This window comes from Arachis stenosperma, chromosome 6 (genome assembly GCF_014773155.1).
Source record: "Arachis stenosperma cultivar V10309 chromosome 6, arast.V10309.gnm1.PFL2, whole genome shotgun sequence".
NCBI classification, from domain to species: domain Eukaryota; kingdom Viridiplantae; phylum Streptophyta; class Magnoliopsida; order Fabales; family Fabaceae; genus Arachis; species Arachis stenosperma.
Window position 1 is genome coordinate 95,995,684 of NC_080382.1, and position 72,089 is coordinate 96,067,772.

Sequence of the window (72,089 nt, forward strand, 5' to 3'; positions counted from 1 at the left end):
TCAGTCTCTGAATCAGATTTTTGCTCAGGTCCCTCAATTTCAGCCAGAAAATACCTGAAATCACAGAAAAACACACAAACTCATAGTGAAGTCCAGAAAAGTGAATTTTAACTAAAAACTAATGAAAATATACTAAAAACTAACTAGATCATACTAAAAACATATTAAAAACAATGCCAAAAAGCATACAAATTATCCGCTCATCAGGAGGTGTGTGAGCCTTCAATCCTTGCCTTTGTTCTTAAGATGGTTGCTCTATTACTTGCTTCCCTTTCCTTGAATTTTGTGGCTGGTCATCCTTCTTTTTAAGCTTCTCTGGTTCCTTCTTGTTTAGCACAGCTTCTTCCTTGTTGCTGGCCTCATCTTTCTCAGCTGGCCTCTTGTCATTCTCCATAGGCTTCTTGTTGGCTTCTTTGTTATTCACCAAGGTCCTTCCACTCCTTAATTAAATAGCTTTGCATTCTTCTTTGGGATTCGAAATGGTATCACTTGGGAGTGAACTTGTTGGCCTTTCAATCACTGCTTGCTTGGATAAATGACCAATTTGCCTCTCTAAATTTTTTATTGAGGCTTTATGGTTCTTGCTGGTTAGCTCTTGATGCTTCATCATCATTTCCATCATTATCTCCAAGTTGGAGATTCTTTGGGAGTCATGAGGTGGTTGTGGTTGATTATGGGATGTTGAGGATTGGTGAAAAGTGTTTTGGTTAGTTGATGGATTATTGGGTGGATAGAAGGTTGAATTGGGGTGGTTGTTTTGTGGTTTTTTGTACTGGTTTTGGTTAATTTATTGATGGCTTTGGTGGTTTGTGTTTCTTGAGTTATTTTGGTTTGAATTTCTTTGCCATGGCTGCTGGTTTTGATTCTGGTTGTCTCCCCACCTCAAGTTTGAATGGTTCCTCTAGGAAGAGTTGTAAGTATCTCCATGAAAGTTATTTGATCCAGAACCTTGGTTGTGCACATACGAAACTTGTTCCTGCTGCTGATTCTCTTGGTTTTCTTCATTTTGTCCCCATGTGGGTGATGGTTGACTTGTATTCACTGTTGTAACTTGGAGGCCATCAATCCTCTTGGCCATCATCTCCATTTGCTGTTGGATTTGTTGGTGCATCACCTTGTTTTGGGCTAAAATGGTGTCCACTCCTTCAAGCTCCAATACACCTTTTCTTTGGGCAGGTTGACGTTGCCTCTGATGACCATAGAAGTATTGATTGTTTGTTACAGTGTCAATGAGATTTTGAGCCTCCTCAGCTATTTTCATGAGTTATAGTGACCCTCCTACTGAGTAGTCAAGTGCCTCTTGAGCTCTCAATGTCAGTCCTTCATAGAAGTTTTGAAGTTTATCCTATTCATTGAACATATCTGGTGGGCACTTCTTGAGTAAAGCTTTGTATCTTTCCCATGCATCATACAATGACTCTCCATCCATCTGAGTGAATGTTTGGACCTCTGTTTTGAGTCTGATAATCCTTTGGGGAGGATAGAACTTGGATAAGAACTTGTTCACTAGATCTTCCCAATTGTTGATGCTTTCTCTTGGAAATGTCTCTAACCATTGAGTAGCTTTGTCTCTGAGGGAAAATGGAAATAGCAACAGCTTGTAAATGTCAGGATGCACACCATTGGTCTTCATTGTGTCACAAATCCTTAGAAAAGTCGATAAGTGTTGGTTTGGATCTTCAAGTGGGCCTCCTCCATAGGAACAATTGTTTTGTACCAAAGTGATGAGCTGGGGCTTCAATTCAAAGTTATTTGCATTGACATTGGGAGTAAGGATGCTACTCCCACAATGCCTTGGGTTGGGGAAAGTATAAGAGGCTAAAAATCTTCTCTGAGGTTGGCAATTATTGTTGGCTACTTCATCAGGTGGATTAGGATGATTCCCTTCCATTTCTTGGTTTTCTTCTACAAAAGTTTCTTCACTAATGACCCCCTTTCCTCTGGCTTCCCTTCTTAATCTCCAGAGAATTCTTTCATCACTCTCATAGAAGGTAGGGGTCTCTCTCCTTGTCTCTGTCATACAAAACAACAAGAAACACACACAGAACTAGAAAACAATAGTAATTCACTCTACTGCTAGAGTGAGGTTAAGGTTAGAAAAAATTCAAACAGTTAGTGTGCTTGTTAAAAACAAAGAAAATGAACAAAAACAAAGAAAAAGTGCTTAATCTAGACTATCACCTTACTTAATCATTGTCAATCTATATCAATCCCCGACAACGGCGCCAAAAACTTGATGGGCGGAAATTTGATTCCAACACAAAACTCACCGGCAAGGATACCGGGTCACATCAAGTAGTAATTACTCACATGAGTGAGGTCGATCCCACACGGATTAATGGATTGAGCAATTTTAGTTAAGCAAACAGTTGACGATTTGAGTGAATTGTGATCAACAGAAGTTAAATCGCATGAAAATAAAAGGGAGATGGGAAATTGATAGTAAAGTAAAGTGTAGAAGAAATAAAAGAGCTGAAACTTGAATTGCAAGAAAAGTAAATTACAGAAACTTAAAGTGCAAGAAATGTAAATGGCTGAAGCTCAATGTGCAAGAAATGTAAATTACTAAAACTTAAATTGCAAGAAATGTAAATTGCTTGAATAGTAAAGGGATTTGGGAGCTGGGATTCAGAATTTGACAAGAAAATGTAAGGTGTAATCAATCAGAAAAGTAGAGGATGAAATGTGTTGCAGAAAATATAAACAGAGGGAAAATTGCTTGAAGAAATAAAATAGAAAGAAAAATTAGCTCAATGTGAAATCTGAAAGAGAATTTAAATATCGAAGATGAGCAATGAGATTAGAAAACAATTCTAGATCTCAATTTCTCCCATGATCAAACAGAAAATAAATTGCAGAAGAAATGTAAATGAAATAGCAAATAAAACTCAAATTCAATTCCTCAATTCTCAAAATTTTGCAGAAGAAGAACAAAGATGAATTTCAGATCAAGAATTGAAACAGAATTCCTTCAATCTCAATCCAAAATTCCAAACAAAAAGTAAAGGTTGCAGAAGAAAGTAAAATGAAAAATAGAGAGCAAGACTCAGATCCAATCTCAGTTACAGAGCTCTCAATGAAACTCAAAATGAAAAAAAAATAAGCTAAAAGTCCGAAGAAGCCCCCTACAAATCAAACTAACTCCTATTTATACACTTTCTATTTTTGATCTTCAAGCCTTGAAATGGGCTTTTGGCCTTGATGGAATTGGGTTGAGGATGGTTCCAATTGGTTGCCCATTTGTGTTGAGAAGAGATCTGTGCAAAATTTGAATACTGGTGCCTCAAGTTTGCGTCAACGTTTGAGGGCCAACGTTGACTCAAACATCGCTTCAAATAGACCAGCAAAAACCAGAAATGCTGCTGTCATTGGCGTTTGACTCAACGTTGGAGGGCCAATGTCATCCAACCCGCGCATATGCGTACCGTGCGCTTAGGCGCCCATTTGCTATTCTTGTATCCGCGCGTACGCGGCATTGACGCCTGTGCGTCAATTCAAATTTATCAACTCCAACTTCTGAGCTTGGCATCGCTGACGTTGGGGGTAACGTTTGATGCAACGTTGGACCTCCAATGTTCGGTTGTGGTGCGTACGTGTACCGTGCGCTTCCACGCAAATGAGTCAAAAACACTCATTTACGCATACGCGTGCTGCACGCTTCCTCGCGGATGACCAAATTTGCTGTTTTTACGCGTACGCGTCATGTACGTATACGTGCAACTCAAAAATCCTTCAGCCCCAGAATTGATCATTTCCTCACTACATTGGTGTTAACGTTGGACCCCCAGCGCCACCTCCAACGTGAGCATCAGCCATGTTTACAACGTTTCAAGCAACGTTGGTGGTCCAACTTGGCCACCAACGTTGCTTCCTCTTTATCCTTTCCATGCTCTTTCTTCAACCGTCCTCCATGCCTTTCCTTCACCTATCATCAACCAATACATGCATCAAATCCTTGCTAAAGTCATGAGACTTCTACTCATTCTTAACACACAAGTAATTATAGCATAATTCTCATGAAATTGCATCAAATTAATCATAATTGGACGAATCTAGGTATGCATGAATTTCTATCCAAATGGCTTACTTATAACTCAAGAAAGCGCATAAAACCTATTAAAAACAAAGAAAAATGGCTAGTAAAATTAGCCTAAGATGCCCTGGCATCATGAGCACCTACTCATTCTTCCAACACACCTTGTTGATTTTCTGGAGCCCCGCATCGAGAGGAGACAGTGGGGATTCTTGAGGAGGCAGCCGCAGGTGGCCAATCTATCCTGGGTAGTTGAATTCTACTCTAATTTTTACTTGCCTACCATGCAGTCTGTCTATGTTCGTCAAAAGCAAGTCCCCATCTGCGAGGGAGCCATTCAGTGAGCATTGGATGTTCCACTTGGCCCAGATGGGTTGGATGCCTATCAAGAAGCCTCTCTCAAGCACCAGTTTGACTGGGATAGCATCCTTGGAGTAATAGCAGCACTTGGATCTATGGACAGCATTGGACTCGACCTAAGAGCATCTCTGCTCTACCTTGGAGGCTCTCGTGTGGGCACATATTATGTCCCACTATGTATTCCCGAAAACTCACGAGTCCACCTTCACTGCAGACATGGCTGTTCTTATCTGGTGCATTCTCACCGAGCAGCCTCTCAATCTACCAAGGCATATCCGGCAGGCCATGGGGCACGTACAGATTGTGGGTAACCTAACCTTTTCCGCATTGGTTTTGGATCTTGTCTCTTCAGTAGGAGTCTCCTATAGGGCTGGGGACACCAAAGCCATGCTCCCATAGGCTGATTAGTATGTCCCGAATGAGAAGTATATCAAACCCCCAGTACCCTCTGCTAGCCAACATCCAGGCCCATCTGTAGACACTCCTCCTACTTTTGCCCCGCCATCACCCACCCCTCCTACACCATCTACTACTCAAATGTCCCTTCAGATCCTTTAGAGGTTAGACTGGCAAGACCAGCAGATGCAGCGACTGGAGCGCCGCAACAAGCGTCGATACACTTATCTGAAGGAGCTCATTGTTGATACTCACCCACCTCCAGAAGAGAAGGATACCCTGGACTCTACTTCTCCTACCAACACCGGGAGCCATGACGAGCCCGACAGTGGAGGTGATGCTACTAGCCCCACCTTGCTCCTTATTGATGGCACGGAGGACCGTGCCAAACCTTAAGTGTGGAGAGGTCAGTACCTGACTTTCGGAGGTAATCTCTCTCTCTCTTAACACCAATATATCATTTTTCTTTTGTTAGATTGGATAGATTGCATGATAATAATTGCTTGCATGTATGTTCTGCTTGGTTGAAATAATGAGTTTCTCCTCAAGACCCTATCTAGAGCATTTTACTAATTCAAATTGAAAATTTGTGTTAAATCTTATTTGGAGATTGTAATTTGGAACATGGTTGATAGCTAAGAATACATAACCTGTGAGATTTTGAGCTTAATTATATGGTTACATTATTTAACCATAATTTTATTCTTGTGTGTTTTCTTCTCTATAATTGTAATCTATGGTTTGTTCCATTCTATATGTCCATTGTTTAGTGTATATTCATGCATACATATGATTGAGGCCATCAATTGTTATTAGCTCACTTATCCCAAATAGCCTACCATTTCATCTACCTTTGTTTACCACTTTGAGCCTTTTTAATCCCCATCTGTTCTTTATTTTACCACATCACTAGCCTTAAGAAGAAAAAAAATTTATTACCACAATTGAATCTTTGGTTATCTTAAGATAGAGATTGTGTGTTGGTGCACGAAATTGCAATAACACTTTTGCAATCCCGCACAACTAACCAGCAAGTGCACTGGGTCGTCCAAGTAATACCTTGCATGAGCAAGGGTCGATCCCACGGAGATTGTCGGCTTGAATCAAGCTATGGTTATCTTGTAAATCTTAGTCAGGAGATCAGAAATTATCAGGATTGATTGTAAAAAGCAAAAGGACATGAAATGGTTACGTGTACTGCAGTAATGGAGAATGGGTTGAGGTTTGGAGATGCTCCATCTTCTGAATCTCTGCTTTCCTACTGTCTTCTTCATCAAACACGCAAGTCTCCTTCCATGGCAAGCTCGTGTAGGGTCTCACTGTTGTCAGCAGCTACCTCCCATCCGCGTAGTGAAAGCTAATGCACACACTCTGTCACAGTGCTGCCAATCACCGGTTTGGTTCCCTCCTCTACCGGAATAGAATCACTCTTTTGCGTCTGTCACTAACGCCCAGTAAATTACAGGTTTGAAGCACATCACAGTCATTCAATCATTGAATCCTACTCAGAATACCACAGACAAGGTTTAGACCTTCCGGATTCTCTTGAATGCTGCCATCAGGTCCTGCCTATACCACGAAGATTCCGATTAAAGAACCCAAGAGATAACTACTCAATCTAAGATAGAACAGAGGTGGTTGTCAGGCACGTGTTCATAGTTGAGAATGATGATGATTGTCACGGATCATCACATTCATCCGGATTAAGAACAAGTGTTATCTTAGAATGGAAGCAAGCATGATTGAATAAGAAACAATAGTAATTGCATTAATCCATCAAGACACAGCAGAGCTCCTCACCCCCAACCATGGGGTTTAGAGACTCATGCTGTGGAAGAAAACGTGTAAAATGTCATAAGGTTGCATAAGGTACTGATTACAAAGTCAAAAGGTCCTATTTGTAGTAAACTAGTGTCCTAAGGTTTACAGAAATGAGTAAATGACAGAAAAATCCACTTCCGGGCCCACTTGGTGTGTGCTTGGGCTGAGCAATGAAGGAATTTCGTGTAGAGACCTTTTCTGGAGTTAAACGCCAGCTTTCATGCCAGTTTGGGCGTTTAACTCCAAATTTTATGCCAGTTCCGGCGTTTAACGCTGGAATTTCTGTAGGTGACTTTGAGCGCCGGTTTGAGCCATCAAATCTTGGGCAAAGTATAGACTATTATATATTGCTGGAAAGCCCAGGATGTCTACGTTCCAATGCCGTTGAGAGCGCGCCAATTGGGCTTCTGTAGCTCCAGAAAATTCGCTTCGAGTGCAGGGAGGTCAGAATCCAACAGCATCTGCAGTCCATTTTGGTCTCTGGATCAGATTTTTGCTCAGGACCCTCAATTTCAGCCAGAAAATACCTGAAATCACAGAAAAACACACAAACTCATAGTAAAGTCCAGAAAAGTGAATTTTAATTAAAAACTAATAAAAATATACTAAAAACTAACTAAAAGATACCAAAAACCTACTAAAAACAATGCCAAAAAGCATACAAATTATCCGCTCATCACAACACCAAACTTAAATTGTTGCTTGTCCCCAAGCAACTGAAAATCAAAATAGGATAAAAAGAAGAGAATATACTATAGACTCCAAAATATCAAAGAAACATAGCTCCAATTAGATGAGCGGGACTAGTAGCTTTTTGCCTCCGAACAGTTTTGGCATCTCACTCTATCCTTTGAAGTTCAGAATGATTGGCCTCTATAAGAACTCAGAACTCAGATAATGTTATTGATTCTCTTAGTTAAGTATATTGATTCTTGAACATAGCCAGTGTATGAGTCTTGGCTGTGGCCCAAAGCACTCTGTCTTCCAGTATTACCACCGGATACATACATGCCACAGACACATAATTGGGTGAACCTTTTTAGATTGTGACTCAGCTTTGCTAAAGTCCCCAATTAGAGGTGTCCAGGGTTCTTAAGCACACTCTTTTGCCTTGGATCACAACTTTATTTCTTTTCTTTTTCTTTTCTTTCTTTTCTCTTTTTTTTTTTGAAAATTCTCTTTTTTTTTTCACTGCTTTTTTTCTTGCTTCAAGAATCAATTTGATGATTTTTCAGATCCTCAATAACAGTTCTCTTTCTCATCATTCTTTCAAGAGCCAACAATTTTAACATTCTTAAAACAACAAATTCAAAAGACATATGCACTGTTCAAGCATCATTCAGAAAACAAAAAGTATTGTCACCACATCAAGCTAATTCAACTAGTTTCAGAGATAAATTTCGAAATCCTGTACTTCTTGTTCTTTTGTGATTAAAGCATTTTTCTTTTAAGAGAGGTGATGGATTCATAGGACATTCATAGCTTTAAGGCATAAACTCAAATTTTATTAATTATTAACTAAGAACAAGACTCAAATATAGATAAAAATAAAGATAGGAATGGAAAACAAAACAAGAAAAACGAAAAAAAGAAAAATTTAGGCTCCTAATGATAGAGGTGTTCACAGAGTTAGGACTCAACAACCTTGATTTTGAGAAGTGGATGCTCCCTCAGCTTGAGAGGAGAGCTTTTGGCGTTTCATCTCTTGGATTTCACGCCCCTGCTTCTCTTGTTCCTTCAGCAATTTGCAGAGCATGAAGTTCTGATTCTGCTGTTCTTCCTTCAGTTGCTCCATAGTCTCTTGCAACTTGTTAATAGATGCTTCTAGGCTGGACCAGTAGTCAATTCTTGGGAATTCAGGGAGGAATTCATGCGCCCTCCTCTTGATGGAGTTGTCTTGCACTTGTCCTTCCATTGACTTCTTGGTGATTGGGTGTTTAATGGGTATGAACTCATCTACTCCCATCTTCACCCCAGCCTCTTTACAGAGCAAGGAAATCAAGCTTGGGTAAGCCAGTTTGGCCTCAGTGGAATTCTTATTTGCAATGGTGTAGATCTCACAAGCAATCACATGATGAACCTCCACTTCTTTTCCAAGCATAATGCAGTGAATCATCACTGCTCTCTTGATGGTGACCTCAGAACGGTTGCTAGTGGGCAATATGGAACGCCCAATAAAGTCTAGCCAACCTCTTGCAATTGGCTTGAGGTCTCCCCTCTTGAGTTGGTTTGGGACACCCTTTGAATTGGTTATCCACTTAGTCCCAGGGAGGCAGATGTCCTCTAGAACTTGATCCAACCCTTTATCTACTCTCACCATCCTCCTATTGAAGGAATCAGGATCATCTTGTAGTTGAGGTAGTTTGAAGATTTCTCTTATTTTGTCCAGATGGAAGTACATAACTTTCCCTCTGACCATGGTTCTGTGGGTATGGTAAGCGGTTCCAGTCATTCTTTGCTTATCTGTTAGCCACAGATTTGAGTAGAATTCCTGAACCATGTTCCTTCCAACCTTTGTCTCAGGATTGGTCAGAACTTCCCAACCTCTGTTTCGAATTTGCTCTTGGATCTCCGGATATTCATCTTCTTTCAGATCAAATTTAACTTCTGGGATCACTGACCTCAGACCCATTATTTTGTGATAATGGTCTTCATGTTCTTTGGTTAAGAACTTCTCTTCATTCCAAAGATTCTTTGGATTAGTCTCTTTCTTTCCTCTTGAGTTGGTTTGTTTTCCCTTGGGAGCCATGATCTTGATAGATCTTAGCTTAGTGATCACGGAAAAGCACACCAAACTTAGAGGTTTTGCTTGTCCTCAAGCAAAAAGAAAAGAAAGAAAGAGAGAGAGAGAGAGAGAAAGAGAGGAAATTCGAATGGTGTGAGGAAGGAGGGGTGAGGAACGTTCATTTATAGAGTGGGGGGAGGAGAATTTCGAAAACAAAAGAGAGATTTGAAAGGAAATTTGAAAAGATTTTAAAAAAAATTTGAGAAAAGGGTGAGTTTTTGAAGAAGATTTGAGATTATTTTGAAATAGATTTGAAGAATGGTTTTGATTTGTGAAGATTTGAAAGTGATTGATGAAAGGTTGAAGTGCATTTATGTAGAGGATTATGGGTAAAAAGAGGAAAGTTTGAAAAAATTTGAGTTGAAAACAAAAATGTGGTCCCCCCACCTTTCTGGCGTTAAACGCCCAGAATGGCACCCATTCTGGCGTTTAACGCCCACTTGGCACCCCTTTTGGGCGTTTAACGCCCAGCCAGGTACCCTGGCTGGCGTTAAACGCCAGAAAACCTTCCTCACTGGGCGTTTTTCTGAACGCCCAGTGATGCTGCACACCTGGCGTTAAACGCCCAGAATGGTGCCCATTCTGGCGTTTAACGCCCAGAATGGTACCATTACTGGCGTTAAACGCCCAGAATGGTGCCCATTCTGGCGTTTAACGCCCAAAATGCCCCTTACTGGCGTTTTTTCGCCAGTAAGCTCATTTTCTCTGCTTTTTGAGCTGAATCCTTCTGTAACTCTGTGAATTCCTTCATTTTTGATACTTGCCTCTGTAAGAACAAATCATACAACCTACTAATGACTGGGTTGCCTCCCAGTAAGCGCTTCTTTACTGTCTTTAGCTGGACTTTCACTGAGAATCACTCAAGCCTCAGTTTTGAGCATTCCTGCTCAAAATTTCCTTCAAGATAATGCTTGATCCTCTGTCCATTAACAATAAACTTCTTGTCAGAATCAATATCCTGAAGCTCAACATATCCATATGGGGAGACTCCTGTAATCACATACGGACCCCTCCATCGGGATTTGAGTTTTCCTGGAAACAGCTTGAGCCTGGAGTTGAAGAGCAGAACTTTTTGTCCTGGCTCAAAGACTCTGGTTGACAATCTCTTGTCATGCCATTTCTTTGCCTTTTCCTTATAAATTTTTGCATTCTCAAAGGCATTGAGTCTGAACTCTTCTAGCTCATTTAGCTGGAGCAGTCTTTTCTCACCAGCTAACTGTGCATCCATGTTTAGGAATCTGGTTGCCCAGTAGGCTTTGTGTTCCAGTTCCACAGGCAAATGACAGGCCTTCCTATACACCAATTGGTATGGAGAGGTTCCTATAGGAGTCTTGAATGCTGTTCTGTATGCCCACAGAGCATCATCCAAGCTTTTTGCCCAATCCTTTCTTCGGGCTATCACAGTCCGTTCTAGGATTCTTTTTAGCTCTCTGTTAGAGACTTCAGCTTGCCCATTTGTCTGTGGATGATACGGAGTTGCCACTTTATGGCTGATTCCATATCTAACCATAGCAGAGTATAGCTGTTTATTGCAGAAATGAGTGCCCCCATCACTGAGTAGCACTCTGGGAACGCCAAATCTGCTGAAAATGTTCTTCTGGAGGAATTTCAGTACGGTCTTAGTATCATTAGTGGGTGTAGCAATTGCTTCTACCCACTTAGATACATAGTCCACTGCCACCAGAATATAAGTGTTTGAGTATGATGGTGGAAAAGGCCCCATGAAGTCAATTCCCCATACATCAAACAATTCTATCTCTAATATTCCTTGTTGAGGCATGGCATATCCGTGAGGCAGGTTACCAGCTCTTTGGCAACTGTCACAGTTACGCACAAACTCTCGGGAATCTTTATAGAGAGTAGGCCAGTAGAAGCCGCATTGGAGGACTTTAGTGGCTGTTCGCTCACTTTCAAAATGTCCTCCATACTGTGATCCATGGCAGTGCCATAGGATCCTCTGTGCTTCTTCTCTGGGTACACACCTGCGGATCACTCCGTCAGCACATCTCTTAAAGAGATATGGTTCATCCCAGAGGTAGTACTTGGCATCTGAAATTAATTTCTTTCTCTGCATGTAACTGTACTCTTTGGGTATGAACCTCACAGCTTTATAGTTTGCAATGTCTGCAAACCATGGAGCTTCCTGAATGGCAAATAATTGCTCATCTGGGAAAGTCTCAGAAATCTCAGTAGAAGGGAGGGACGCCCCAACTACTGGCTCTATTCTGGACAGATGATCAGCTACCTGATTCTCTGTCCCTTTTCTGTCTCTTATTTCTATATCAAACTCTTGCAGAAGCAACACCCATCTGATAAGCCTGGGTTTTGAATCCTGCTTTGTGAGTAAGTATTTAAGAGCAGCATGGTCAGTGTACACAATCACCTTTGATCCCACTAAGTAGGATCTAAACTTGTCAATGGCATATACCACTGCAAGTAACTCTTTTTCTGTGGTTGTGTAATTCTTCTGTGCATCATTTAGAACACGGCTAGCATAGTAAATGACATGCAGAAGTTTGTTATGCCTCTGTCCCAACACTGCACCAATGGCATGATCACTGGCATCACACATTAATTCAAATGGTAATGCCCAATCTGGTGCAGAGATGACTGGTGCTGTGACCAGCTTAGCTTTCAGGGTCTCAAATGCCTGCAGACACTGTGTGTCAAACACAAATGGTGTGTCAGCAGCTAACAGGTTACTCAGAGGTTTGGCAATTTTCGAAAAATCCTTAATAAACATTCTGTAGAATCCTGCATGTCCCAGAAAGCTTCTGATTGCCTTTACATTGGCAGGTGGTGGTAATTTTTCAATTACCTCTACCTTTGCCTTATCCACCTCTATTCCCTTGCTTGAAATTTTGTGCCCAAGGACAATTCCTTCAGTCACCATAAAGTGACATTTCTCCCAGTTTAAAACCAGGTTGGTCTCTTGGCATCTTTTCAGGACAAGTGATAGGTGGTTAAGACAGGAGCTAAATGAGTCTCCATATACTGAGAAGTCATCCATGAAGACTTCCAGAAATTTCTCTACCATATCTGAGAAGATAGAGAGCATGCACCTTTGGAAGGTTGCAGGTGCATTGCATAGACCAAAAGGCATTCTCCTATAGGCAAACACGCCTGAAGGGCAGGTGAATGCTGTTTTCTCTTGGTCCTGAGGGTCTACTGCAATTTGGTTGTAGCCTGAATAGCCATCCAAAAAGCAGTAATAATCATGGCCAGCTAGTCTTTCTAGCATTTGGTCTATGAATGGTAAAGGAAAATGATCCTTTCTGGTGGCTGTATTGAGCCTTCTGTAGTCAATACACATGCGCCACCCTGTGACTGTCCTTGTGGGAACCAGTTCATTTTTTTCATTATGAACCACTGTCATGCCTCCCTTTTTGGGAACAACTTGGACAGGGCTCACCCAGGGGCTATCAGAAATAGGATAAATGATCCCAGCCTCTAGTAATTTAGTGACCTCTTTCTGCACCACCTCCTTCATGGCTGGATTTAGCCTCCTCTGTGGTTGAACCACTGGTTTGGCATTATCCTCCAACAGGATCTTGTGCATGCATCTAGCTGGGTTAATGCCCTTAAGATCACTTATGGACCACCCAAGAGCTGTCTTGTGTGTCCTTAGCACTTGAATTAGTGCTTCCTCTTCCTGTGGATTTAAAGCAGAGCTTATAATCACTGGAAAAGTGTCACCCTCTCCCAGAAATGCGTATTTCAAGGATGATGGTAATGGTTTGAGTTCAGGCTTGGGAGGCTTATCCTCCTCCTGAGGAATTTTCGAAAATTCCTTTACTTCCTCTAGTTCTTCTTGATCAGGTTGAGCATCTTTGAAGATGTCCTCAAGCTCTGATTCTAGGCTCTCAGCCATATTGATCTCTTCTACCAGAGAATCAATAATGTCAACGTCCATGCAGTCTTCTGGTGTGTCTGGATGCTGCATAGCTTTCACAGCATTCAACTTGAACTCATCCTCATTGACTCTCAGGGTTACTTCCCCTTTATGTACATCAATGAGAGTTCGTCCAGTTGCTAGGAAAGGTCTTCCTAGAATGAGAGTTGCACTTTTGTGCTCCTCCATTTCCAGCACCACAAAGTCAGTTGGAAAGGCAAATGGCCCAACCTTGACAATCATGTCCTCTATTATGCCTGATGGGTGTTTAATGGAACCATCAGCAAGTTGGAGGCATATCCTGGTTGGTTTGACTTCTCCAGTCAACCCAATCTTTCTGATAGTGGATGCAGGTATTAGATTGATGCTTGCTCCAAGATCACATAAAGCTATCTTGGTGCAAGTGCCTTCTAATGTGCATGGTATCAGAAAGCTTCCAGGATCTTGAAGCTTTTCTGGTAAGCTTTTCAAAATGACTGCACTGCATTCTTCAGTGAGGAACACTTTTTCAGTTTCTCTCCAATTCTTCTTATGGCTTAAGATCTCTTTCATGAACTTAGCATAAGAGGGTATTTGCTCAAGTGCCTCTGCAAACGGAATCTTTATTTCAAGAGTCCTTAGATAGTCTGCAAAGCGGGCAAATTGCTTATCCTGTTCCGCTTTGCGGAGTTTCTGAGGATAAGGCATCTTGGCTTGAAATTCTTCAACCTTAGATGCTGCAGGTTTATTCCTTACAGAAATGGTTAAAGAGGCCTTGTTAGGGGGATAATCATCAGAACTCTCAGGTGCCTGATTCTCCTTGGGCGTTTGAACGCCAGGAGTGGATGAAGTTTGGGCGTTAAACGCCAACTTCTCCCCCTTTTCTGGCGTTTGAACGCCAGAACTGGGCAGGGAATGGGCGTTTAACGCCAGCTTTCCTCCCTGTTCTGGCGTTTGAACGCCAGTATTGGGCAAGGAATGGGCGTTTAACGCCAACTTTCCTTCCCTTTCTGGCGTTTGAACGCCAATAATATTCCTCTCTGGGCTCTTACTGTCCTCAGAGGGATTTTGAACAGTGGCTTGGTCATCCTCTGTCAACTGTTCCTTAATTGACTTCTTGCTCTTTTGAGCAGTGGCATTCAGTGTTTTCCCACTCCTCAGTTGAACTGCTTGACATTCTTCTGTTATTTGTTTAGATATTCGCTGTTTTGCTTGATTCAACTGCAGTTCTATGCTCTTGTTAGCAACCTTAGTATCATGGAGCATTTCTTTAAATTCTGCTAACTGTTCTGTCATCAGGAGCAATTGTTGATTAAGCTCATTCATCTGTTCTTGAGGATCAGGATCATTGACTACTGCCATGACCTCCTCCTTTGGAACGAACTCATTGCTAGAATACAAGTATTGGTTTCTAGCAACAGTGTCTATGAGCTCTTGAGCTTCTTCAATTGTCTTTCTCATGTGTATAGATCCACCAGCTGAGTGGTCTAAAGACATCTGAGCTTTTTCTGTAAGCCCATAGTAGAAAATGTCTAACTGTACCCACTCTGAAAACATTTCAGAGGGACATTTTCTTAGCATACCTCTATACCTCTCCCAGGCATTATAAAGGGATTCATTATCCTCTTGTTTAAAGCCTTGGATGTCCAGCCTTAGCTGTGTCATCCTTTTTGGAGGGTAAAAATGATTCAGGAATTTTTCTGATAACTGTTTCCATGTCTTTATGCTTGCTGTAGGTTGGTTATTCAACCACCTTTTTGCTTGATCTTTTACAGCAAATGGAAACAGTAACAGTCTGTAGACATCCTGATCTACCTCTTTATCATGTATTGTGTCAGTAATTTGTAAGAACTGTGCCAGAAACTCAGTAGGTTCTTCCTCTGGAAGACCGGAATACTGGCAATTTCGCTGCACTATGATAATGAGTTGAGGGTTTAGCTCAAAGCTGCTTGCTTTGATGGGAGGTACACAGATGCTACTCCCATATGCAGCTGTACTGGGGTTAGCATAAGACCCCAGAGTCCTCTTGGACTGATTAATTCCACTTAAGTCCATAATGGACAAAAGGGAAATGAGAATAATTGCAAAGAGATAAATTTTTGTTTATTTTTATTTTTTTTTTTGAAATAACCGGAAAAAAGAAAATTTAAAATAAAATAAAATAAGATAAAAGAAAAATAGAATAAAGTTCGAAAATTTAAAAATAAAATAGGATCAAAGCAAATTGAGAACTGAATCAATTAGTCAAAAAAAAAAGATTTTGAAAACAGCAATTAAAAAGATATGATTGAAAAATTTTTATGAAAAAGATTTGATTCTTAAAAAGAGGAAAGAGAAAAACACAAAAAGACACCAAACTTAAAATTTTAGAAAATCAAACACTAATTTTTTTCGAAAATTTTAAAGGAAAAACACAAAGAGGACACCAAACTTAGAACTTTTATGAATCAAAAAGGGACTAAGAACAAGAAAAATTCGAAAATCAAAAGAAAAACAACAGCATGCAATTGACACCAAACTTAAAATATGAACTAGACTCAATTAAAAGACTCTAAACCAACAAAAATAAAACAGTCCTAATCTAAGCAACAAGATAAGCCGTCAGTTGTCCAAACTCGAACAATCCCCGGCAACGGCGCCAAAAACTTGGTGCACGAAATTGCAATAACACTTTTGCAATCCCGCACAACTAACCAGCAAGTGCACTGGGTCGTCCAAGTAATACCTTGCGTGAGCAAGGGTCGATCCCACGGAGATTGTCGGCTTGAATCAAGCTATAGTTATCTTGTAAATCTTAGTCAGGAGATCAGAAATTATCAGGATTGATTGTAAAAAGCAAAAGGACATGAAATGGTTACGTGTACTGCAGTAATGGAGAATGGGTTGAGGTTTGGAGATGCTCCATCTTCTGAATCTCTGCTTTCCTACTGTCTTCTTCATCAAACACGCAAGTCTCCTTCCATGGCAAGCTCGTGTAGGGTCTCACTGTTGTCAGCAGCTACCTCCCATCCGCGCAGTGAAAGCTAATGCACACACTCTGTCACAGTGCTGCCAATCACCGGTTTGGTTCCCTCCTCTACCGGAATAGAATCACTCTTTTGCGTCTGTCACTAACGCCCAGTAAATTACAGGTTTGAAGCACATCACAGTCATTCAATCATTGAATCCTACTCAGAATACCACAGACAAGGTTTAGACCTTCCGGATTCTCTTGAATGCTGCCATCAGGTCCTGCCTATACCACGAAGATTCCGATTAAAGAACCCAAGAGATAACTACTCAATCTAAGATAGAACAGAGGTGGTTGTCAGGCACGTGTTCATAGTTGAGAATGATGATGATTGTCACGGATCATCACATTCATCCGGATTAAGAACAAGTGTTATCTTAGAATGGAAGCAAGCATGATTGAATAAGAAACAATAGTAATTGCATTAATCCATCAAGACACAGCAGAGCTCCTCACCCCCAACCATGGGGTTTAGAGACTCATGCTGTGGAAGAAAACGTGTAAAATGTCATAAGGTTGCATAAGGTACTGATTACAAAGTCAAAAGGTCCTATTTGTAGTAAACTAGTGTCCTAAGGTTTACAGAAATGAGTAAATGACAGAAAAATCCACTTCCGGGCCCACTTGGTGTGTGCTTGGGCTGAGCAATGAAGGAATTTCGTGTAGAGACCTTTTCTGGAGTTAAACGCCAGCTTTCATGCCAGTTTGGGCGTTTAACTCCAAATTTTATGCCAGTTCCGGCGTTTAACGCTGGAATTTCTGTAGGTGACTTTGAGCGCCGGTTTGGGCCATCAAATCTTGGGCAAAGTATGGACTATTATATATTGCTGGAAAGCCCAGGATGTCTACTTTCCAATGCCGTTGAGAGCGCGCCAATTGGGCTTCTGTAGCTCCAGAAAATTTGCTTCGAGTGCAGGGAGGTCAGAATCCAACAGCATCTGCAGTCCATTTTGGTCTCTGGATCAGATTTTTGCTCAGGACCCTCAATTTCAGCCAGAAAATACCTGAAATCACAGAAAAACACACAAACTCATAGTAAAGTCCAGAAAAGTGAATTTTAATTAAAAACTAATAAAAATATACTAAAAACTAACTAAAAGATACCAAAAACCTACTAAAAACAATGCCAAAAAGCATACAAATTATCCGCTCATCATGTGTCAATTAAGAAATTGGGTGCTACTCATGTAAAATGATGAAAACTGTAGGCATTGATTTACTATGCAAAAAAAAAAATAGGGGACAAAATCACCCCAATGTTTAGTCCAATAAAAAAAATTAATGCATATGTGGTGAACTTAAATATTGATGCATGGGTATGAGAAAAATGCAAAAGTGAGATTACGGGTAGCTAGGCATGAACTTAGAATTATATAGAGTGTATGTATGTGTTAGGTGAAAACTTAGGTTAGTCAAAGATTCAATTCATAACTCACTTGGCCATACATATAACTTCACCCTTACCTTGGCCCCATTACAACCTTGAAAAGACCTCATGATGTTTGCATTTGTACACTAGATATTTGTTGATTGGTTAGATGAAGAGCAAAGTTTTAGAAAGCATGATTAGAGGAGACTAGAGTGGATTAACCCTAAACACCTGAGTGATTAGAGTGCATATACTTTTCTAGTGAGGGTTCAATACTTGATTCTATGTTCCCGACTTTCATGAGCTATTTTATCTTGGAGAGCTTGTTTACTTTTAACCAAGTAGGTAGAAACATCCTAGCATGTGGTTGCATTCATTTACATAGGTTGCATTGCATGAGTCTTACTTTCCCCCATAAAAACATTGGTTGCATTCATTCTTTTGATCTCCTTGAGCTTAGCATGAAGACATGCTAATGTTTTTGTATGGGGAGATTGATAAACCACTATTTTATGGTCTATCATGTGCTAAATTAAGTGGTCTTTATCAATTCTTTGCATACTTATTCATACAATTTGCATGGTTTTACAAATCCTTCCCAATTTTGTTCTATGGTTGAAAACTCGCTTCCTGAGCCCTTAAATTGTGTATTTTAAATCCCCCTTTATACCATTTGATGTTGTGATCCGTGTGTTAAGTGTTTTTAGGCTTTATAGGGCAGGAATGGCTTAGAGGATGGAAAGAAAGCTTGCAAAAATAGAAGAAACACAAGAAACTAAGGAGCTGACCAGCGAGAATCGACGCGCACGCGTACCTGACGCGTACGCGCAACTGGGCGCATTCCATAGCGACGCATACACGTGACACGCGCAGAAGACCATCGATGTAGACGCGTACCGGATGCGTACGCATGACATGCGCCGCGTGCAGAATTTGTAGAAGACATTGGTGGCGATTTTGGGCTGAGTTTGGACCCAATTTTCGGCTCGAAAACACAGACTAGAGCCAGGGGACAGCAAAAACTCAACACACATTCACACATTCTCAGTTTTTAGTTTTAGTTTGTGTTTTATGATTCTTAGAGAGAAATTACTACTTCCTCTAGGGTTCTTCACATTCAGAGATTTCTAGTTTTATGCTCTTGAGTTGGATATTAAGAAGAGTTACTACCTCCGTTGAAGTTTTTATCATTCTAGTTTGTTTTCTATTTCCTTACTCTTTTAATTTCCATTTATCTTGTTCAGAGTTAGATATGGATATCTTTAATTTTGGAATTTATTAATGCAAGAGTATTTTTCTATTTAAGTTCTTTATTTGCTTGATTATCTCAAATCCAATCCAATTATCATGTCTTCTTTCTACTCCCTTTACATGTATGCGTCAATGGCATCCATGTCAATGGAGTATGCTCCCAACTTGGCTTTGGAGTTGATTAATTGGAGACCCTTGAGTTGGAAGGACTCAAGAGTTAAATAGTAATTGGATGTTGTTGGCTGGCTCTCTAGTCACTAATGCTAATCCTTCCCAAGGGAGACGATTAGGACTTGTGAATCGGAGCCAGCTCAACTACTTGACATTTCTTTATTCGTTAAGGGTTAACTAAGTAGAAACAACAACCTATTACTATTAATCTTGGGAAAACCAACAAGAATATAACTTCCGATTAATCTTCTCCTAACCAAGGCTTTTTATTTCAATTACATAAAACCTCTTGTTAATTTTCATTGCTTTAATTTATAATCATTTACTTTCCTTTCCTCAACTCTAAAAATTCTCAAAAAACCCCCTGATTAATAAATAACACTCTCTTAGCAACTCGTTGGGAGACGACCTGGTAATTCTACTCCCAGTATTTTATTCTTAATTTTGTGACAACCCTTTTTAAATTGATACGCGGAATTCTTATTGGTTAAGAACTGTACTTGCAACGTTAATTTTCATTATATATTCTTAATCGGTAAATTTCCGCACGTCAATTTTTGGCACCGTTGCTGGGGAGTTGCAACAGTGTGCTAAGTTATTGATTAGTGTAAATATTTTTATATTTACATATTTGCATATCTTATTTTTATTACCATGAGCTGTATGTTACTTTCATTGAATGATGCGTTCATTAACTAATCCGAGCTTAACCGCGTTTGATCCGAAAATTGAAAGAACTATTTCCCGTATAAGGCAAGCTCAGCGTCAGTTAGCCTCTGAGGGTGGTGAAGTGGTTACTACCAATTCACCAGTCTTATCTGAGGGCGAATCTGAAGCGCCATTTGAGGAAGAAACAAGCTCCTCTGCTACTGATTTTGTTTTTTTACGTGCAGGTAATATGGCGGAGCCTAGAAGGATTACTCTCCAGGAAGCAGGAGCTCCGGACTTTACACTGCCACCATTTCAAGCGCGTCATCCAAATCTAGCTGCAGATTTTGAACTGAAAAATGTGCTAATTAGTCTACTGCCTAAGTTTCATGGCTTACGTGCTCAAAAGCCTCTCAAGCACCTCAGAGATTTTCAGACAGCCTGTTCAACTGTTAGGCGTCATAGTGCAGATGAGACTACTATTTTGCTATCCACCTTCCTGTTTTCTCTTGAGGGAAAGGCGAGAGAGTGGTACTACACTCAACCTGAAGCAATCGTTACTAATTGGGATATGCTCAGGAGAGAATTCTTAGACAAATATTTTCCAGCTGAAGTTACTGATAGACTGAGGAAGGAAATTTCCTGTATTATTCAAGGCAAATCAAAGACTCTTTATGAGTATTGGGAACGCTTCAGGAATCTCCTAGACTCATGTCCCCACCACATGATTGACCAGTTGGTGTTGATTAGCTATTTCATCCAAGGCATGAAGTCTCAAGACAAGACTACATTAGATGGTGCGAGTAATGGCTCTCTGAAGAAGTACAAGACGGCGGCAGAAGCGTGGCAACTGATCACTGATCTAGCTGAGTCTACTCGGAATGTGGTGCACGAAATTGTGATACACACTTTTCACAACTCCAGTGCCACTAACCAGCAAGTGCATTGGGTCGTCCAAGTAATACCTTACGTGAGTAAGGGTCGATCCAACGGAGATTGTTAGCTTGAAGCAAGCTATGGTTATCTTGTAACTCTTAGTCAGGATATCAATAAGGGTTCTTAGTTTTAATTGCAAAAAAAAAGAGCATGAAATAAATACTTATTGTGTAGTAATGGAGAATGGGTTGGAGTTTTGGAGGTGCTCTGTCTTCTGAATTTCTGCTTTCCTACTGTCTTCTTTTTCATGCACGCAGGTCTCCTTCCATGGCAAGCTGTATGTTGGTGGATCACCATTGTCAATGGCTACCAGCCATCCTCTCAGTGAAAAGGGTCCCTGAACATGGCTAATCATCTGTTGGTTCTTACTAATGTTGGAATAGGATTCATTGATCCTTTTGCACACTGTCACTGCGCACAGCATTCATGAGTTTGAAGCTCGTCATAGTCATCCATTCTCGGATCCTACTCGGAATACCACAGACAAGGTTTAGACTTTCCGGATCTCAGGAATACTGCAAATTGATTCTAGCTTATACCACGAAGACTCTGATCTCACAGATTTGAATGCTCTGTTGTCAAGAGAGGCAGTCAAACTCGTGAACCAAGAACCCAATAGATATACATTCAATCTAAGGTAGAACGGAAGTGGTTGTCAGGCACGCGTTCATAGGTTGAGAATGGTGATGAGTGTCACGGATCATCATATAAACCATGTTGAAGTGCGAATGAATATCTTAGAATAGAAACAAGTGTGATTGAATAGAAAACAGAAGTAATTGCATTAATTCATCGAGACACAGCAGAGCTCCTCACCCCCAACCATGGGGTTTAGAGACTCATGTCGTCAAAGATATAAATTCTAATGCAAAATGTCATGAGGTACTGAATGAATCTCTAAAAGTAGTTTTTATACTCAACTAGTAACCTAGGTTTACAGAAAATGAGTAAGCTAAGATAGATAGAGCAGAAATCTACTTCCAGGACCCACTTGGTGTGTGTTTGAGCTGAGCAATGAAGCTTTCATGTGTAGAGGCTATTCCTGGCGTTTAACTCCAGCTTTTGTGCCGGTTTGGGCATTTGACTCCAGCTTGTATCCTATTTCTGGCGTTTAACGCCAGAATAGGGTGGAAAGCTGGCGTTAAACGCCAGTTTGCATCATCAGAACTCGGGAAAAGTATGAACTATTATATATTTCTGTAAAGCCTAGGATGTCTACATTCCAACGCAATTAAGAGTGCGCCAATTGGGCTTCTTTAGCTCTAGAAAATCCATTTCGGGTGCAGGGAGGTCAGAATCCAACAGCATTCGCAGTCCTTTTCAGCCTCTGAATCAGATTTTTGTTCCGGTCCCCCAATTTTAGCCAGAAAATACCTGAAATCACAGAAAAATACACAAACTCATAGTAAAGTCCAGAAATGTAATTTTTGCATAAAAACTAATAAAAATATACTAAAAAGTAGCTAGGATATCCTACTAAAAACTATATGAAAATACCCCCGTAAAAGCGTATAAAATATCCGCTCGACACAACACCAAAATTAAACTGTTGCTTGTCCTCAAGCAACTAGATAAATAAAATTGGATAAACAGAAGATCAAAAGGTAATACATATCAGAGTATTAAGTGAAGCTCATATTCTAATTAGATGAGCGGGGCTAGTAGCTTTTTGCTCCTGAACAGTTCTGGCATCTCAATTTATCCTTTGAAGCTCGGAATGATTGGCATCCATAGGAACTTAGAATTTTAGATAATGTCATTGATTCTCTTAGTTCAGTATGTTGATTCTTGAACACAGCTACTTTATGAGTCTTGGGCGTGGCCCTAAGCACTTTGTCTTCCAGTATTACCACCGGATACATAAATGCCACAGACACATAACTGGGTGAACCTTTTCAGATTGTGACTCAGCTTTGCTAAAGTCCCTGATAAACCACTATTTTATGGTTTATCTTGTGCTTAATTGCGTGGTTTTTATCAGCTTTTCACCCACTTATTCATATGAATTTCATGATTTTACAAATCCTTCCTAGTTTAGTTCTATGGTTGAAAACTTGCTTTCTAGAGATCTTTTAATTACGTATTTTAATTCTCCTTTATACCATTCGATGCCGTGTGATGATTAGATTTTTGATGGTATAGAATTTCACAAATGAATTCTCGTTGCAAGTATAGTTTCTAAACCTATCAATAATCCTTTCATACAAAAAGTTGTTTGTCACTAGTACAAACCCCTAAAATTTATAAACCGAAGTATTGAACCTCGGGTCGTTCTCCCTAGGAATTACAATAAAGTGTCTTGTCATTGGTTGTGAGTTATTTTTGGGGTTTTAATAAGAAACATGAAAGATAAATGGTAAAAAGTAAACTAATGGCTAAAAAGGTCTTGGCAAGGGTTTCACAAATGAATTCTCGTTGCAAGTATAGTTTCTAAACCTATCAATAATCCTTTCATACAAAAAGTTGTTTGTCACTAGTACAAACCCCTAAAATTTATAAACCGAAGTATTGAACCTCGGGTCGTTCTCCCTAGGAATTACAATAAAGTGTCTTGTCATTGGTTGTGAGTTATTTTTGGGGTTTTAATAAGAAACATGAAAGATAAATGGCAAAAAGTAAACTAATGGCTAAAAAGGTCTTGGCAAGGGTTTCACAAATGAATTCTCGTTGCAAGTATAGTTTCTAAACCTATCAATAATCCTTTCATACAAAAAGTTGTTTGTCACTAGTACAAACCCCTAAAATTTATAAACCGAAGTATTGAACCTCGGGTCGTTCTCCCTAGGAATTACAATAAAGTGTCTTGTCATTGGTTGTGAGTTATTTTTGGGGTTTTAATAAGAAACATGAAAGATAAATGGCAAAAAGTAAACTAATGGCTAAAAAGGTCTTGGCAAGGGTTGGTGGTCAAAGATCTCTATCCTAATCACTAACCACAATATGAGAATTGGCAAGGATTAATCTCACTAAATCATCCTCTAACTAATGGTAAAGGAAAGTTGAATGAGATACATCAATCCAAGTCCATAGGTCCTAACTCTCCACTAATTCAATTAGTGAGAACTAGAGTCAATGGCTCCCAATCATCAATCACTTGGACATTAGTAACTCAAGAGGTCCTAAGTTACCGTTCCAAGCCAAGAGTATAAAATTCTACTCTAAAGTCCAACCAAGCATTTCATCAAATACTTAGAAGGCATAAAAGGAAAGCATAGTAAATCAACAACAAGAACAAAATCTAACAACAATTATTGCCAAGAATTAACAACAACAAATCAAAAGGAACACAATTATTATGATTTACCTTGAATTGAATTGAAAGAGAAAGGAAGGAACAAAAGTAGATCTACAACAAAATACAAGAACAACATAAAGGAAATTACAACAAAAGAATAGAGGAAGATGAATGTAACAACAAGGAATTGAGAGGTAGAAGTAGAAGAAAGAATGAATGAAAACCTAGATCTAAGAACTAAACCTAATCCTAATTCTAGAGAGAAGTGAGAGCTTCTCTCTCTAGAAACTAACTCTAAAACTAAACTATGCTAAACTAAACTAATGGTAACTAGATGCCTCATCCCTCTTCAATCCTTGGCTTAAATAGCATCAGAAATGAGTTGGATTTGGCCCACAAGACTTGAGAATTCGCTGGCCCACGGATTGCATTAAGTGGATCATATGGCAGCAACGACGCGTGCGCGTACAGTGCGCGTGCGCGTCACCAAACGTGTAGCAACTATGGCAAATCTTATATCATTTCGAAGCCCCGGATGTTAGCTTTCCAACCCAATGGAAACCGCATCATTTGAACCTCTGTAGCTCAAGTTATGGTCGATTAAGTGCAAAGAGGTCGGCTTGACAGCTTTTGCGTTTCCTTTATTTCTTCATGAGTTCTCCATTTCTACATGCTTTTCCTTCATTTCCTTGGTCCAATCCTTGCCTCCTAAATCAGAAATTACTTAGCAAACATATCAAGGCATCTAATGGAATCAAAGAGAATTAGATTTAGCTATTTTAAGACCTAAAAATCATGTTTTCACTCTTAAGCACAATTAAAGGGGAATATACAAAACCATACTATTTCATTGGATAAATGTGGGTAAAATGTGATAAAATCCCCAAAAATCAATACAAGATAAACCCTACAAATGGGGTTTATCAACCTCCCCACACTTAAACCAAGAATGTCCTCATGCTTAAACAAAGAAAGAACAAAGGATATCAACATTTATTCAATGTAAACTAACTAAATGCAATCTATCTATATGCAACTATCTAAATGAATGCAATTGCTTGGTCAAAATAAATTAATTCCCAAGAATGCATATATAAGCACAAGGGCAAAAGGTATTAACAACCATGCCAAACCACAATTGAATTGAGCTATTAAATATTTTTATAAACTTGCATGAAAAGTGACATTATGGGTGGAAACATGTAGTTGAGCAATCGAACCCTCACCGGTAGTGTTTGCACTCTATTCGCTCAAGTGTTTAGGGTTGATTCTCTCAATTCTCTCCTAATCATGCTTTCCAATATTTGTTTTCCATCTAAAAATCAACATTTATTCCATGTATGCATACAAGTATCATGAGGTCTTTTCTTTAGGTTGTAATGGGGCTAGGGTCAAGGTAGGATGCATATTTGGTTAAGTGAGCTTGAAATTTGAATCTTTGATAAGCTTAGACTTCCCACCTAACCTATGACATCCTATACAATTAAGTTCTAACCTAACTACCCATTTTTCACTTTTTCACATACTCATGTATTTTCTTTTGATTATCACACATATGCATTGATTTTATTTGAACTTTACTTTGGGGCATTTTGTCCCCTTTTTATTTCTTTCTTTTTTTCTTCTTTTTCTTTCTTTTTCTATTTTTTTCTTTTCCATATTATTTTTCTCTTTTTTTCTTTTCTTTTCTTTTTCTCATTTTTCTTTTTTCTTTCTATATACAAGAACCTCAATGCATAAGGTTTTACATTTGATCAATACATGAGTATGTACCCAATTCCCAATATTTTCAATAACAATACAAAACTACCCTTTTATTCACCCAATGTCCCAAGGTTCCCACACTTGAATGATACTCACACACTAGCCTAAGCTAATCGAAGATCCAAATAAGGGACAATTATTGTTTTTCACTTTAAGGCTTGTAATGTGCTAAAATAAGAACAAGTGGGTTAAGCGTAGGTTCAAATTGGCTAACAATGGAAGATGAAAGGTAAGGCTATTTGGGTAAGTGAGTTAAATGAAATGATGGCCTCAATCATATAAATACATGAATACATAAAATAATGGAAATAGAGAATTAAACAAATCAAAGATCACAATCATAGAAAGAGAATAATGCACACAAGAAGGAAAATAAGTGGTTATAAGATGTAACCACACCATTAGGCTCAAATCTCACAAGCTTGTATTCTTAGCTCATAAATCATGCTCCACAAGATATATAATTCAAGCAAGTTTTATGAAAAGTTTTCACTCAAATCAATTGGTGCCCTATTGATGATTGGATTATTGACGGTTTAGAATTTCACTAATGAAATCTCGTTGTAAAGTATAGTTTCTAAACCAAACAATAATCTTTTCATGCAAAAAATTGTTTGTCACTAAAACAAACCCCTAAAATTAATAAATCGAAGTATTCAAACCTCGGGTCGTTCTCCCTAGGAATTACAATAAAGTGTCTTGTTATTGGTTAGAAATGTGTTTTGGGGTTTTGAATAAGAAGCATGAAAGTAAATGGCAATGAAAATAAACTAACAACTATAAAAGGCTCTTGGCAAGGTATGAAAATTAGAAGTCCTATCCTAGTTATCCTTCTCAATTGTGATGAGAATTGTTCATTGCTACCACTTAGTTAACCCTTACTAAATAATGGAAAGTCAAGTGGATGAATTGACTTGAGCCACAAGTCCTAGCCAACTCCCAAGGAAAGACTAGCTTTAGTGCACTCCAAACCAATTAGCAATCTCTCCAATTACCAATCAACAAAGGAATTAGATAACTCAAGTGTCACTAATTACTCTCCCTAGGCCAAGAGGAACAAAATCTATACTATATCTAGAAGAGGCATTTCAACAAACACATAAAAAGCAATAGAAGTAAACAACATAAATTGCAAGAATTAAAGAGAGATCTAACTACAAAGGCAAGAGATCAACAATAGAAAAGTAAAGAAGAACAATTATTATGAATTACCTCTTATTGAATTGAAAGAAAATGGAAGGAACAATAGTAGATCTACAATAAAGTATAAGAACAACATAAAGGAAATTACAATAAAGGAGTAGAAGAATGATGAATGTAACAACAAAGAATTGAGAAGTAGAAGTAGAAGAGAACATGAATTAAAACCTAGATCTAAGAACTAAACATAATCCTAATCCTAATTCTAGAGAGAAGTGAGAGCTTCTCTCTCTAGAAACTACTTCTAAAACTAAACTATGACTAATGGTAACTCACATGTCCATCCCTCTTCAATCCTTAGCTTAAATAGGATCAGAAATGAGTTGGATTGGGCCCACAAGGCTGGTAAATTCGCTAGCCACGAGTTTGCATGAAGTGAATCACGTGCACCAACGGCGCGTACACGTACAGTGCGCGTACGCATCCTTATACGTATAGCAACTATGGAAAATCTTATATCATTTCGAAGCCCCAGATGTTAGCTTTCCAACCCAACTGGAACCGCATCATTTGGACCTCTGTAGCTCAAGTTATGGTCGTTTAAGTGCGAAGAGGTCGGCTTGACAGCTTTCTGGTTCTTTCATTTCTTCATGAGTTCTCCAACTTTTCATGCTTTCTTTCTTCATTTCCTTGATCCAATCTTTGCCTCCTAAACCTTAAATCACTTAACAAAGAATCAAGGCATATAATGGAATCAAGGTGAATTAAATTTATTTATTTTAAGACCTAAAAAGCATGTTTTCATTCTTAAGCACAATTAAAGGAGAGGTTATAAAACCATGCTATTTCAATGGATAAATGGGGGTAAAAGGTTATAAAATCTCCTAAATCAAGCACAAGATAAACCCTACAAATGGGGTTTATCAATCTCCCCACACTTAAACCAAGCATGTCCTCATGCTTAAACCAAGAATGAAGTAAGGGTATGGCGTTTATTCAAATGGAAACTAACTAAATGCAATCTACCTATATGCAACTATCTAAATGAATGCAATTGCTTGGTCAAAATAAATCAATTCCCAAGAAGCATATATGCACAAGGGCTAAAGGTATTAACAACCATGCCAAACCACAATTGAATTGAGCTATTAAATATTTTTACAAACTTGCATGAAAATTGACACTTATGGGTGGAAACATGTAATTGAGCAATCGAACCCTCACCGGTAGTGTTTGCACTCTATTCGCTCAAGTGTTTAGGGTTGATTCACTCAATTCTCCCCTAATCATACTTTCTAAGATTTTTTTTTCATCTCACAATCAACATATATTTCATGCATGCACACATCTATCATGAGGTCTTTTCTTTAGGTTGTAATGGGGTTAGGGTCAAGGTAGGATGCATATTTGGTCAAGTGAGTTTAAAGTTTGAATCTTTGATAAGCTTAGACTTCCCATCTAACCTATGACATCCTATACAATTAAGTTCTAACCTAACTACCCATTTCTCACTTTTTCACATGCTCATGTATCCCTTTTCGTTTCACAACACGTATGCATTGGTTTTATTGGACCTTGCTTTGGGGCATTTTGTCCCCTTTTTATTACTTTTCTTTTTTTCTTCTTTTTCTTTCTTTTTCTATATATTTTTTTCCATATTGTTTTTTTTCTTTTTTTCTTTTTTTTCTCATATTTTTCTTTTTTTATACAAGATCATCAATGCATAAGGTTTTACATTTGATCAATACATGAGTATGTACCCAATTCCCAATATTTACACTAATAATACAAAACTACCCTTTTATTCACCCAATGTCCCAAGGTTTCTACACTTGAATGATACTCACACACACTAGCCTAAGCTAATCAAAGATCCAAATTACGGACATTTATTGTTTTTCGCTTTAAGGCTTGTAATGTGCTAAATTAAGAACAAAGTGGGTTAATCGTAGGCTCAAAATTGGCTAACAAAGGAAGATAGAAGGTAGGGCCATTTGGGTAAGTGAGCTAAATGAAATGATGGCTTCAATAATTGATGAGCGGATAATTTGTACCCTTTTTGGCATTGTTTTTAGTATGTTTTTAGTATGATCTAGTTAGTTTTTAGTATATTTTTATTAGTTTTTAGTTAAAATTCACTTTCCTGGACTTTACTATGAGTTTGTGTGTTTTTCTGTGATTTCAGGTATTTTCTGGCTGAAATTGAGGGACCTGAGCAAAAATTTGATCCAGAGACTGAAAAGGACTGCAGATACTGTTGGATTCTGACCTCCCTTCACTCGAAGTGGATTTTCTGGAGCTACAGATGCCCAATTGGCGCACTCTCAACGGCGTTGGAAAGTCGACATCCTGGGCTTTCCAGCAATATATGATAGTCTATACTTTGCCCAAGATTTGATGGCCCAAACCGGCGTTCAAAGTCACCCTCAGAAATTCCAGCGTTAAACGCCGGAACTGGCACCTAAATGGGAGTTAAACACCCAAACTGGCATAAAAGCTGGCGTTTAACTCCAAGAAGAGTCTCTACACGAAATTGCTTCATTGCTCAGCCCAAGCACACACCAAGTGGGCCCGAAAGTGGATTTTTATGTCATTTACTCATCTCTGTACACCCTAAGCTACTAGTTTTCTATAAGTAGGACCTTTTGCTATTGTATTAGGGAGCTTTTGATCATGTTTTTATGATTGAACTCACTTTGGGAGGCTGGCCATTCGGCCATGCCTAGACCTTGTTCTTATGTATTTTCAACGGTGGAGTTTCTACACACCATAGATTAAGGTGTGGAGCTCTGCTGTACCTCGAGTATTAATGCAATTACTATTGTTCTTCTATTCAATTCCGCTTGTTCTTTGTCCAAGATATCACTTGTTCTTCAACTTGATGAATGTGATGATCCGTGACACTCATTATCATTCTCACTTATGAACAAAGTGACTGACAACCACTTCTGTTCTACAAGCAAACAAGGCTCTAGTGTTTATCTCTTGGATTCTTTAACTGGAATCTTCGTGGTATAGGCGAGAACTGATGGCGGCATTCAAGAGAATCCGGAAGGTCTAACCTTGTCTGTGGTATTCTGAGTAGGATTCAATGATTGAATGACTGTGACGTGCTTCAAACTCCTAGCAGGCGGGGCGTTAGTGACAGACGCAAAAGAATCACTGGATTCTATTCCGGCCTGACCGAGAACCGACAGCTGATTAGCCATATGCTGTGACAGAGCATAGGAACATTTTCACTGAGAGGATGGGAGGTAGCCACTGACAACGGTGAAACCCTACATGAGCTTGCCATGGAAAGGAGTAAGAAGGATTGGATGAAGATAGTAGGAAAGCAGAGAGACGGAAGGGAAGGCATCTTCATACGCTTATCTGAAGTTCCTACCAATGAATTACATAAGTACCTCTATCTTTATCTTTATGCTTTATTCGTATATCACTATACCCATTTGAGTCTGCCTGACTAAGATTTACAAGGTGACCATAGCTTGCTTCATACCAACAATCTCCGTGGGATCGACCCTTACTCGCGTAAGGTATTACTTGGACGACCCAGTGCACTTGCTGGTTAGTTGTGCGAAGTTGTAGTGATCACAATTTCGTGCACCAAGTTTTTGGCGCCGTTGCCGGGGATTGTTTTGTGTATGGACAACTGACAGTTCATCTTGTTGCTTAGATTAGGTATTTTTCTTCAGAGTTCTTAAGAATGAATTCTAGTGTTTCAAGGTGATGTTCTTATCATCACCAAAGCTGATTGATCTTCATCAATTTAGCTCTTGAATGCAATGTCCTGCTGAAGTTTGGCTAGCCATGTCTAATTCCTTTAGACTAAAGCTTTAGACTAATATTGCATGATTCCTAGAATTCTCATTAAGAATTTTGATACCTTTGTTTTTCTTTTCCATATAATTTTCGAAAAAATCCCAAAAAATTTATAAAATCATAAAAACCAAAAATATTTTATGTTTCTTGTTTGAGTCTAGAGTCTCATCTTAAGTTTGGTGTCAATTGCATGCATTCATTCATGTGTCTTAAGGATCTTCAAGTAATTCTTGATTATTTCTTACTCTGATCTTTGAATTCTCTTGACTTGAGTGTTTTGTTGTTTTCCATATGCATTCTCATTTTGTCAGTGTCAGTAGTATACAAACTGCTAAGTTTGGTGTCTTGCATGCATTGTTATTTGAATTTAGTTGCATTTTGATTATTCCTCATTATTAAAAATCCAAAAATATTTTTAATTTATGTCTTTTCAAGTCAATAATACAGAGAATTGAAGATTCAGAACATACAGCAGAGGAATTACACAGAAAAAGCTGGGCGTTCAAAACGCCCAGTGAAGAAGGACAGACTGGCGTTTAAACGCCAGCCAGGGTACCTGGTTGGGCGTTTAACGCCCAAAAGGGTATAGTTTTGGGCGTTAAACGCCAGAATGTGCACCATTATGGGCGTTTAACGCCAGGATGGCACAAGAGGGAAGATTTTGTTTTCAAATCAATTTTTTTTCAAGTTTTCAAAGTTTTTCAAAATCAAATCTTTTTCAAATCATATCTTTTCAATCAAATGTTTTCAAAATCAATTTCTTTCCTTTTTCAAAGATACTTGCTAACAATTAATGATTTGATTGAACATTTCAAGTATGTTGCCTTTTCTGTTGAGAAAGGTTTAATGTTTGAATCATATCTTTTCTTGTTAGGCAAGTCATTAATTTTTAAAATCAAATCTTTTTAAAATTGTTTTCAAATCATATCTTTTCAATCACATATTTTTTAAAACCAATCATATCTTCTTAACCTCATCTTTTTCAAAATAGTTTTCAATCAAATCTTTTTGACTTCTAATTTCAAAAATCTTTTTCGAAAATCACTTGATTCCTTTTCCACTTTGAGTTTTCGAAAATCATCAATCAATTTTTCAAAATGATTTAAAAAAAAAAAAAACTCTTTTACTTAATTTTCGAAAATTACTTCCTTTCTTCTAACATCCTTCTATTTATGGACTAACACTATTCCTTAATGAAAAATTCAAACTCCTTCTTCTTTGATAAGTTCGAATTTTCTACTTCTGTCTTCTACTTTTCTTTTCCTCTGACACCTTAAGGAATCTCTATACTGTGACATAGAGGATTCCATATTTTCTTGTTCTCTTCTCTTTCATATGAGCAGGAACAAAGACAAAAGCATTCTTGTTGAAGCTGACCCTGAACCTGAAAGGACCTTGAAGCAGAAGCTAAGAGAAGCTAAGGCACAACTCTCTATAGAGGACCTAACAGAAATCTTCAAAGAAGAAGAACCCATGGCAGCCGAAAACAACAACAATACAAACAATGCAAGGAAGGTGCTGGGTGACTTTACTGCACCTACTCCCAACTTCTATGGGAGAAGCATCTCTATCCCTGCCATTGGAGCAAACAACTTTGAGCTTAAGCCTCAATTAGTTTCTCTAATGCAACAGAATTGCAAGTTCCATGGACTTCCATTGGAAGATCCTCATCAGTTCTTAGCTGAATTCTTGCAAATCTGTGACACTGTCAAGACTAATGGGGTAGACCTTGAGGTCTACAGACTTATGCTATTCCCTTTTGCTGTAAGAGACAGAGCTAGGACATGGTTAGACTCACAACCTAAAGAAAGCCTGGACTCATGGGAAAAGCTAGTCAATGCCTTCTTGGCAAAGTTCTTTCCACCTCAAAAATTGAGTAAGCTTAGAGTGGAAGTCCAAACCTTCAGACAGAAGGATGGAGAATCCCTCTATGAAGCTTGGGAAAGATACAAACAATTGATCAGAAAATGTCCATCTGACATGCTTTCTGAATGGAGCATCATAGGTATTTTCTATGATGGTCTCTCTGAACTATCCAAGATGTCTTTGGATAGCTCTGCTGGAGGATCTCTTCATCTGAAGAAGACGCCTACAGAAGCTCAAGAGCTAATTGAAATGGTTGCAAACAACCAATTCATGTACACTTCTGAAAGGAATCCTGTGAACAATGGGACTAATCAGAAGAAAGGAGTTCTTGAGATTGATGCTCTGAATACCATTCTGGCTCAGAACAAAATATTGACTCAACAAGTCAATTTGATTTCTCAAAGTCTGTACTACGGATGCTTCATCTGAAGAAGAAGCATATGATCCTGAGAACCCTTCAATAGAAGAGGTGAATTACCTAGGAGAACCCTATGGGAACACCTATAATTCTTCAAGGAGAAATCACCCAAATTTCTCATGGAAGAATCAAGAGAGACCTCAACAAGGTTTCAACAACAATAATGGTGGAAGAAATAGGTTTAGCAATGGCAAGCCTTTTCCATCATCTTCTCAGCAACAGACAGAGAATTCTAAGCAGAACCCCTCTGACTTAGCAACCATGGTCTCTGATCTAATCAAAACCACTCAAAGTTTCATGACTGAAACACGGTCCTCCATTAGGAATTTGGAGGCACAAGTGGGACAGCTGAGCAAGAAAATTACTGAACTCCCTCCTAGTACTCTCCCAAGCAACACAGAAGAAAATCCAAAAGGAGAGTGCAAGGCCATCAACATGGCCGAATTTGGAGAAGAAGGAGAGGCAGTGAACGCCACTGAGGAAGACCTCAATGGGCGTGCACTGACCTTGGTGGACGAAATTGTATCTCTTTATAGAATATGATAATAGAATATGGTCCAAGATCAACTTCGTTCAACTGACCAGCAAGTGTACTGGGTCGTCCAAGTAATACCTTACGTGAGTAAGGGTCGAATCCACAGAGATTATTGGTTTGAAGCAATCAATGTTTATTTTATTTGTCTTAGTCAGGATTTCAATAAAATTGTTTGGGCTACTTGAACAACAGAGTTATTTGTTTATAAAGGATTATGGAATATATTGGAATAATAAAGAGTACTAGCGTTACTTGTTGTGCAGTAATGGAGAATATGTTGGAGTTTTGGAGATGCTTTGTCCTTTGAATTTCTACTCTTCCTTGAAGTCCTCTCTCACACGCCTGGTTCCTTCCATGGCAAGCTCTTTGTAGGGTGTCACCGTTGTCAGTGGCTACTTCCCATCCTCGCAGTGAAAGCTAATGCACGCACTCTGTCACAGTACGGCCAATCACCGGTTGGTTCCCGCTCCTACTGGAATAGAATCCCTCTTTTGCGTCTGTCACTAACGCCCAGCAGGTTAAAGTTTGAAGCACGTCACAGTCATTCAATCCCGGAATCCTACTCGGAATACCACAGACAAGGTTTAGACTTTCCGGATTCTCATGAATGCTGCCATCAATCCAGCTTATACCACGAAGATTCTGTTGGGGAATCTAAGAGATATTCATTCAATCTGATGTAGAACGGAGGTGGTTGTCAGGCACACGTTCATGGGTTGAGGAAGGTGATGAGTGTCACGGATCATCACCTTCTCCACAGTTAGGCGCGAATAAACATCTTAGATAGGAACAAGCGTGTTTGAATGGAAAACAAAGGAATTGTATTAAATCATTGAGACGCTGCAGAGCTCCTCACCCCCAACAATGGAGTTTAGAGACTCATGCCGTCAAAAGTATGTAATTCAGATCTGAAAATGTCATGAGGTACAAGATGAGTCTGTAAAAGTTGTTTAAATAGTAAACTAGTAACCTAGGTTTACAGAAAAATGAATAAACTAAGATAATTGGTGCAGAAATCCACTTCTGGGGCCCACTTGGTGTGTGCTGGGGCTGAGACTAAAGCTTTTCACGTGTAAAGGCCTTTCTTGGCGTCAAACTCCAGGTTTTGACGTGTTTTGGGCGTTCAACTCCGGATCATGACGTTTTTCTGGCGTTTAACTCCAGACAGCAGCATGTACTTGGCGTTCAACGCCAAGTTACGTCGTCTATCCTTGCGCAAAGTATGGACTATTATATATTGCTGGAAAGCCCTGGATGTCTACTTTCCAACGCCGTTGAGAGCGCGCCAATTGGACTCTTGTAGCTCCAGAAAATCCATTTCGAGTGCAGGGAGGTCAGGATCCAACAGCATCAGCAGTCCTTTTTCAGCCTAAGTCAGATTTTTGCTCAGCTCCCTCAATTTCAGCCAGAAAATACCTGAAATCACAGAAAAACACACAAACTCATAGTAAAGTCCAGAAATATGATTTTTGCCTAAAAACTAATAATAATTAACTAAAAACTAATTAAAACATGCTAAAATCTACATGAAATTACCCCCAAAAAGCGTACAAAATATCCGCTCATCACAACACCAAACTTAAACTATTGCTTGTCCTCAAGCAACTAGATGAATAAAATAGGTTCTAACAGAAATTAAGAAGTAGTATATATTTCAGAGTTTTAGATGAAGTTCAAATTTATTAGATGAGCGGGGCTTGTAGCTTTTTGTCTCTGAACAGTTTTGGCATCCCCCTGTATCTTTAAATTTTCAGAATAATTGGCATCCTTAGGAACTCAGAATTCAGATAGTATATTGACTCTCCTAGTGTAGTATGTTGATTCTTGAACACAGTTATTTTATGAGTCTTGGCTGTGGCCCTAAGCACTTTGTTTTCCAGTATTACCACCGGATACATAAATGCCACAGACACATAACTGGGTGAACCTTTTCAGATTGTGACTCAGCTTTGCTAGAGTCCCCAGTCAGTGGTGTCCAGAGCTCTTAAGCACACTCTTTTGCTTTGGATCACGACTTTAACCACTCAGTCTCAAGCTTTTCACTTGGACCTTCATGACACAAGCACATGGTTAGGGACAGCTTGATTTAGCCGCTTAGGCCTGGATTTTATTTCCTTGGGCCCTCCTATCCATAGATGCTCAAAGCCTTGGATCCTTTTTACCCTTGCCTTTTGGTTTTAAGGGCTGCTTGGCTTTTATTCCTTTTGATTGTAATTATATATATATATATATATTTTTTTGACTGCTTTTTCTTGCTTCAAGAATCAATTTCATGATTTTTCAGATCATCAATAATATTTTTCGTGTTCCTCATCCTTTCAGGAGCCAATATTCATCAAATTCAAAATACAATTTATGCACTGTTCAAGCATTCATTCAGAGAACAAAAAGTATTGCCACCACATATAATTAATTATAAATTTTATTATTAAGAACTCGAAAAATATAGATTACTTCTTTATTCTAAAATAAAATCTACTACTTTATTCATGCCTGATGATGATGAGAAAAATAAACTATAGCTTAATTGGAAATAAAATCAAAATAGACATACTAATTACTACTAAATATCTCCTAAGGTGAATTTCAAATAAAAAATGCTATCACTAAATTAAAGCAGGAAAATTGGAACTCAGCAACCTTTTGTTTTGAGGAAGGACGTGTTCTTCTAATCTCTGGGGTGTTGTTCAAGGATTAATTTTTGGCGCTTCAGCTCCCTTAGATCACGCCCTTGCTCCTCCTGTTCTTTGAGCAGTTTGCAAAGCATGCTACTTTGATTATTCTGTTCTTCCTTTATTTGATCCATAGCTTCTTGCAATCTGGAAATAGAGGCTTCAAGATGTTCCCAATATTCGAATTGAGGCAGTTCTGGGAGAGCTTCTTGTGCTCTCTTCCTGGTTGAATCATCTTGTTGCTGTCTGACCATTGATATTCCAGTAATTGGCTTTTCAACTGGGATGTACTCTGTTATTCCCATCTTCACTCCGGCATCTTTGCAGAGCATAGAAATTAAGCTTGGATAGGCCAATCTGGCGTCTTTAGAGTTCCTGTTTGCTACTTTGTATAGCTCACATGAGATCAGTTGATGGACTTCTACCTCTTTTCCCAACATGATGCAGTGAATCATGACAGCTCTTTTGATGGTTACTTCAGAACGGTTGCTGGTGGGCAATATGGAACGCCCTACGAAATCCAGCCAGCCTCTGGCTACTGGTTTTAGATCCTCCCTTTTTAGTTGAACTGGGTCGCCAGTTGTGCTGGTAGTCCACTTGGCTCCAGGAACGCATATATCTTCCAAGATCCTGTTCAATCCTTTATTGACCCTCATCATTCTCCTATTAAAGGAGTCTGGGTCGTCTTTTAGTTGAGGAATCTTGAATATCTCCCTGATCCTGTCAGGATTGGTATGAATGATCTTTCCTCTGACCACGGTTTTATGATCAAAGATAGCAGCTCCAACGATTCTTTGCCTTTCTGTCTGCCATAGATTAGCATAGAACTCTTGAACCATGTTTCTTCCCACTTTTGTTTCAGGATTGGCCAGAATTTCCCAATGCCTGTTTCTGATTTGCTCTTGGATCTCCGGATATTCATCTTCTTTCAAATCAAATCTGACTTCCGGGATCACTGATCTGTGACTCATTATTTATAATAATGATCTGAATGTTCTTTAGATAAGAACTTCCCTTGATTCCAAAGTGGCTTTGGAGCGCTTTCTTTCTTGCCCTTTTGGGTGGGTTGTTTTCCTCTTGGGGCCATGAATTTGATGATCACGGATATCCACACCAAACTTAGAGCTTTGCTTGTCCTCAAGCAAAAAGAGAAGAAAGAAGAGGGATAGGAGGAGAGCAGTTTGGATGATGAGGAGGGCGCCGAACACAAGATATAGGGAGGGGGGGTGGGTTATTTTTCGAAAAATAAGAAAGAGATAAGATAAAAGATATGATTTTAAAAGATATGATTAGAAAAAGATATAATTTTTAAAAGAGAAAGATATGAATAAGAATTTAAAAGACAAATCTGAAAAATTTAATTTTGAAAAAGATTTTTTTTTTTTAAAAAAAAAAATAATTGAGTTTTGAAAACAAATTTTTAAAAGAGTTTGATTGGATTGAAAATTAATTTGTCCTTTATGGATTAAGATACCTTTGATATTTTGAAAAAGGGATATTAGAAATTAGGATTTTTAGAACTCTAATTTGGGATGAGAGATGATAATTTGAAATATGTTGATGCAAGAAATCATGAATTGAAACATAAAAATTTGGAAAAAATATAAAGAAAAACGAAATTGTACCTCCTCCCACCATCCTGGCGTTAAACGCCCACATGGTGCATGGTTTGGGCGTTTAACGCCCATGTGATGCTTCTCCTGGGCGTTCAACGCCCATGTGATGCTTCTTTCTGGCGTTGAACGCCAGGAAGTCCTTCTTTACTGGGCGTTTTTCTAAACGCCCAGAATGCTAGCAGATTGGCGTTAAACGCCCAGAAGGTGCATCTTTCTGGCGTTTAACGCCCAGAAGATGCTCTTTCTGGCGTTTAACGCCCAGAAGGCTACCCTTACTGGCGTTAAACGGTGGGTGCTTCTTTTGGGCGTTTAACGCCCAAAGTGTTTCTTACTGGCTTTTTCATGCCAGTGAACTTCCAAATTTCTCTGTAACTCTTGGGACTTCAGTTAATTTGTTATTTCACCTTTGAAGATACTTAGACCTAAACCTGTAAAGAAAGAAAATTTATTTAATTAGTAATTAAACTTTGTATATGGCTGGGTTGCCTCCCAGCAAGTGCTTCTTTAATGTCATTAGCTGGACTATCACTGATTCTTCAATTAAGTCTCAGTCTTGAGCATTCTTGCTCAAAATTGCCTTCAAGATAATGTTTAACTCTTTGTCCATTGACAATGAACTTTTTGTTAGAGTCATTATCTTGAAGCTCTATGTAGCCATATGGTGATACACTTGTAATTACATATGGACCTCTCCACCGGGATTTTAATTTCCCGGGGAATAATTTGAGCCTAGAGTTAAATAGCAGAACTTTCTGCCCTGGTTTAAAGACTCTGGATGACAATTTCTTATCATGCCATTTTTTTGCTTTTTCCTTGTAAATTTTTGCATTTTCAAAAGCATTGAGTCTAAACTCTTCTAGCTCATTTAACTGGAGCAATCGTTTTTCTCCAGCTAATTTGGCATCAAGGTTCAGGAATCTGGTTGCCCAGTAGGCCTTGTGTTCCAGTTCCACTGGCAAGTGACACGCCTTTCCATACACAAGCTGGTATGGAGAGGTCCCTATAGGGGTCTTAAATGCTGTTCTGTATGCCCACAGAGCATCATCCAAGCTTCTTGCCCAATCCTTTCTGCGGTTAATTACAGTCCGTTCCAGGATTCTTTTAAGTTCTCTATTTGAGACTTCTGCCTGCCCATTAGTCTGTGGGTGATATGGAGTAGCCACCCTGTGGTTGACTCCATAACGGACTAGAGCAGAGTAGAGCTGCTTATTACAGAAATGAGTACCCCCATCACTGATTAACACTCTGGGGATACCAAATCTGCTGAAGATATGTTTCTGGAGGAATTTTAACACTGTTTTAGTGTCATTAGTGGGTGTTGCAATAGCCTCCACCCATTTGGATACATAATCCACTGCCACCAGAATATAGGTGTTTGAGTATGATGGTGGGAAAGGTCCCATGAAGTCAATACCCCATACATCAAACAACTCAATTTCCAAGATTCCTTGTTGAGGCATAGCATAACTGTGGGGCAGGTTGCCTGATCTCTGGCAACTATCACAGTTAAGCACAAATGCTCGGGAATCTTTATAGAGAGTAGGCCAGTAGAAGCCACTCTGGAGGACTCTTGTGGCTGTTCGTTCACTTCCAAAATGTCCTCCATACTGTGATCCATGGCAATGCCAAAGGATCTTCTGTGCTTCTTCTTTAGGCACACATCTACGGATTACTCCGTCTGCACATCTCTTAAAGAGATATGGTTCATCCCAGAGATAGTATTTTGCATCTGTGATTAATTTCTTTGATTGCACCTTACTGTACTCCTTGGGTATGAATCTCACTGCCTTGTAGTTTGCAATGTCTGCAAACCATGGCACTTCCTGGACGGCTAGTAATTGCTCATCCGGAAAGGTTTCAGAAATTTCAGTGAGAGGGAGGGACGCCCCTTCCAATGGTTCTATTCGGGACAGGTGATCTGCTACTTGATTTTCTGTCCCTTTTCTGTCTCTTATTTCTATATCAAACTCTTGCAGAAGCAGCACCCATCTGATGAGTCTGGGTTTTGAATCTTGCTTTGTGAGTAGATATTTAAGAGCAGCATGATCAGTGTACACAATCACTTTTGATCCTACTAAGTAGGATCTGAATTTGTCAATGGCGTAAACCACTGCAAGTAGCTCTTTTTCTGTGGTTGTGTAATTCTTCTGTGCATCATTTAGCACACGGCTGGCATAGTAAATGACATGCAGAAGCTTGTCATGCCTTTGCCCCAACACTGCACCAATGGCATGGTCACTGGCATCACACATTAGTTCAAATGGTAATGTCCAGTCTGGTGCAGAGATGATTGGTGCTGTGACCAATTTAGCTTTCAGAGTTTCAAATGCCTGCAGACACTCCTCATCAAAGATAAATGGCATGTCTGCAGCTAGCAGGTTGCTCAGAGGTTTGGCGATTTTTGAAAAATCCTTTATAAACCTCCTATAAAACCCTGCATGTCCCAGAAAACTTCTGATTGCCTTAACATTAGCAGGTGGTGGTAATTTTTCAATTACTTCTACCTTAGCTTGGTCCACCTCTATCCCCTTGTTCGAAATTTGTGCCCAAGGACAATTCCTTCAGTCACCATAAAGTGACATTTTTCCCAGTTTAAAACCAGGTTAGTCTCTTGGCATCTTTTCAGAACAAGTGCTAAATGGTTAAGGCAGGAGCTGAATGAGTCTCCAAATACTGAAAAGTCATCCATGAAGACTTCCAGGAATTTTTCCACCATATCAGAGAAAATTGAGAGCATGCACCTCTGAAAGGTTGCAGGTGCATTGCATAAGCCAAATGGCATCCTTCTGTATGCAAATACTCCAGAAGTGCATGTGAATGCCGTTTTCTCTTGATCCTGGGGATCTACTGCAATTTGATTATAACCTGAATATCCATCCAGAAAGCAGTAGTATTCATGACCTGCTAGTCTTTCTAGCATCTGGTCTATGAATGGTAAAGGAAAATGATCCTTTCTGGTGGCTGTATTGAGCCTTCTATAATCAATACACATACGCCACCCTGTAACTGTCCTTGTAGGAACCAGTTCATTTTTTTCATTGTGAACTACAGTCATGCCTCCTTTCTTAGGGACAACTTGGACAGGGCTCACCCAGGGGCTGTCAGAAATAGGATAAATAATCCCAGCCTCTAGTAATTTAGTGACCTCTTTCTGCACCACTTCTTTCATAGCTGGATTCAGCCGCCTTTGTGGTTGAACCACTGGCTTGGCGTCATCTTCCAACAAGATTTTGTGCATGCACCTGGCTGGGCTAATGCCCTTAAGATCACTAATGGACCACCCAAGAGCTGTCTTGTGCGTCCTTAGCACTTGAATTAGTGCTTCCTCTTCCTGTGGCTCCAAGGTAGAGCTTATAATTACAGGAAAGGTTTCACCTTCTCCCAGAAATGCATATTTCAGGGATGGTGGTAATGGTTTGAGCTCGGGTTTTGGAGGTTTCTCCTCTTCCTGAGGGATTTTCAGAGGTTCTATTATCTTCTCTGACTCCTCCAAATCAGGCTGAACAACTTTAAAGATGTCCTCTAGCTCTGATTCGAGACTCTCAGCCATATTGACCTCTCTTACCAGAGAATCAATCATGTCAACACTCATGCAGTCATTTGGGGTGTCTGGATGTTGCATGGCTTTGACCACATTCAACTTGAATTCCTCCTCATTGACTCTCAAGGTTACTTCCCCTTTTTGGACATCAATGAGGGTTCGGCCAGTTGCTAGGAAAGGTCTTCCTAGAATGAGAGTTGCACTCTTGTGCTCCTCCATTTCCAGCACCACAAAGTCAGTAGGAAAGGCAAATGGCCCAACCTTGACAATCATGTCTTCAATCACGCCTGATGGGTATTTAATGGAGCCATCAGCAAGTTGAAGACATATCCTGGTTGGTTTGATTTCTTCAGTTAAACCAAGCTTTCTGATAGTAGATGCAGGTATTAGGTTGATACTTGCCCCAAGGTCACATAAAGCTTGCTTGGTGCAATTACCTTCTAATGTGCATGGTATCATAAAGCTCCCAGGATCTTTAAGCTTCTCAGGTAAGCTTTTTAGAATGACTGCACTGCATTCTTCAGTGAGGTAAACCTTTTCAGTCTCCCTCCAATCCTTCTTATGACTTAAGATCTCTTTCATGAACTTAGCATAAGAGGGTATTTGCTCAAGTGCTTCTGCAAACGGAATCTTTATTTCAAGAGTCCTGAGATAGTCTGCAAAGCGGGCAAATTGCTTATCTTGTTCTGCTTGGCGGAGTTTTTGAGGATAAGGCATTTTGGCTCTGTATTCCTCAACCTTAGTTGCTGCAGGTTTATTACCTACAGAAGTGGGTTGGGAAGCCTTGTTATCAGCACTTGTATGTGACTGATTCCCTACTGGCATTTGAATGCCAGAGGTAGGAGCTGGAGTGGCGTTAGACGCCACTTCCTTGCTTGTTACTGGCGTTTGAACGCCAGAACCATGCTCCTTTTGGGCGTTCAACGCCAGATTCAAGCTTGTTTCTGGCGTTGAACGCCAGGAATCAGCATGGTCTGGGCGTTCAGCGCCAGCTTTATCCCTTTCTGGGCTCTGCTTGTCCTCAGAGGGATTTTGATTAGCTATTCGTTCATGTCCTTGCTTCTTGCTGCTTTGAAGTGAGGTATTTAATGTTTTCCCACTTCTTAATTGAACTGCTTGGCATTCTTCTACTATTTGTTTTGACAGTCGTTTTTCTGTTTGCTTTAATTGCACTTCCATGTTCCTGTTTGCCATTCTTGTTTCCTGTAATATCTCCTTGAATTCGGCTAGCTGCTGAGTTAGAAAGTCTAATTGCTGATTAAATTCATTAGCCTGATCCACCGGACTGAGTTCTGCAGTTACTGTTTTAGCTTCTCCTTTCATGGAAGATTCACTGCTTAGATACATATGTTGATTTCTGGCAACTGTATCAATAAGCTCTTGAGCTTCTTCAATTGTTTTTCTCATGTGTATAGATCCACCAGCTGAGTGGTCTAGAGAAATCTGAGCCTTTTCTGTAAGCCCATAGTAGAAGATGTCTAATTGCACCCATTCTGAAAACATTTCAGAGGGGCATTTTCTTAGCATCTCTCTGTATCTCTCCCAAGCATCATAAAGGGATTCATTATCTCCTTGTTTGAAGCCTTGGATGTTTAGCCTTAGCTGTGTCATCCGTTTGGGAGGGAAATAGTGATTCAGGAATTTTTCTGACAGCTGTTTCCATGTTTTTATGCTGTTCTTAGGCTGGTTATTTAACCACCTCTTAGCTTGATCTTTTACAGCAAATGGAAACAGTAGTAATCTGTAGATATCCTGATCCACTTCCTTATCATGTACTGTATCAGCAATTTGCAGAAATTGTGCCAGAAACTCTGTAGGTTCTTCATGTGGAAGACCGGAATACTGGCAGTTTTGCTGCACCATGATAATGAGCTGAGGATTCAGCTCAAAGCTACTAACTCCAATGGAGGGTATACAAATACTACTCCCATATGAAGCAGTAGTGGGGTTAGCATATGACCCCAGAGTCCTCTTGGACTGTTCATTCCCACTTGCTTCCATACTAGATCACAAGGGATAATTTATATGTTGATAATTATTTATTTTATAGTTGTGGAATAAATAAAATAAATAAAAAAAAGAAGGAATATATAAAAATATTTTGAAAATATTTTATGAAATTTTTTTTTTTAAAAATAAAATAAAAATGAAATAAATAAAAGAAAGCGAAAATATTTTGAAATTGAAAATTGAATTTTATATAAAATTTTCGAAAAAGTAGTTCAAAATTAGTTAGAAAATAAATTTTTTTGAATTTTGAATTTTATGATGAAAGAGAAAAACACACAAAAGACACAAGACTTAAAATTTTTAGATCTAATGCTCCTTATTTTTCGAAAATTTTTGGAGGGAAAACACCAAGGAACACCAAACTTAAAAATTTTAAGATCAAGACACAAGAAAAACTCAAGAACACTTTGAAGATTCACAAGAACACCAAGAACACAAGAAAGAACACCAAACTTAAAATTTTTAGAAAATCAACACAAGTTTTCGAAAAATAAAGAAAAATTAACAAGAAAACACCAAACTTAAAGTTTGGCACAAGATTAAATGGAGAAAAATTGTTTTTGAAAAAGGTTCCAAAGCGTAAACCCAATTGGATTAAATATAACACTTGTTCTAAATATTCCAATTAATGCTTTAGAAAGAACAAAAGTGAAACAAGAAAAGACACAAAACAAGAAAAATTCAAGATCTAACAAGAAAAATAAACAAGAACAACTTGAAGATCAATGAAGAACCAAGAGCAAAAACACGAAAATTTTAGAGAAAATATAAAATATGCAATTAACACCAAACTTAGAACAAGACACTAAACTCACGAAAATTAGCAATTAATTAAAAGAAAAATAATAAATTTTGAAAAGAAATTTTTGAAAAGAAACTATCCCATCAATATTGATTTAATGACTCTATAAAAAATAAGAAAAAATAAAAATAAAAATAAATTATTCCTAATCTAAGAAATAAAATAAGCCTTCAATTGTCCAAACTCAATAATCCCCGGCAACGGCGCCAAAAACTTGGTGGACGAAATTGTATCTCTTTATAGAATATGATAATAGAATATGGTCCAAGATCAACTTCGTTCAACTGACCAGCAAGTGTACTGGGTCGTCCAAGTAATACCTTACGTGAGTAAGGGTCGAATCCACAGAGATTATTGGTTTGAAGCAATCAATGTTTATTTTATTTGTCTTAGTCAGGATTTCAATAAAATTGTTTGGGCTACTTGAACAACAGAGTTATTTGTTTATAAAGGATTATGGAATATATTGGAATAATAAAGAGTACTAGCGTTACTTGTTGTGCAGTAATGGAGAATATGTTGGAGTTTTGGAGATGCTTTGTCCTTTGAATTTCTACTCTTCCTTGAAGTCCTCTTCTCACACGCCTGGTTCCTTCCATGGCAAGCTCTTTGTAGGGTGTCACCGTTGTCAGTGGCTACTTCCCATCCTCGCAGTGAAAGCTAATGCACGCACTCTGTCACAGTACGGCCAATCACCGGTTGGTTCCCGCTCCTACTGGAATAGAATCCCTCTTTTGCGTCTGTCACTAACGCCCAGCAGGTTAAAGTTTGAAGCACGTCACAGTCATTCAATCCCGGAATCCTACTCGGAATACCACAGACAAGGTTTAGACTTTCCGGATTCTCATGAATGCTGCCATCAATCCAGCTTATACCACGAAGATTCTGTTGGGGAATCTAAGAGATATTCATTCAATCTGATGTAGAACGGAGGTGGTTGTCAGGCACACGTTCATGGGTTGAGGAAGGTGATGAGTGTCACGGATCATCACCTTCTCCACAGTTAGGCGCGAATAAACATCTTAGATAGGAACAAGCGTGTTTGAATGGAAAACAAAGGAATTGTATTAAATCATTGAGACGCTGCAGAGCTCCTCACCCCCAACAATGGAGTTTAGAGACTCATGCCGTCAAAAGTATGTAATTCAGATCTGAAAATGTCATGAGGTACAAGATGAGTCTGTAAAAGTTGTTTAAATAGTAAACTAGTAACCTAGGTTTACAGAAAAATGAATAAACTAAGATAATTGGTGCAGAAATCCACTTCTGGGGCCCACTTGGTGTGTGCTGGGGCTGAGACTAAAGCTTTTCACGTGTAAAGGCCTTTCTTGGCGTCAAACTCCAGGTTTTGACGTGTTTTGGGCGTTCAACTCCGGATCATGACGTTTTTCTGGCGTTTAACTCCAGACAGCAGCATGTACTTGGCGTTCAACGCCAAGTTACGTCGTCTATCCTTGCGCAAAGTATGGACTATTATATATTGCTGGAAAGCCCTGGATGTCTACTTTCCAACGCCGTTAAGAGCGCGCCAATTGGACTCCTGTAGCTCCAGAAAATCCATTTCGAGTGCAGGGAGGTCAGGATCCAACAGCATCAGCAGTCCTTTTTCAGCCTAAGTCAGATTTTTGCTCAGCTCCCTCAATTTCAGCCAGAAAATACCTGAAATCACAGAAAAACACACAAACTCATAGTAAAGTCCAGAAATATGATTTTTGCCTAAAAACTAATAATAATTAACTAAAAACTAATTAAAACATGCTAAAATCTACATGAAATTACCCCCAAAAAGCGTACAAAATATCCGCTCATCAGACCTCCACTGAGTTCCCCAATGAGGAACCATGGGAATCTGAGGCTCAAAATGAGACCATAGAGATTCCATTGGACTTACTTCTGCCTTTCATGAGCTCTGATGAGTATTCTTCCTCTGAAGAGGATGAGTATGTCACTGAAGAGCAAGTTGCTAAATACCTTGGAGCAATCATGAAGCTAAATGACAAGTTATTTGGAAATGAGACTTGGGAGAATGAACCTCCTTTGCTCACCAAAGAACTGGATGACTTGTCTAGGCAGAAATTACCTCAAAAGAGACAAGATCCTGGGAAGTTTTCAATACCTTGTACCATAGGCACCATAACCTTCAAGAAGGCTCTGTGTGACTTAGGGTCAAGTGTAAACCTCATGCCTCTCTCTGTAATGGAGAAGCTAGGGATCTTTGAGGTGCAAGCTGCAAGAATCTCACTAGAGATGGCAGACAACTCAAGAAAACAGGCCTATGGACTTGTAGAGGATGTTTTGGTGAAGATTGAAGACCATTACATCCCTGCTGATTTCATAGTCCTAGAGACTGGGAAGTGCATGGATGAAACCATCATCCTTGGCAGGCCCTTCCTAGCCACAGCAAAGGCTGTGATTGATGTTGATAGAGGCGAACTGATCATTCAAGTGAATGAAGAATCCTTTGTGTTTAAGGCTCAAGGATATCCCTCTGTCACCATGGAGAGGAAGCATGAAGAGCTTCTCTCAAATCAGAGTCAACCAGAGCCCCCACAGTCAAACTCTAAGTTTGGTGTTGGGAGGCCACAACCAAACTCTAAGTTTGGTGTTGAACCCCCACATTCAAACTCTAAGTTTGGTGTTGGGAGGTTCCAACATTGCTCTGAGAAAATGTGAGGCTCCATGAGAGCCATCTGTCAAGCTACTGACATTAAAGAAGCGCTTGTTGGGAGGCAACCCAATGTTATATTTTGACTATTTTCTTTTGTTATTTTATGTTTTTTGTAGGTTGATGATCATAAGAAGACACAAAATCAATTGAAAAAGCAAAAACAGAATGAAAAACAGGAAGAAAAACAGCACACCCTGGAGGAAGAACCCACTGGCGTTTAAACGCCAGTGAGGCTAGCAATTGGGCGTTTAACGCCCAGTCTGGCACCATTCTGGGCGTTTAACGCCAGAAAGGGGCACCAGACTGGCGTTAAACGCCAGAAAAGGGCAAGAACCTGGCGTTAAACGCCAGGAATGGGCACCAGCCCGGCGTTTAACGCCAGAAATGGCTCAAAACGTGATTTTGCATGCCATTTGGTGCAGGGATGACTTTTCTTTGACACCACAGGATCTGTGGACCCCACAGGATCCCCACCAACCCCACCACTCTCTCCTATATATACCCTTCTTCACCCCTTCATCTTCACACAACCTAAACACCACTTCTCCCCCTCTTTGGCCAAACACAAAGCTATTCCCTTCTTCCTCATTTCTTCTTCTTCTACTCTCTTCTTTCTTCTTTTGCTCGAGGACGAGCAAACCTTTTAAGTTTGGTGTGGTAAAAGCGTTGCTTTTTCATTTTTCTATAACCATTTATGTTATCCAAGGCCGGAGAAACCTCTAGAAAGAGGAAAGGGAAGGCAAAAGCTTCCACCTCCGAGTCATGGGAGATGGAAAGATTCATCTCAAGGGTGCATCAAGACCACTTCTATGAAGTTGTGGCCTTGAAGAAGGTGATCCCCGAGGTCCCTTTTTCACTCAAAAAGGGTGAATATCCGGAGATCCGACATGAGATCCGAAGAAGAGGTTGGGAAATTCTTACCAACCCCATTCAACAAGTCGGAATCTTAATGGTTCAAGAGTTCTATGCCAATGCATGGATCACCAAGAACCATGATCAAAGTGTGAACCCGGACCCAAAGAATTATCTTAATATGGTTCGGGGGAAATACTTGGATTTTAGTCCGGAAAGTGTAAGGTTGGCATTCAATTTGCCTATGATGCAAGGAGATGAACACCCTTACACTAGAAGGGTCAACTTTGATCAAAGGTTGGACCAAGTCCTCACAGTCATATGTGAAGAGGGCGCACAATGGAAGAGAGATTCAAGAGGCAAGCCGGTTCAACTGAGAAGGCATGACCTCAAGCCCATCACTAAGAAAAGGATGGAGCAAACAAGAGACCCCTCTCATCATGAGATCCTTGAGATGCCTCAAGGGATGCACTTTCCTCCACAAGACTATTGGGAGCAACTAAACACCTCCCTAGGAGAATTGAGTTCCAACATGGGACAACTAAGGGTGGAGCATCAAGAACACTCCATCATCCTCCATGAAATTAGAGAAGATCAAAGAATCATGAGAGAGGAGCAACAAAGACAAGGAAGAGACATTGAGGAGCTCAAGCACTCCATAGGATCTTCAAGAGGAAGAAAGAGCCGCCATCACTAAGGTGGACCCGTTCTTTAATCTCCTTGTTCTTTATTTTCTATTTTTCGAATTTTAGTGCTTATGTTTATCTATGTTTGTGTCTTGTGATCATTAGTGTCTTAGTGTCTATGCCTTAAAGTTATGAATGTCCTATGAATCCATCACCTCTCTTAAATGAAAACTGTTTTTATCACAAAAGAACAAGAAGTACAGGATTTCAAATTCATCTTTAAAACTAGCTTAATTAGTTTGATGTGGTGACAATACTTTTTGTTTTCTGAATGTATGCTTAAACAGTGCATATGTCTTTTGAATTTGTTGTTCATGAATGTTAAAATTGTTGGCTCTTGAAAGAATGATGAAAAAGGAGACATGTTACTGAGGATCTAAAAAATCATAAAAATGATTCTTGAAGCAAGAAAAAGCAGTGAATACAAAAAAAAAAGAAAAAAAAGAGACGAAAAAAAAAGAGAAGGAAAGAGAAAAAGAAAGAAAAAAAGAAATAAAGTTGTGATCCAAGGAAAAAAGAGTGTGCTTAAGAACCCTGGACACCTCTAATTGGGGACTCTAGCAAAGCTGAGTCACAATCTGAAAAGGTTCACCCAATTATGTGTCTGTGGCATGTATGTATCCGGTGGTAATACTGGAAAACAGAGTGCTTTGGGCCACGGCCAAGACTCAATAAGTAGCTGTGTTCAAGAATCATCATACTTAACTAGGAGAATCAATAACACTATCTGGATTCTGAGTTCCTAAAGATGCCAATCATTCTGAATTTCAAAGGATAAAGTGAGATGCCAAAACTGTTCAGAGGCAAAAAGCTACTAGTCCCGCTCATCTAATTTGGAGCTAAGTTTCATTGATAAATTGGAGTCTATAGTATATTCTCTTCTTTTTATCTTATTTGATTTTCAGTTGCTTGAGGACAAGCAACAATTTAAGTTTGGTGTTGTGATGAGCGGATAATTTGTACCCTTTTTGGCATTGTTTTTAGTATGTTTTTAGTATGATCTAGTTAGTTTTTAGTATATTTTTATTAGTTTTTAGTTAAAATTCACTTTCCTGGACTTTACTATGAGTTTGTGTATTTTTCTGTGATTTCAGGTATTTTCTGGCTGAAATTGAGGGACCTGAGCAAAAATCTGATCCAGAGACTGAAAAGGACTGCAGATGCTGTTGGATTCTGACCTCCCTGCACTCGAAGTGGATTTTCTGGAGCTACAGAAGCCCAATTGGCGCGATCTCAACGGCGTTGGAAAGTAGACATCCTGGGCTTTCCATCAATATATGATAGTCCATACTTTGCCCAAGATTTGATGGCCCAAACCGGCGTTCAAAGTCACCCTCAGAAATTCCAGCGTTAAACGCCGGAACTGGCACCTAAATGGGAGTTAAACGCCCAAACTGGCATAAAAGCTGGCGTTTAACTCCAAGAAGAGTCTCTACACGAAATTGCTTCATTGCTCAGCCCAAGCACACACCAAGTGGGCCCGGAAGTGGATTTTTATGTCATTTACTCATCTCTGTACACCCTAGGCTACTAGTTTTCTATAAGTAGGACCTTTTGCTATTGTATTAGGGAGCTTTTGATCATGTTTTTATGATTGAACTCACTTTGGGAGGCTGGCCATTCGGCCATGCCTAGACCTTGTTCTTATGTATTTTCAACGGTGGAGTTTCTACACACCATAGATTAAGGTGTGGAGCTCTGCTGTACCTCGAGTATTAATGCAATTACTATTGTTCTTCTATTCAATTCCGCTTGTTCTTTGTCCAAGATATCACTTGTTCTTCAACTTGATGAATGTGATGATCCGTGACACTCATCATCATTCTCACTTATGAACAAAGTGACTGACAACCACTTCTGTTCTACAAGCAAACAAGGCTCTAGTGTTTATCTCTTGGATTCTTTAACTGGAATCTTCGTGGTATAGGCGAGAACTGATGGCGGCATTCAAGAGAATCCGGAAGGTCTAACCTTATCTGTGGTATTCTGAGTAGGATTCAATGATTGAATGACTGTGACGTGCTTCAAACTCCTAGCAGGCGGGGCGTTAGTGACAGACGCAAAAGAATCACTGGATTCTATTCCGGCCTGACCGAGAACCGACAGCTGATTAGCCATATGCTGTGACAGAGCATAGGAACATTTTCACTGAGAGGATGAGAGGTAGCCACTGACAACGGTGAAACCCTACATGAGCTTGCCATGGAAAGGAGTAAGAAGGATTGGATGAAGACAGTAGGAAAGCAGAGAGACGGAAGGGAAGGCATCTTCATACGCTTATCTGAAGTTCCTACCAATGAATTACATAAGTACCTCTATCTTTATCTTTATGCTTTATTCGTATATCACTATACCCATTTGAGTCTGCCTGACTAAGATTTACAAGGTGACCATAGCTTGCTTCATACCAACAATCTCCGTGGGATCGACCCTTACTCGCGTAAGGTATTACTTGGACGACCCAGTGCACTTGCTGGTTAGTTGTGCAAAATTGTGTAGTGATCACAATTTTGCGCACCAATAATATAAGTGCATGAATACAAAAAATAATGGACATAAAGAATCAAACAAATCAAAGATTACAATCATAGGAAGAGAATAATGCACACAAGAAGGAAAAATAAGTGGTTATAAGATGTAACCACACCATTAGACTCAAATCTCTCAAGCTTGTGTTCTTAGCTCAAAACATAATCCATAATATATATAATTCAAGCAAGTTCTATGAAAAATTTTCACTCAAATCAATTAGGGTGCCCTATAGATAGAAATCTTGAAAAATTTCATTATTTTGACTAAGCTTATTGTGTATATATGCAAAAATAAGAAAATGCAAGTAAAAACCATAAAATCCTAGAATGAAATGCAAAAGTGTTGGGATTAGAATTTGTCACCCAAAATCGCCGACCGGTCGGACGACCTCCCCACACTTAAAAGTTTGCACCGTCCTCAGTGCATTGAAGGATGAGCAAGGGGGTACGGCGAGTCTCCGGATTGCTGCGTGTTCTTTCTTCCGCTTCCGTTATTGCTTGTGGTGCATTCATCATGAAAAACAAAAATATAACACCATAAGATGAGACAATACAAAAGCAAGGAAGCATACATTGTTGGAGTGAGGTAAATCACTAGAATTGAGTGAGTGAATTAGTGTGACATTAATGACAAATAGGTGTGTGAATTCTAAATTGCGCGGTTTAGAACACACATTAGCATAAAAGTTATGTCACAAAAGAAGCATGCACTTTACTCATTCTAGTACGCTTGAGATGCTCTAAGTGAACTTGTAAAGTAAAACAAGCATTAAAGAAGCGTGAAAGCATTCAAGTCAAACATATGGATGCATATGATCATGAACACAATGCATTAAGGTAAATGCATAACATCATCTATCAAGAGGTTGCCTAATCAAGGAAAAGGATCCAAATCACATGATGGCTAGCTACAACATGCAATTCAAAAGAGTTATAAGCTCGAAGGCAATTCTCATCACTTGGTATTTTTCAAAAGGTAAGCATGAAAAACTCAAAACCAAGTAGCAAAATATAACCTCAATCATAGAATCCAACAAAGATTATCTAAAAATATTCATGCTAAAATAGCATTTAGGCAATAAGGGGCAGCAATTTATAGTAAACAAAGTCAATAATCCAACACTTATGATGAAGAGAAAGAAAATAAAATGAAAACTAAACTAAAACTAACTAATCAACTAACCAACTAACTTATTAACTAACTAAATTAAATGGTTACCCATGGTGTTTGGAAGTGTTGGATGAGGGGTAGGAGGAGGGAAGGAAGAAAGAAGAAGGAAAGAAATAGAAAGAGGAGAAGAAAAGAAATGTGGTGAAGGAAGGAAATCCATGCGTACGCGTCGAGAGTGGCGCGTACGCGTCATGTGCGCGAGCGCGCAAATAGGTTTGTGCCAAAGGTACAACGTTGGTGCGGCGCAGGCACAACTCTCTGGAAAATGTATGGAATGTGGAACTTCTCAATCCACGCGTACGCACGCATGGTGCGCTCGCGTGGATGGTTGAAAACGCTTGATGCACGCGTACGCGTACAGTGCGCGTACGCGTGGATGGTGCTTTGTTTTTCAAAAAATTTTTGCTATATTTTTGCACCAATCCAAGCATTCTAAACCTCCAAGCAACTACCAAAACACCCTAAAACCTTATTTAACATGATAAAAATACTAAGTAAACTCAAGAAACTAATCAAAACATGAAATTAAAATAGTTCTACCAATATGTACAAAAGAGAAAATGAAAGAATTTTACCATGGTGGGGTGTCTCCCACCTAGCACTTTTATTTATTGTCCTTAAGTTGGACTTATGGGGAGCTTCTCTCAAGGTGGCTTGTGCTTGTACTCATCTTGGAACTTCCACCAATGCTTGGACTTCCAATAAGCTCCATCATTCAAGATTAATATCTCCAAGCTTTGATGGAGTTCTTCACAAATCATGGGCTCCCAATGTTGATCCTCATGTGTTCCCGGATCCCATATTTTGTCTTCACACCCATCTCCAAGTTGATTATCGTTAATCCATGTGGGTGGTGAGCAAGGTGAATTCTCAACAAAGTGACCAAACATCCTTCTAGACCCATGTACTCTAGTTATACACCAACCTTTGCTATTAAGCTTTGAACATACAACCATGATGAACCTAGAATGGCATTTCCAACCACTAACCATCTCCTTTTTACTCTTAAAGCCACAAATATATCTAAGTTGACCATCCATTTCAAGCAAACTATATTCAAGGGGAATAATAAAGCTTGAGTATAAGGAATTTACCCACTTGAATGAGAGAGTGGATGGTGGTGGCTTGGGGAGAGGTATTTCCAATGTGCTAGTAAGCTCCACTCCCTTATTTTCTTCCTTGATTGCCTCCACCTTTTCACAAACTTCTTCACTTTCAATCCTTTGTTCATCATTTTCATCCCACTCTTCTCCATCACTCAAATCATAAATGGGAGGACGAGAGAAATCTACGTCCATATCACTTTCAAATTCATTAGGAGAAGGTTCTTCAAATTCAAAGGATTCTTCACCAAGAAGATTGGATGCATGATCTTTATCACCAAGGAAACTCAATGCTTGCTTCACTCCTTCCAAGTCTTCATATGGGATATGCCTTGGAGGTTGTGCACATTCCTCCTCAATATCAACTTCAATCTTCTTGGAGGAGTTTTCTATAACTCTAGGTTCCCATGGAGGTTCCGCATCTCCTAGGTCTTCAACCATTTCTTCCCCTTCTTCAATAATCATAGACTCCTCCAATTGTTCTAACACAAAGTAGCATTTTCCCTTTTTCACCGGAATTTCCAATCTCTCTTTCATGCTATGTTCCTTTTTAGATTCTCCACATGTAGCCATGGAAGTTCCTTGAGTGTCCAAAAGTTGGGATGCTAAAATGCTTACTACCTTGGCTAAGGTAGCCATAAATTCTAGTGTCTCCCTTTGCATTTCTCCTTGATCTTGAAGTATAAGGCTAAGGATTTCATCCATTGAGGATTGGGGTGGATAAGAGGTTTCATTGTCTTGGAGAAAGGGTTCATTATAGGAAGGTGGTTCTTCTTGGTAAGGTGGTGGTGTGTATTGAGGTGGTTCTTGGGAGTAGTAATCTTGGAATTATGGTTCCATGTATGGCTCATATGGTTCAAAAGGAGGTTGGTATGATGGGTAAGGATCATGGTCATATGGAGGTGTTTGTTGAAAATAGGCTTGTGAGTGTGGTTGAGGGTCATGTTGAGGATATGACTCATAGGCATATGGTGGTGGTTCTTAAAAATCACAAGGAGATTCACCATAGCCATTGGATTGATATGCATCATAGAATGGCTCTTCTTCATAGTGCATTGGTGGAGGTTGTTGCCATGAGGATTGATCATATGGCTCCTCCCACCTTTGGTTGTCCCATCCTTGATACACATCTTCATTGTAGCTCCCATCACCTACAACATAGTTGTAATCACACTCATGGCCAAAATGAGAATTCATGGTGAAAAGAGAAAACAAAAATCAAAAACTAATAGAAAATAAGAGAAACAAAATTCTACAAATTGCAAACAAAGCAAAAAAACAAGATATTCACACTATTCACATATGTACAATAACCAATAACATAACACCATTGCAATTCCCCGGCAACGGCGCCATTTTGATGATTGGATTATTGACGGTTTAGAATTTCACTAATAAAATCTCGTTGTAAAGTATAGTTTCTAAACCAAACAATAATCCTTTCATGCAAAAAATTGTTTGTCACTAAAACAAACCCCTAAAATTAATAAACTGAAGTATTCAAACCTCGGGTCGTTCTCCCTAGGAATTACAATAAAGTGTCTTGTTATTGGTTAGAAATGTGTTTTGAGGTTTTGGATAAGAAGCATGAATATAAATGGCAATGAAAATAAACTAACAACTATAAAAGGCTCTTGGCAAGGTATGAAAATTAGAAGTCCTATCATAGTTATCCTTCTCAATTGTGATGAGAATTGTTCATTGCTACCACTTAGTTAACCCTTACTAAATAAAGGAAAGTCAAGTGGATGAATTGACTTGAGCCACAAGTCCTAGCCAACTCCCAAGGAAAGACTAGCTTTAGTGCACTCCGAACCAATTAGCAATCTCTCCAATTACCAATCAACAAAGGAATTAGATAACTCAAGTGTCACTAATTACTCTCCCTAGGCCAAGAGGAACAAAATCTATACTATATCTAGAAGAGGCATTTCAACAAACACATAAAAGGCAATAAAAGTAAACAACATAAATTGCACGAATTAAAGAGAGATCTAACTACAAAGGCAAGAGATCAACAATAGAAAAGCAAAGAAGAACAATTATTATGAATTACCTCTTATTGAATTGAAAGAAAATGGAAGGAACAATAGTAGATCTACAACAAAGTATAAGAACAGCATAAAGGAAATTACAACAAAGGAGTAGAAGAATGATGAATGTAACAACAAAGAATTGAGAAGTAGAAGTAGAAGAGAACATGAATTAAAACCTAGATCTAAGAACTAAACCTAATCCTAATCCTATTTCTAGAGAGAAGTGAGAGCTTCTCTCTCTAGAAACTACTTCTAAAACGAAACTATGACTAATGGTAGCTCACATGTCCATCCCTCTTCAATCCTTGGCTTAAATAGGATCAGAAATGAGTTGGATTGGGCCCACAAGGCTTGTAAATTCGCTAGTGACGAGTTTGCATGAAGTGAATCACGTGCACCAATGGCGCGTACTGATGAGCGGATAATTTGTATACTTTTTGGCATTGTTTTTAGTATGTTTTTAGTATGATCTAGTTAGTTTTTAGTATATTTTTATTAGTTTTTAGTGAAAATTCACTTTTCTGGACTTTACTATGAGTTTGTGTGTTTTTCTGTGATTTCAGGTATTTTCTGGCTGAAATTGAGGGACCTGAGCAAAAATCTGATCCAGAGACTCAAAAGGACTGCAGATGCTGTTGGATTCTGACCTCCCTGCACTCGAAGCGGATTTTCTGGAGCTACAGAAGCCCAATTGGCGCGCTCTCAACGGCGTTGGAAAGTAGACATCCTGGGCTTTCCAGCAATATATAATAGTCCATACTTTGCCCAAGATTTGATGGCCCAAACCGGCGTTCAAAGTCACCTCAAGAAATCCCAGCGTTAAACGCTGGAACTGGCACCCAAATGGGAGTTAAACGCCCAAACTGGCACTAAAGCTGGCGTTTAACTCCAAGAAGAGTCTCTACACGAAATTGCTTCATTGCTCAGCCCAAGCACACACCAAGTGGGCTCGGAAGAGGATTTTTATGTCATTTACTCATTTCTGTACACCCTAGGCTACTAGTTTCTTATAAGTAGGACCTTTTACTATTGTATAGAGAGCTTTTGATCATGTTTTGATGATTAAACCCTCTTTGGGAGGCTGGCCATTCGGCCATGCCTAGACCTTGTTCTTATGTATTTTCAACGGTGGAGTTTCTACACACCATAGATTAAGGTGTGGAGCTCTGCTGTACCTCGAGTATTAATGCAATTACTATTGTTCTTCCATTCAATTCCACTTGTTCTTTTACCAAGATATCACTTGTTCTTCAACATGATGAAGGTGATGATTGACGCCCATCACCATTCTCACCCATGAACAAGGTGACTGACAACCATTCTTGTTCTACAAGCATCTGAGGCTTAGTGAATATCTCTTGGATTTCTGATTGCACGATGCATGGTTGATCGCCTGACAAACGAGTGCTCGCCTGACAAACGAGCCAGCCATTCCGTGAGATCAGAGTCTTCGTGGTATAGGCAAGAACTGATGGCAGCATTCAAGAGAATCCGGAAGGTCTAACCTTGTCTGTGGTATTCTGAGTAGGATTCAATGATTGAATGACTGTGACGTGCTTCAAACCTGTAACCTACTGGGCGTTAGTGACAGACGCAAAAGAGTTATTCTATTCGGTAGGGGAGGGAACCAAACCGGTGATTGGCAGCACTGTGACAGAGTGTGTGCATTAGCTTTCACTGCGCGGATGGGAGGTAGCTGCTGACAACAGTGAGACCCTATACGAGCTTGCCATGGAAAGGAGTAAGAAGGGTTGGATGAAGACAGTAGGAAAGCAGAGAGACGGAAGGGAAGGCATCTTCATGCGCTTATCTGAAGTTCCTACCAATGAATTACATAAGTATCACTATCTTTATCTTTTATGTTATTTTCGTTCATCACCATATATATCTGAGTTTGCCTGACTAAGATTTACAAGATGACCATAGCTTGCTTCAATGCTAACAATCTCCGTGGGATCGACCCTTACTCACGTAAGGTTTATTACTTGGACGACCCAGTGCACTTGCTGGTTAGTTGTGCGAAGTTGTGTAATGCCATGGTATTGAGCGCACCAAGTTTTTGGAGCCATTACCAGGGATTATGAGAGTTGTGAAAAAGTATAGTTCACAATTTCGCATGTCAAGTTTTTGGCGCCGTTGCCGGGGATTGTTCTAGTTTTGGGCAAGCCTTTGGTAACATCAGTGCCAAGATCCGGCAACAACATCAAATTTTTTTGGTGTTATTGCCCGGGATTGTTCAGGCTGGACAACTGACGGTTCATCTTGTTGCTTAGATTAGGTACTTTTTTTTCGAAATTCTTGAAGATGAATTCTAGAGTTTCATGATGATTTGTTGAAATCTGGCTGGCTGAGAAGCCATGTCTAATCTGATTGGACCGAGGTTTCAACTTATCACCACAAGAGCCTGTTGATTTCGTATCAATCTTGCTTTTGGAGCAGTGATTTGCTAAGGCTTGGCTGACCTTTGGTCATGTCTAGTGTTTTGGACCGAAGCTTTCTTTGGAAGCTTGGCTGGCTGTGAAGCCATGTCTAATTCCTGGACCGGAGTCTTAGACTAGCATTGCACTGATTCTTGGAATTCTCATTAAGAATTTTGATACCTTTTTCCACTTAATTTTCGAAAAACACAAAAAAATTCAAAAAAAAACCATAAAATCCAAAAATATTTCTTGTTTGAGTTTAGAGTCTCATCTTAAGTTTGGTGTCAAATGCATGTTTTTGTTACATTTTTTCGAATCCATGCATATATTTCTTGTTTTGATCTTTGAATTCTATTGACTTGAGTATTTTGTGTGTCTCATATGCATTTTCAGTTCATTAGTGTCAGTAGTACACAAACTGCTAAGTTTGGTGTCTTGCATGCATTGTTATTTGATTCTTGTTGCATTTTGATTATTAAAAATCCAAAAATATTTTTAATTTGTGTCTTTTCAAGTCAATGATATAAGGGATTGAAGATTCAGAACACACTGCAGAGGAATTATACAGAAAAAGCTGAGCATTCAAAAATGCCCAGTGAAGAAGGCAGACTGGCGTTTAAACGCCAGCCAGGGCACCTGGTTGGGCGTTTAACGCCCAAAAAGGTAGCATTTTGGGCGTTAAACGCCAGAATGTATACCATTCTGGGCGTTTAACGCCAGGATGGTGCTAAGGGGGAAGATTTTGTTTTCAAATCAATTTTTTTCAAGTTTTTCTAAATCAAATCTTTTTCAAATCATATCTTTTCAATCAAATGTTTTCAAAATCAATTTCTTTCCTTTTTCAAAGATACTTACTAACAATTAATGATTTGATTGAACATCTCAAATTTGATGCCTTTCTGTTGAGAAAGGTTTAATGTTTGAATCATATCTTTTCTTGTTAGGCAAGTCATTAATTTTCAAAATCATATCTTTTCAAATTGTTTTCAAATCATATCTTCTAAAATTGTTTTCAAATCATATCTTCTCAATCACATCTTTTTAAAACCATAACTTTTCAATCAAATCTTTTTAACCTCATCTTTTTCAAAATAGTTTTCAATCAAATCTTTTTGACTTCTAATTTCAAAATCTTTTTCAAAAATCACTTGATTTCTCTTCCACTTTCAATTTTCGAAAATTATCAATCAAATTTTCAAAATGTTTTCAAAATCTTTTAATTGAATTTTCGAAAATCCACTTCCCTCCTTCTCACATCCTTCTAATTATGGAGTACCACTCCTTCTAAATGCACAATTCGAACCTTATCTAATTAAAGTTCGAATTCTTCTTCCCCTTCTTCTTTCTATTTCTATTTTCCTCTGACATTTCAAGGAATCTCTATACTGTGACATAGAGGATTCCATATTTTCTTGTTCTCTTCTCTTTCATATGAGCAGGAGCAGAGACAAAGGCATTCTTGTTGAAGCTGACCCTGAACCCGAAAGGACCTTGAAGAGAAAGCTAAGAGAAGCCAAAGCACAACTCTCTTTAGAGGACCTGACCGAATTCTTCAAGGAAGAAGAACCCATGGCAGCCGAAAACAACAACAATGCCAACAATGCAAGGAAGGTGCTGGGTGACTTTACTGCACCTACTCCTGATTTTTATGGGAGAAGCATCTCTATCCCTGCCATTGGAGCAAACAACTTTGAGCTTAAGCCTCAATTAGTTTCTCTAATGCAACAGAATTGTAAGTTCCATGGACTTCCAATGGAAGATCCTCATCAGTTTTTAGCTGAATTCTTGCAAATTTGTGACACAGTCAAGACTAATGGGGTTAACCCTGAGGTCTACAGACTGATGCTATTCCCTTTTGCTGTAAGAGACAGAGCTAGAATATGGTTGGATTCTCAACCTAAAGAAAGCCTGGACTCTTGGGAAAAGCTAGTCAATGCCTTCTTGGCAAAGTTCTTTCCACCACAAAGATGGAGTAAGCTTAGAGTGGAAGTCCAAACCTTCAGACAGAAGGATGGAGAATCCCTCTATGAAGCTTGGGAAAGATACAAGCAATTAATCAGAAAATGTCCTTCAGACATGCTTTCTGAATGGAGCATCATAGGTATTTTCTATGATGGTCTCTCTGAACTATCCAAGATGTCTTTGGATAGCTCTGCTGGAGGATCTCTTCATCTGAAGAAGACGCCTGCAGAAGCTCAAGAGCTGATTGAAATGGTTGCAAATAACCAATTCATGTACACTTCTGAAAGGAATCCTGTGAATAATGGGACTAGTCAGAAGAAAGGAGTTCTTGAGATTGATGCTCTGAATGCCATACTGGCTCAGAATAAGATATTGACTCAACAAGTCAATTTGATTTCTCAAAGTCTGTCTGGAATGCAAAATGCACCAAACAGTACTAAGGATGCTTCATCTGAGGAAGAAGCTTATGATCCTGAGAACCCTTCCATGGAAGAGGTGAATTACCTAGGAGAACCCTATGGAAATACCTACAATTCTTCATGGAGAAATCACCCAAATATCTCATGGAAGAATCAAGAGAGACCTCAACAAGGTTTCAATAACAATAATGGTGGAAGAAACAGGTTTAGCAATGGCAAGCCTTTTCCATCATCTTCTTAGCAACAGACAGAGAGTTCTAAGCAGAATACTTCTGACTTAGCAACAATGGTCTCTGATCTAATAAAGACCACTCAAAGTTTCATGAATGAAACAAGGTCCTCCATCAGAAATTTGGAAGGACAAGTGGGTCAGCTGAGCAAGAAAATTACTGAACTCCTCCTAGTACTCTCCCAAGTAATACAGAAGAAAATCCAAAAGGAGAGTGCAAAGCCATAACCATGGCCGAATGTGGAGAGGAAAGAGAGGAGGAGGACGCCACTGAGGAAGACCTCAGTGGGCGTGTACCAATCTCCTCTGAGTTCCAATGGGAATCTGAGGCTCAAAATGAGACCATAGAGATTCCATTGGACTTACTTCTGCCATTCATGAGCTCTGATGAGTATTCTTTCTCTGAAGAGGATGAGTATGTCACTGAAGAGCAAGTTGCTAAATACCTTGGAGCAATCATGAAGCTAAATGACAAGTTATTTGGAAATGAGACTGGGAGGATGAACCACCTTTGCTCACCAAAGAACTGGATGACTTGTCTAGGCAGAAACTGCCTCAAAAGAGGCAGGATCCTGGGAAGTTTTCTATACCTTGTACCATAGGCACCATGACCTTCAAGAAGGCCTTGTGTGACTTAGGGTCAAGTGTAAACCTCATGCCCTCTCTGTAATGGAGAAATTAGGGATTTTTGAGGTGCAAGCTGCAAGAATCTCATTAGAGATGGCAGACAATTCAAGAAAACAAGCTCATGGACTTGTAGAGAATGTTTTGGTGAAGATTGAAGACCATTACATCCCTACTGACTTCATAGTCCTAGAGACTGGGAAATGCATGGATGAATCCATCATCCTTGGCAGACCCTTCCTAGCCACAGCAAAGGCTGTGATTGATGTTGATAGAGGAGAGTTGATCATTCAAGTGAATGAAGAATCCTTGGTGTTTAAAGCCCAAGGACATCCCTCTATCATCATGGAGAGGAAGCATGAAGAGCTCCTCTCAAAACAGAGCCAAGCAGAGCCCCCACAGTCAAACTCTAAGTTTGGTGTTGGGAGGCCACAACCAAACTCTAAGTTTGGTGTTGAACCCCCACATTCAAACTCTAAGTTTGGTGTTGGGAGGTTCCAACACGGTTCTGAGCATTTCTGAGGCTCCATGAGAGTCCTCTGTCAAGCTAATGACATTAAAGAAGCGCTTGTTGGGAGGCAACCCAATGTTTTATAGTTAACTATTTTCTTTTGTTATTTTATCTTTTTTGTAGGTTGATGATCATAAGAAGTCACAAAAACAATGAAAAAAGCAAAAACAGAATGAAAAACAGGAAGAAAAACAGCACACCCTGGAGGAGAAGAAACTGGCGTTCAAACGCCAGTAATGTTAGCTGTTGGGCGTTTAACGCCCAGTCTGGCACCATTCTGGGCGTTTAACGCCAGAAAGGGGCACCAGACTGGCGTTAAACGCCAGTAAAGGGCAAGAACCTGGCGTTAAACGCCAGGAATGGGCACCAGCCGGCGTTTAACGCCAGAAATGGCTCAAAACGTGATTTGAGCCACACTTGGTGCAGGGATGACTTTTCCTTGACACTACAGGATCTGTGGACCCCACAGGACCCTACCATCACTCTCTCTCTTCTTCCCCCATTCACCAATCACCTCAACACCTCTTCCCCAAAAACCCTCACCTATCAATCCCATCTTTCTCTTCACCACTCACATCCATCCTTCATAAAACCCCACCAACCTCACCCTTCAAATTCAAACCACTTTCCCTCCCAAACCCACCCATAATGGCCGAACCTTTACCCCCTCTCTTCTATAAATACCCTTCTTCCACTCTTCATTTTCACACTACCTAAACACCCCTTCTTCCCCTCTTGGCCGAACACACCACCTTCCCCCTCTTCCTCATTTCTTCTTCCTCTACTCTCTTCTTTCTTCTTTGCTCGAGGACGAGCAAACATTTTAAGTTTGGTGTGGTAAAAGCATTGCTTTTTCGTTTTTCCATAACCATTTATGGCATCCAAGGCCGGAGAAACCTCTAAAAAGAGGAAAGGGAAGGCAAAGCTTCCACTCCGAGTCATGGGAGATGGATAGATTCCTCTCAAGGGTGCATCAAGACCACTTCTATGAAGTTGTGGCCTTGAAGAAGGTGATCTCCGAGGTCCCCTTTTCACTCAAAAGAGTGAATATCCGGAGATCCGCCATGAGATCCGAAGAAGAGGCTGGGAAGTTCTTACCAAACCCCATTCAACAAGTCGGATTGATGGTTCAAGAGTTCTATGCCAATGCATGGATCACAAAGAACCATGACCAAAGTGTGAACCCGAATCCAAAGAATTATCTCACTATGGTTCGGGGGAAATACTTGGATTTTAGTCCGGAGAGTGTGAGGGTGGCGTTCAACTTGCCTATGATGCAAGGAGATGAGCATCCTTACACTAGAAGGGTCAACTTTGATCAAAGGTTGGACCAAGTCCTCACAGTCATATGTGAAGAGGGCGCACAATGGAAGCAAGATTCAAGAGGAAAGCCGGTCCAATTGAGAAGGCATGACCTCAAGCCCGTGGCTAGAGGATGGTTAGAGTTCATACAACGCTCAATCATCCCCACTAGCAACCGGTCTGAAGTTACCATAGACCGGGCCATCATGATCCATAGTATCATGATTGGAGAAGAAATAGAGGTTCATGAGGTTATAGCCCAAGAACTCTATAAGGTGGCGGACAAGACCTCCACCTTGGCAAGGTTAGCCTTTCCTCATCTCGTTTGTCACCTCTGTTATTCAGTTGGAGTTGACATAGAGGGAGACATCCCATTGATGAGGACAAGCCCATCACCAAGAAAAGGATGGAGTACAAGAGATCTCACTCATCATGAGATCCCTGAGATTCCTCAAGGGATGAATTTTCCTCCACAAAATTATTGGGAGCAATTAAACACCTCCCTAGGAGAATTGAGTTCCAACATGGGACAACTAAGGGTGGAGCATCAAGAACACTCCATCATCCTTCATGAAATTAGAGAAGATCAAAGAATCATGAGGGAGGAGCAACAAAGACAAGGAAGAGACATTGAGGAGCTCAAGCACTCCATAGGATCTTCAAGAGCAAGAAAGAGCCGCCATCACTAAGGTGGACCCGTTCTTGATTTCCTTGTTATTGTTCTTCTGTTTTTCGATTTTTATGCTTTATGTTTATCCATGTTTGTGTCTTATGATCATTAGTGTCTTAGTGTCTATGCCTTAAAGTTATGAATGTCCTATGAATCCATCACCTCTCTTAAATAAAAAATGTGCTTAATTGAAAAGGAAAGAATTGCATGAATTCTGAATTTTATAGTAGTTTAATTATTTTGATGTGGTGGCAACACTTTTGTTCTTTGAATGTATGCTTGAACAGTGCATATGTCTTTTGAACTTGTGGTTCATGAATGTTGGCTCTTGAAAGAAGGATGAAAAAGGAGACATGTTACTGAGGATCTGAAAAATCATTAAAAATGATTCTTGAAGCAAGAAAAAGCAGTGAAAACGAAAAAAAAAAAAAAAAGAGAAAGAAGGAAGCAAACGAAAAAAAAAAACCGAAAAAAAAAGAAAAAAAAAGAAAGAAAAAGAAAGAAATAAAGTTGTGATCCAAGGCAAATAAGAGTGTGCTTAAGAACCCTGGACACCTCTAATTGGGGACTTTAGCAAAGCTGAGTCACAATCTGAAAAGGGTTCACCCAATTATGTGTCTGTGGCATGTATGTATCCGGTGGTAATACTGGAAGACAGAGTGCTTTGGGCCACAGCCAAGACTCAATAAGTAGCTGTGTTCAAGAATCATCATACTTAACTAGGAGAATCAATAACACTATCTGGATTCTGAGTTCCTAAAGAAGCCAATCATTCTGAATTACAAGGGATAGAGTGAGATGCCAAAACTATTCAGAGGCAAAAAGTAAAAGCCCCGCTCATCTAATTAATACTGATCTTCATGGATGTTTTTGGAGTTCATTGCATATTCTCTTCTTTTATCTTATTGATTTTCAGTTGCTTGAGGACAAGCAACAATTTAAGTTTGGTGTTGTGATGAGCGGATAATTTGTATACTTTTTGGCATTGTTTTTAGTATGTTTTTAGTATGATCTAGTTAGTTTTTAGTATATTTTTATTAGTTTTTAGTGAAAATTCACTTTTCTGGACTTTACTATGAGTTGTGTGTTTTTCTGTGATTTCAGGTATTTTCTGGCTGAAATTGAGGGACCTGAGCAAAAATCTGATCCAGAGACTCAAAAGGACTGCAGATGCTGTTGGATTCTGACCTCCTGCACTCGAAGCGGATTTTCTGGAGCTACAGAAGCCCAATTGGCGCGCTCTTAACGGCGTTGGAAAGTAGACATCCTGGGCTTTCCAGCAATATATAATAGTCCATACTTTGCCCAAGATTTGATGGCCCAAACCGGCGTTCAAAGTCACCTCAAGAAATCCCAGCGTTAAACGCTGGAACTGGCACCCAAATGGGAGTTAAACGCCCAAACTGGCACTAAAGCTGGCGTTTAACTCCAAGAAGAGTCTCTACACGAAATTGCTTCATTGCTCAGCCCAAGCACACACCAAGTGGGCCCGGAAGAGGATTTTTATGTCATTTACTCATTTCTGTACACCCTAGGCTACTAGTTTCTTATAAGTAGGACCTTTTACTATTGTATAGAGAGCTTTTGATCATGTTTTGATGATTAAACCCTCTTTGGGAGGCTGGCCATTCGGCCATGCCTAGACCTTGTTCTTATGTATTTTCAACGGTGGAGTTTCTACACACCATAGATTAAGGTGTGGAGCTCTGCTGTACCTCGAGTATTAATGCAATTACTATTGTTCTTCCATTCAATTCCACTTGTTCTTTTACCAAGATATCACTTGTTCTTCAACATGATGAAGGTGATGATTGACGCCCATCACCATCTCACCCATGAACAAGGTGACTGACAACCATCTTGTTCTACAAGCATCTGAGGCTTAGTGAATATCTCTTGGATTTCTGATTGCACGATGCTGGTTGATCGCCTGACAAACGAGTGCTCGCCTGACAAACGAGCCAGCCATTCGTGAGATCAGAGTCTTCGTGGTATAGGCAAGAACTGATGGCAGCATTCAAGAGAATCCGGAAGGTCTAACCTTGTCTGTGGTATTCTGAGTAGGATTCAATGATTGAATGACTGTGACGTGCTTCAAACCTGTAACCTACTGGGCGTTAGTGACAGACGCAAAAGAGTTATTCTATTCCGGTAGGGGAGGGAACCAAACCGGTGATTGGCAGCACTGTGACAGAGTGTGTGCATTAGCTTTCACTGCGCGGATGGGAGGTAGCTGCTGACAACAGTGAGACCCTATACGAGCTTGCCATGGAAAGGAGTAAGAAGGGTTGGATGAAGACAGTAGGAAAGCAGAGAGACGGAAGGGAAGGCATCTTCATGCGCTTATCTGAAGTTCCTACCAATGAATTACATAAGTATCACTATCTTTATCGTTTATGTTATTTTCGTTCATCACCATATATATCTGAGTTTGCCTGACTAAGATTTACAAGATGACCATAGCTTGCTTCAATGCTAACAATCTCCGTGGGATCGACCCTTACTCACGTAAGGTTTATTACTTGGACGACCCAGTGCACTTGCTGGTTAGTTGTGCGAAGTTGTGTAATGCCATGGTATTGAGCGCACCAAGTTTTTGGAGCCATTACCAGGGATTATGAGAGTTGTGAAAAAGTATAGTTCACAATTTCGCATGTCACGTACGCGTACAGTGCGCGTACGCGTCCTTATACGTATAGAAACTTTGGCAAATCTGTTTTGAAGCTCCGGATGTTAGCTTTCCAACCCAACTGGAACCGCATCATTTGGACCTCTGTAGCTCAAGTTATGGTCGTTTAAGTGCAAAGAGGTCAGCTTGACAGCTTTCCAGTTCTTTCATTTCTTCATGAGTTCTCCAACCTTTCATGCTTTCTTTCTTCATTCCCTTGATCCAATCTTTGCCTCCTAAACCTTAAATCACTTAACAAAGATATCAAGGCATCTAATGGAATCAAGGTGAATTAAATTTATTTATTTTAAGACCTAAAAAGCATGTTTTCATTCTTAAGCACAATTAAAGGAGAAGTTATAAAACCATGCTATTTCAATGGATAAATGGGAGTAAAAGGTTATAAAATCCCCTAAATCAAACACAAGATAAACCCTACAAGGGTTTATCACCTATAGATAGAAATGTTGAAAATTTTCATAATTTTGACTAAGCTTATTGTTTATACATATGCAAAAATAAGAAAATGCAAGTAAACCATAAAATCCTAGAATGAAATGCAAAAGTGTTGGGATTAGAAATTTGTCACCCAAAATTGCCGACCGGTCGGACGACCTCCCCACACTTAAAAGTTTGCACCGTCTTCGGTGCACTCAAAGATGAGCAAGGGGGTACAGCGACTCTCCGGATTGCTACGTGTTCTTAGTCTTGCTTCCGTTATTGCTTGTGGTGCATTCATCATGAAAGACAAAAATATAACACCATAAGATGAGACAATACAAAAGCAAGGAAGCATACATTGTTGGAGTGAGGTAAATCACTAGAATTGAGTGAGTGAATTAGTGTGACATTAAGAAATATTAGGTGTGTGAATTCTAAATTGCGCGGTTTAGAACACACATTAGCATAAAAGCTATGTCACAAAAGAAGCATGCACTTTACTCATTCTAGTATGCTTGAGATGCTCTAAGTGAACTTGTAAAGTAAAACAAGCATTAAAGAAGCGTGAAAGTATTCAAGTCAAACATATATGGATGCATATAATCATGAACACAATGCATTAAGGTAAATGCTCAACATCCTTCAAGAAATTGCCCACTCAAAGAGAGAGTTCAAATCACATGGTGGCTAACTACAACATGCAATTCAAAAGAGTTACAATCTCAAAGGCAATTCTCATCACTTGGTATTTTTCGAAAGGTAAGCATGAAGAACTTAAAACCAAGTAACAAATATAACCTCAACAATAGAATCCAACAAAGATTGTAAACATAATGATGCGAAGATAACATCCTTTTTCAGTACTCAACAGCAATTAATGGTAAACAAGAATAACAATCCAACACTTACAATGAAAAAGAGAAAATGAAATGAAAAACTAACTAAAACTAACTATCAACTAACTAACTAACTAATTAGTTAACTAATAACTAACAAAATAAATGGTTATCAATGGTGTTTGGGAGTGTTGGATGAGGTGTAGAAGAAGGGAAGAAGAAAGCAGAAGGAAAGAAAGAGGAGAAGAAAAAAATGTGGTGAAGGAAGGAAATCTGCGCGTACGCGCGCATGCCACGCGCGCCGATGGCATATTTCGAGAGTGGCGCTGGTGCACGAAATTGCAATCACACTTTTGCAATCCGCACAACTAACCAGCAAGTGCACTGGGTCGTCCAAGTAATACCTTACGTGAGTAAGGGTCGAATCTCACGGAGATTGTTGGCTTGAAGCAAGCTATGGTTATCTTATTAATCTTAGTCAGGATGCCAATAAGGTTATTTGGATTTAATTGTAAGAAGTAAAAGTGTTTGGAATAAGTAATTGTTACTTAATAATGGAGAATATGTTGGAGTTTTGGAGATGCTTTGTCCTCTGAATTTCAACTCTTCCTTGAAATCCTTTTTCCACATGCAAGGCTCCGTCCATGGCAAGCTATATGTAGGGTGTCACCGTTGTCAATGGTTACTTCCCATCCTCTCAGTGAAAATGGTCCAAATGCTCTGTCACAGCACGGCTAATCAGCTATTGGTTCTCGATCATGTCGGAATAGAATCCATTGATTCTTTTGCGTTTGTCATCACGCCCAACACTCACGAGTTTGAAGCTCGTCACAGTCATCCACTCCCAGAATCCTACTCGGAATACCACAGACAAGGTTTAGACTTTCCGGATTCTCATGAATGCCGCCATCAATTCCAGCTTATACCACGAAGACTCTGATTAAGGAATCTAAGAGATACTCATTCAATCTGATGTAGAATGGAGGTGGTTGTCAGGCACACGTTCATGGATTGAGGAAGGTGATGAGTGTCACGGATCATCACCTTCTTCACGTTTAAGCGCGAATGAACATCTTAGATAAGAACAAGCGTGTTTGAAAGGAAAACAAAAGTAATTGCATTAATTCATCGAGACGCTGCAGAGCTCCTCACCCCCAACAATGGAGTTTAGAAACTCATGCTGCCAAAAGGTAAAAATTTCAGATCTAAAATGTCATGAGGTACAAAATAAGTCTCTAAAAGTTGTTTAAATAGTAAACTAGTAACCTAGGTTTACAGAAAATGAGTAAACTAAGATAATTGGTGTAGAAATCCACTTCTGGGGCCCACTTGGTGTGTGCTGGGGCTGAGACTTAAGCCTCTCACGTGCTTGGGCTGTTTCTGGAGTTGAACGTCAGGTTGTAACGTGTTTTGGGCGTTGAACTCCAACTTGTAACCTGTTTCTGGCGCTGGACGCCAAACTGCAACATAGAACTGGCGTTGAACGCCAGTTTACGTCATCTATCTTTGCGCAAAGTATGGACTATTATATATTTCTGGAAAGCCCTGGATGTCTACTCTCCAACACAATTGAGAGCGCATCAATTGGAGTTCTGTAGCTCCAGAAAATCCACTTTGAGTGCAGAGAGGTCAGAATCCAACAGCATCAGCAGTCTTTTTGCAGCCTGAATCAGATTTTTGCTCAGCTCCTTCAATTTCAGCCAGAAAATACCTGAAATCACAGAAAAAGACACAAACTCAAAGTAAAGTCCAGAAATGTGATTTTTAATTAAAAACTAATAAAAATATACTAAAAACCAACTAAATCATACTAAAAACTAAGTAAAAACAATGCCAAAAAGCGTATAAATTATCCGCTCATCACAACACCAAACTTAAATTGTTGCTTGTCCCCAAGCAACTAAAAATAAAGTAGGATAAAAAGAAGAGAATATACAATGAATTCTAAAAACATCTGTGAGGATCAGTCTTAATTAGATGAGCGGGGCTATTAGCTTTTTACTTCTGAACAGTTTTGGCATCTCACTTTATCCTTTGAAGTTAAGAATGATTGGTATCTATAGGAACTCAGAATTCAGATAGTGTTATTGATTCTCCTAGTTTAGTATGTTGATTCTTGAACACAGCTACTTTATGAGTCTTGGCCGTGGCCCTAAGCACTCTGTTTTCCAGTATTACCACCGGATACATACATGCCACAGACACATAACTGGGTGAACCTTTTCAGATTGTGACTCAGCTTTGCTAAAGTCCCCAATTAGAGGTGTCCAGGGTTCTTAAGCACACTCTATTTTTTTTTTTTTGCTTTGGACCTCGACTTTAACCGCTTAGTCTCAAGTTTTCACTTGACACCTTCACGCCACAAGCACATGGTTAGGGACAGCTTGGTTTAGCCGCTAAGGCCAGGATTTTATTCCTTTAGGCCCTCTTATCCAATGATTCTCAAAGCCTTGGATCCTTTTTATTACCCTTGCCTTTTGGTTTTAAGGGCTATTGGCTTTTTCTGCTTGCTTTTTCTTTTTCTTGCTCTCTTTTTTTTCGCATTTTTTCTGCAAGCTTTGTTCTTCACTGCTTTTTCTTGCTTCAAGAATCATTTTTATGATTTTTCAGATTATCAAATAACATTTCTCCTTTTTCATCATTCTTTCAAGAGCCAACAATTTTAACATTCATAAGCAACAAATTCAAAAGACATATGCACTGTTCAAGCATTCATTCAGAAAACGAAAAGTATTGCCACCACATCAAAATAATTAAACTATTTTAAAATTCGAAATTCATGTACTTCTTTTTCTTTTTCATAAAATAATTTTCATTTAAGAAAGGTGATGGATTCATAGGACATTCATATCTTTAAGACATAGACACTTAGATACTAGTGATCATATAGTAAAGACACAAACATAATTAAACATGAAGCATAGTAAACGAAAAACAGGAAAATAAGAACAAGGAGATTAAGGAATGGGTCCACCTTAATGAGGGTGGCGTCTTCCTCTTCTTGAAGGACCAATGGTGCTTTTGAGCTCCTTTATGTCTCTTCCTTGCCTTTGTTGCTCTTTCCTCATAGCTCTTTGATCTGCAGTCAATTGCTCTACCACTGAATTATGGAAAAACAAAAGCAATGCTTTTACCACACCAAACTTAAAAGGTTTGCTCGTCCTCGAGCAAAAGAAGAAAGAAGTGGAAAGATGGAGGAGATGGAAGTGTGTGAATGGGTGGGTTTGGGAGGGGAATGGTTTGAATTTGAATGGTGAGGTAGGTTGGGATCCTGTGGGGTCCACAGATCCAGTGGGGTCAAGGATTTAGCATCCCTGCTCCAATTAGGCGTACAAAATGCCCTTACTGTGCAATCCTGGCATTTAACGCCAGACTGCTGCCTGTTTCTAGCGTTAAACGCCCAAATGTAGCCTGTTTCTGGCGTTTAACGCCAGACTGATGCTTGTTTCTGGCGTTAAACGCCAGCTTGGTGCTTGTTTCTGGCGTTAAACGCCAGACAGATGCTTGTTTCTGGCGTTTAAACGCCAGAATGATCTTCCTCCAGGGTGTGCTATTTTTCATTCTGTTTTTGATTTTCCATTTGTTTTTGTGACTTCACATGATCATCAACCTAAAGAAAACATAAAATAGCCATGGAAAATAAATAGATATAATTAAATAATATTGGGTTGCCTCCCAACAAGCGCTTCTTTAATGTCAATAGCTTGACAGTGAGCTCTCAAGGAGCCTCACAGATAATCAGAGCAAGGTTGGGACCTCCCAACATCAAACTTAGAGTTTGAATGTGGGGGTTCAACACCAAACTTAGAGTTTGGTTGTGGCCTCCCAACACCAAACTTAGAGTTTGACTGTGGGGGCTTTGGTTGACTCTGTAGTGAGAGAAGCTTTTCATGCTTCCTCTCCATGGTTACAGAAGGAAAACCTTGTGTCATATAGTTTGCAATGTCTGCAAACCACAGAGCTTCCTGAATAGCAAACAATTGCTCATCCGAAAAGGTTTTAGAGATCTCAGTAGGAGGGAGGGATGCTCCTGCTACTGGTTCTATCCGGGACAGGTGATCAGCTACTTGATTCTCTGTTCCTTTTCTGTCTCTTATTTCTATATCAAACTCTTGCAGAAGCAACACCCATCTTATGAGCCTGGGCTTTGAATCCTGCTTTGTGAGTAGATATTTAAGAGTAGCATGGTCAATGTACACAATCACTTTTGATCCTACTAAGTAGGATCTAAACTTGTCAATGGCATAAACCACTGCAAGTAATTCTTTTTCTGTGGTTGTGTAATTTTTCTGGGCATCATTTAAAACACTGCTAGCATAATAAATGACATGCAGAAGCTTGTTATGCCTCTGTCCCAATACTGCACAATGGTATGGTCACTGGCATCACACATTAGTTCAAAGGGTAATGTCCAGTCTGGTGCAGAAATAACTGGTGTTGTGACCAGCTTAGCTTTCAGGGTCTCAAACGCCTGCAGACACTTTGTGTCAAACACAAATGGTGTGTCAGCAGCTAGCAGATTGCTCAGAGGTTTTGCAATTTTTGAAAAATCCTTTATAAACCTCCTATAGAATCCTGCATGCCCCAGAAAGCTTTTGATTGCCTTAACATTGGCAGGTGGTGGTAATTTTTCAATTACTTCAACTTTAGCTTGATCCACCTCTATTCCCTTGTTTGAAATTTTATGCCCAAGGACAATCCCTTCAGTCACCATAAAGTGACATTTTTCCCAGTTTAAAACTAGGTTGGTCTCTTGGCATCTTTTCAGAACAAGTGCTAAATGGTTAAGGCAGGAGCTGAATGAGTCTTCAAATACTGAAAAGTCATTCATGAAGACTTCCAGAAACTTCTCTACCATATCAGAGAAGATAGAGAGCATGCACCTCTG

At 39.5% G+C, this 72,089-nt stretch overlaps 2 non-coding genes across 2 annotated transcripts; both read right to left on the bottom strand.

Annotated features, from left to right (window-relative positions):
• Positions 1-32,490: 32,490 nt before the first annotated feature.
• Positions 32,491-32,594, bottom strand: LOC130937733 (small nucleolar RNA R71). Its single transcript, XR_009068936.1, has one exon. It is a non-coding gene; the product is annotated as a small nucleolar RNA R71 (small nucleolar RNA).
• A 26,919-nt stretch (positions 32,595-59,513) lies between these two features.
• On the bottom strand, positions 59,514-59,621 carry LOC130937285 (small nucleolar RNA R71). Its single transcript, XR_009068508.1, has one exon. It is a non-coding gene; the product is annotated as a small nucleolar RNA R71 (small nucleolar RNA).
• Between the last annotated feature and the right edge of the window lie 12,468 nt (positions 59,622-72,089).